At 36.5% G+C, this 72,089-nt stretch overlaps 2 protein-coding genes and 1 non-coding gene across 8 annotated transcripts in view; all 3 read left to right on the top strand.

Moving 5' to 3' along the window:
* Window positions 1-6,179: 6,179 nt before the first annotated feature.
* LOC107868201 (protein MID1-COMPLEMENTING ACTIVITY 1) lies at window positions 6,180-18,875 on the top strand. Of its 5 annotated transcripts, none has more exons than XM_016714823.2 (9): window positions 6,180-6,299; window positions 7,662-7,742; window positions 8,306-9,068; window positions 10,104-10,519; window positions 10,658-10,767; window positions 16,340-16,411; window positions 17,564-17,670; window positions 17,955-18,048; window positions 18,559-18,875. In XM_016714823.2, exons 3-9 carry the CDS (start codon window positions 8,673-8,675, stop codon window positions 18,609-18,611), a joined length of 1,248 nt encoding a protein of 415 aa, XP_016570309.1. In that variant the 5' UTR covers window positions 6,180-6,299; window positions 7,662-7,742; window positions 8,306-8,672; the 3' UTR covers window positions 18,612-18,875. The 5 variants fall into 5 exon arrangements, with proteins under 5 accessions (XP_016570309.1, XP_047266726.1, XP_016570308.1 ...); XM_016714822.2 differs by having other exon boundaries at window positions 6,239-6,708; XM_047410768.1 differs by lacking the exon at window positions 6,180-6,299 and adding an exon at window positions 7,284-7,377.
* A 13,063-nt stretch (window positions 18,876-31,938) lies between these two features.
* Window positions 31,939-66,300, top strand: LOC107868202 (ran-binding protein M homolog). Of its 2 annotated transcripts, XM_016714824.2 has the most exons (10): window positions 31,939-32,642; window positions 48,721-48,867; window positions 49,013-49,099; window positions 49,552-49,597; window positions 50,052-50,128; window positions 52,161-52,323; window positions 53,853-53,921; window positions 54,165-54,224; window positions 64,101-64,187; window positions 65,713-66,300. In XM_016714824.2, the coding sequence occupies exons 1-10, from the start codon at window positions 32,200-32,202 to the stop codon at window positions 65,986-65,988; spliced, it is 1,455 nt and encodes a 484-aa protein (XP_016570310.2). In that variant the 5' UTR covers window positions 31,939-32,199; the 3' UTR covers window positions 65,989-66,300. The 2 variants fall into 2 exon arrangements, with proteins under 2 accessions (XP_016570310.2, XP_016570311.2); XM_016714825.2 differs by lacking the exon at window positions 64,101-64,187 and having other exon boundaries at window positions 32,042-32,642.
* A 4,511-nt stretch (window positions 66,301-70,811) lies between these two features.
* LOC107868204 overlaps window positions 70,812-72,089 on the top strand; it is a 16,165-nt gene continuing 14,887 nt past the window's right edge. The window contains exon 1 of the transcript XR_001673695.2: window positions 70,812-70,961. This is a non-coding gene — a transcript (putative disease resistance RPP13-like protein 1). The remainder of the gene's footprint in view (window positions 70,962-72,089) is intronic.

Here is a 72,089-nt window from a genome sequence, read left to right as displayed (position 1 = left end):
AGCACAAATTAAAAATAATTATCTAACACGCTATAGTCTGAAAGCCTCTAACTGTACTGAATAAGGAGTTGAAGGAACATGTCTCCAACTAACTCCATCAATTGAAAAATAAACTAAAATGATAAATAAAGTAATAATCATATCATCCTCGAATGAAGATGACTCACTGCTGACTCTGACTGCTAAAATCTACAATACTACTGCTGCTTTGAAACTCGTGCCTCTGAACTTATGGTGTAACATTAAAAGAAAATACCATAACGCAAATGTGTCAGTACAACAAAATGTACTGAGTATACGAATGAGGTAGGCTATATGCAAAGGGTTTATATGCATGAATAATGCTGACTAATATGAACGTGAGAATACATACATGCATAAGTAACTGTAACTATAACTGAACTCGTGGTGATACTGACTACTGAATTTGAATACTGATAATATGGGTTTACTGATACTGAGATACTCAATAACTGAGTTTATTGATATTGATGTCTGGGTCATTGATAAGTGAGGTACTGATACTGTATTATTGAATACTGAGAAACTGATACTATATTACTGATAAAGGATTGATTAATTCTAACTGTTCTAATTATAGAGAACTGATCTGTTTGACTATATCTGATAGTCCTGAATCTAATGAAACTATCTGAGTTTTGTACTGAGACTGGATGATTGTATCTGACAGTCCTAATTTCTGTAACTGAAACTGTGGAAGGTAATCATCTAACCGACATGCCCCAAAACTGAACTGGTGGGGTCCAACCTGTAACCCCATCTAGAAAGGTGTCAATACCGTGCCACGAATAAAGATAACATATAAGTAATCCCTGTTCTGTTTGGGAGCTCGTTTCATCTACCCTGCTATCAGGAGAACTCGAAGGAGATGTATTAGCCCTATGGGTAGGGACATCTCAACCTACGCTGGCTACGTTGTTCTGGAACAGAAGGATTGCTTCTAAGGATCATACCCTCTGACTCAGGTATGTCCCCATCCTTGAATTCACTTGGTGCTGAATCCTACTCCCAACTGAAAGGACACTGAATATGATTAACTGAACTGAACTAGATTGATATCATGGAATTTCGTTGACTTTTGAAATACTACTGAATTCTGTTAGACTAACTGAGATTTTGTAGATTTCTGATACGACGTAGATTACTGGTTGCTGAGTAGGACTGGACTGATACTAAATTTTCATGAGTTTTCCTGAGTCATGAGACTGACTGAAGTCTACTAAACATGGCTTGATTGAGAGTATCATGAAAACATGACATGACTTTAGAAACACAACTATATGTTTTTCGGGTACAAGTACCTCCAAGACTCGATGGAAGAAAACTGACACAACATGACAATTCTTGATCATTGGACTAAAGTCCACATTTCATAACATCATAACTTAAAGATTTCATACTATACATGGTTCTTGTAAATCCTATACATGAGAGGGATTTCATATAATCAACATGCCATGAGTTCATCAATCTAGTTTCATGATCATCCCATCAACAATCATATTACACAACAATATCATGAGCATTCCATAAAAACATCTTCAATACAAGACAATAACATGGAAATCATGTTGAACATAAGTATAGAACATGGACTTGTCATTTAGGTCCTATTGAGTCATAAAGACATGATTTCTAGTCTCTTAGACATTTTAACAAACATCTTGCATGCACATCTTAGGCATAGGTGAAATCATCAATTGGACAATTTTTAACCCACCAATTTCATATGTTTCTAACTCATAAACTCCCATAATTTCATTCAAACATGCAATGATCCCATCTTGGGAATCATCCAACATCAACAACATGATTATCAACCTCCAATAACATGAACATCATAATTATCACATGCTAGGATTAAAACTTAGATCTTTTCAATCAAATCATGAATCAAAACTCAACAATACATAAATCTTGAACTTCAATACACAAATCATGAAATCTCATAAGAGCATAAGCTTTAAAATCTTGAAAAATATTCTTGAGCTCCATGAGTAAAATAAATCCCTGGATGAACACTACACATACCTTAGTTCTTGATTTTATGAAGGTTGACGGAGAGAATTCTTGAATTTGGATCCTCAATTGAAAATCTCTCTTCTTGTTCTTGATAATCTTGGAGAGAAATTGAGAAAAAAGAGTATATTTTGCTTCCAAATGGTCTGAATCCCGTGTTTGTGGGTATATATAGGGGTGGAAGATGACCAAAATGCCCTTAAGAAAAGAGAGAAAGACAAAGTTGTCCCTCTGTTGACTGTCTGACAGGCTGAAGTAAATTGATCATAACTTCTTACTACAATGTCCAAATTGGATGAAACCAATTGCATTGGAAAGAAGACTCAAAGAGCTTTCTATTGATATATAGAATCTCTCACAGTTCATTATATACAGGAAGTTATGATCACTTGAAGTTTACCCTAAAATGCTGAAAATTTCTAGAGCATGCTATAGAGCATGCGACGTATGCAAATCGCATGGTGCTTTTGTTTCGAAATCCAAACATGCCCTAAACGGATTCTCAAAATTACAAAACTCACCTGAGATGTACTCTTGACTTCTCCGATCACAACACAACTTGAAAATCCAAAAATGGAGGTCGGAAAGGTCGTCAAATAAATTCCCGAAGTTCGTAGGTAAAAGATGAGACTAAGTGTTCTTAACACTTAGCAAAAATTCTTCTAAGTGTTGAATTTCCTTATCAAGCCTTAAGGAGCTGAATTTAAACGCAAGATTTACGGGATCTTACATATTCATCTGTCACATCATATGTTTTATTTGTTACATCAGATATTTCATCTATTGTAGCACCATTTTTTCCAAAACAAACAACACATCAACCCAGCAACACCAATACATCACACACACACACCAAGAACATCAACTGTGACTAAAAATCACCAACAAGTTCAAATCAACAGTACGACAATAAGAAGAAGAAATGCCAGAAATTAGGGTTATATTCAATCCACATTTCAATACTAGAAGAGTAGTTTGCTCAAGTTCCTCTATTTCTTTCATAATTTTTTACCTGTGAAAAAGGAAATAGGACGACGAAGAACTCGAAGTTGTTGTGCCGGAGAAGTATTCACGTCGATTGACAGTTGAAAGTCGACAAGGAACTCGCCTGACAATTCGTCGCTGAAGGTTGAAGGGAGAAATTTTGCAAAACTGTTGGTTGGGAGAGATTTGAGAGAAGTTGTCGAGAGAGAAGAGGGAGAGTGGTTGATTTGGATTGAAAAGGGGTGTGGGTTGATTTGTATTTTTTAAAAATTAGAAAGTTTTGAAAATATTAATCAAATCGACAATTAACTTAATCAAATTTTCTAATGATGTTTGACCCTTTAAGTTGGTCGATGTCACCAACCCTTCATTCAAAACTTAAAAGACACCTTTCCTTCAATTCTCTCAAGTTACTATGAGTTAGCTGTCTTTTTTTTTCACTCGGTATTCGTTGTTTGATATGTATATTGAAGTTCAATTAAGTTAAATTTGTATTGAAAAGTTTGACTCAGTATTCATTGTTTGATATCTATATTAGAGTTCAATTAAGTCAGATTTGCATTGAAAAGTCTCATTATAAGGGATAAACACTCCCTAATCGGCTGATCCATAATTTCATATCCATAACTTAGGCTCCGTTTGGCCATGGAATAAATAATTTTTTGGAGTTGGAGTTGAAGTCGAAGTTGGTGTTGTGTTTGGCCGTAAACATAAATTGGAGTTGTTTTTGAAATTTTGTGTCACTTTTTTAAAAATAATTTTCACTAAAGTAAAATAATTCTTATAACAAAGCACTATTATTTTCAATTTTTTTCACTAAAATGAAATGATTTTTTGAGAAAAAATGCAAAAATTTTCATGATCAAAATACCTAATTAAATTTAAGATCTTTAATTAAGGACATTGAGGTTTTTATTATTCAATCACAATCTTTGATGGTGACTTAGCTTTTAATTAGTCAAAAGTCAAATCCCTTTTAATTTACCCATTCCCATACCTAATTTGCCTAAACACTTTACAGCTAATACATGAGTTTCTTTTTTAATGAAGTTAAAATGGGGAAAAACCAGTTTAACCAGGGTTAGGGGGCAAACTAGATTAAATGAACTTTGAGGTTATTTGGTCAGATAAATTTTTCTATAATGATAGTGTATGTCCTTAAATATTTGTTTCAAGGAGTGTGTCATACCCAACAAATCACTTAATTTTCTGTTTTAAAATAGTTGGTCTTCGTTGACGTGACATACCTCTTAAAAAAATTATTATGAATTTATTTCACTAAATTAGTCTCATTAATTATATTTTAAAAATATAAATTTGAGTATATACACCTTGTTTAATCATTTATTGACTTGATACACTTCTTAAGAAAAAATTTATTATGAATTTATTTTACTAAATTAGTCTTATTAGTTGTACTTTAAAAATATAAATCTGAATATATACACTTTATTTAATTATTTAATATTAAGAATAACATTAAAAAAACATAATATTTTATAAAAATACAACTAAATTAAAATAAATATTTTTACAAATAAAGCCAACTAGTTTAAATGGATGGAGTATATGAACCAGAGTAGGGATGGGCGTTCGGTCGGTTCATCCTGATTGTTTAATATCGGTTCGGTTTATCGATTTTCGGATTGACGAAAATGACATCCATAACCAAACCAAAATAAACTCGGTTTGGTTCGGTTTTTACAAATTCGATTCGGTTATTTCGAATTTTTATTTCAGTTTGAAATATTAAAGTAGTTAGCCTCTTTTTTTCATAACTGAGCATTTAAAATTGATAGATTTTTTTAGAAAAATTATTTTTTTCAAACATGTTTTTCATTCCCAAATATAAATAATTATAAATAACTCAACATGGATGAAACGAAATGAAATAATCATAAGTTTAACATAATACATAACGTCATTAATCATTACATATAATATAACATTGCATAAATAGTCTACAAAACAACACAAAACTCGTAAAAATAGTCCATGAAACAACATACTTTCTGCATAAATAGTCCATAAAACAATCCAAAGTCATCAAAATAGTCCATAAAATATTTGAGTCACTAAAACAATCCATAAACAGCCCGCGGCGTATGCAAATTTGCTGCTAAATGTTAATTGTGAATGTGAATTACTAAATATTATATATATATATATATATATATATATATATATATATATATATATATGAGATTTGTATCTAGATGCCATATAAGACGCATGTATCTATACCTTAAATTATCCTTTAATTTCGATAATTTCACTGCCAGAATTCTTGGGTCTACATGAAGAAGTGAAAAATTGAATTTTCTTTTTCTACAGTTACTGATACTAGTGCCTACCTCCTCTACTCTTGAAAAAGAGTGTACAAAGCTAAAAAAGATATTTTTATAAAAAGTATATTTTTATATTATTTTTAACACATCAAATTAAATATCACATTAAAAATATTTACTGTATAATTAATTCAAGCATTATTAAAAAAATTATATTCAATATGTTTATTATACACTCTATCAATTGATCTCTAAGGGTCATTTGATTGAAAAACAAATTATCCCAAAATTATAAATTGTGGAATTAGATATTTTGAGATTAATTATTCCACCCTCAAGGAGGAATAAGAAAAACATTATAATCACGAGATAACTAATCCCAGGATGAGTTATTCCATCCTCAGGAGAGGGGGATAAGAAAAATATTATAATCTCGAGATAATTAATTTCGAAATAAGTTATTTCAATACATTTTATCCCAATCAAACATGAAATAAATTTCACTTCTAAATTAATCCCAATCTTAATTATTTTTATCCCTACTGCCCAATGATCTCCAACTATTTTTAAATCAAATACTCCTTCCATTTTATTTTAGTTGGCCTTTTTAAAAAAAAAAATTATTTTAATTTAATTGTCCATCTGATGAAATCAAGAGGATTTTATTATGTTCTTTTAATATTGTCCTGAACATTAAATAAAATATATTTAATCAAATTTTTATTTTTAAAACATAATTAATAAAATTAATTTGATAAAATAAGTTCTTAATTAATATTTTTGTAATGAATTTGTTAAATTAATAGGGAAAACACAAAATAATTAATAAAATTATACTTAATATTTTCCCAAAATTGCGTTACTGTCATTCTGACATTATTTCCACTCTCCAAAAGCAAACCACAAGCGCACCAGCAAATCGGAGCTCTCATACAAACAACACTGAAGCCCGTGAACCCTCTCTCTCTCTCACATACACACACAGTGGTAAACATACATTTTCTCTCTCACACACACACACAGTGGCAGACATACATACATTTCTCTCCTTCTCTCTTTCAGACACATACAGTGGCAAACATACATTTTCTCTCTTTCAGACACATACAGTGGCAAACATACATTTTCTCTCTTTCTCTCTCTCACACACACAGAGTCACACACACATTCTCTTTCTCTCTTTCAACACACACAGTGGCACACATACATTTTCTCTCTCTCACACACACACATAGTGGTACACATACATTTTCTCTGGTACTCACACACACATTCTCTCTTTCTCTCACACACATTGTCTCTGGTTTAGGGCCAGAGATTTGTGGTCACTGTAACTACGAATCTTTCCCAAATAAAAAGTACAAATACAAGTGTTGTTTCACTCAAATCAATGCTTGTAAGTTTGTAATTCACAGAAATCCATGTCCTTTTTCTCTCAATTTTACGTTTCCTTCACTTTTGTTTCATTTTATTTTGTGTGGCTTATTTTTTTTTAATTCATTTTAAAAAAGGACAAACAAAGTAAATTTTAACAGTTTGAAGTTTAATTACTGAAAATTTTGATATTTTATATAATTACTGAAAATATCAATTTTGAATTTGTCGAGATATATAATTAGCTCTCGATATATTTTTTCGATTCTAGACTGTCGAGATGCAAAATACATCCACCAAAGATATAATTTTCTTTTTGTAAAGATACATAATTAGCTTACAATACATTTTTTCAATTTTGAGTCTGTCGAGATAATAATTAGCTCCTTAACACATCCAACGAAGTTACATAATTAGTTAGAATTTTTTAATTACTTTGTAAGGGCGGAGATTTATGTAAGTATGATAAGTTAAAAGGTGTATATTTATGTTCTTTTTACTTAAAAAATATCTCATTCCCTTTTTAGCAATTGCTAAATTTCAATTTTCCAGGTTACATGTTTAAAAACACAAGATATAAAAGTTTTTCTTTGATTGGAATTTTTATATCCTTTTTAAATATTTTAATTCCTTAATTATTGTAAGTAATTTATAAACACTAAAACATTCTATGTCCAAATTCACTGTCAAAGTATGTAAATTTTGAATCTCGAAATTTCAATTTTCAATTTTCAATTGTGCAGATTGTATTTTCTTGCCAAAAGAAAAACTACATTTGCTTGAATATCTGTGTATGTATACCATGTATAAACAGTGTTCCCAGTGCTTATTCTATGTAGTTGATTTCTGGAAAAGATAGTTTACTTATAACATACAATTGGCATGCAATATTTGCAATATATAATACTAGATATAGGCCAATTTTTTCCATTCATTATCACAAAGAATTAATATTTGTACAATATATTCATGTAGATACGTGCAATACAGTGATGAATTGAATTGAACTTCCGGTGGAGTACAGTGAGTTGACAGCAGTGTACACCGTTAATTCAGGTAAATGTTGTTGGAATTTTAATGATTTTATGTATACTGTTTCTTGCTTTTCCATTTTGTTGTTGGGATTTTAATATCTTTTGCTTTGTTTTGTTTGAAAGAATTAATCTAAATAGCTGCCCACTAGACTATCGATAGCAAGTGGATGTATAATATAAGTATATAAAAAATTTATGTATCTTATGTGTATAATGTATGTATATAACTAAGTAAAGAGGAAATCCGTCCAGCTATTTGTGTAAAGATCCCTTATCGTTTTGCCTTTATCTCTTTGTCGAAATGGAAAATGAGAGGTTTAATGGATTGTGGACCGTCTTTGAGACCTTGTTGACTCATTTTAGACTTAGGGTGTGGTCGGTAGGAAGGAAAATGCTTTTCATGGAAAATATTTTCCAAGAAAACATTTTCTAGAAAAACAAGTGGTTTCATACTTATTTTCTTTTGCGTTGTTGTGTGCTCCCCTTTAACCTTTATTGCTTTGTTGAAATGGAAAAAATGAGAGGTTTGATGGAGTGTGGACTGTCTGTGAAAGATGGTTGACTCATTTTTGAACTTACATGCAGCTGATCAGGATCTTAATCGAAAATCAGTAGTTGGTAGATCTGTTGCAAGTTGTGCTCTCTGGTGGTCTAATAGAAAGCTGACTATATGTGGTGCTGTTGAGAGCTCATTGCAGGCAGATCATCCGTTTCTAGTGCATTTTTTTAATGACGGTAGAGTCTGGGTCAGTTGAGTAATCCACTGGATTGCCTGCTGCAGCGGACAAGCATAGGATAGTTTTAGAGATCAACTGTCCAAGAAAAGTAAAAGATCAAGCTAGCGAAATTTGACTAGCTTAATTTAGAGTTTTTTATGGTCATTCTCTTGATATGAGCATGTGCTTGTAGTTGAGTTTGTATAGGGTGTTGAAGGAATAATCTGTGATTTAGAATGGAATTTGGGGAAATTGCAAATGCTGCCCAGCTTGCTGGCCTTGATGCAGTGAAGCTAATTGGGATGATTGTACAAGCTGCAAGCACAGCTCGGATGCACAAGAAGAATTGCAGGCAGTTCGCCCAGCATCTTAAGTTAATTGGTAATTTATTGGAGCAGCTTAGAATTACAGAACTCAAGAATTATCCAGAAACCCGTGAGCCACTGGAATATCTTGAAGATGCATTAAGGAGGTCTTACATTTTGGTCAACAGCTGCCAGGATCGGAGCTATCTTTACCTGTTGGCTATGGGATGGAACATTGTCTACCAATTCCGGAAGGCTCAGAACGAGATCGACCAATATTTGAAGATCATTCCTCTTATCACTCTTGTGGATAATGCTCGAGTCAGGGTACTGAAACTTTGCTCTCTTTCTCTATGGCACCAAGGATATGTATTTGTTATTATATATAAGTTTGACAGGCAGTCATGAATTCATGATATGAAATTGGAACTGTTTGTCAGGCCATTGAGTTGTTTGATGTTGGTCTTATACCCAAAGCTATAAATATGAGGCTTTTCTTTCCTGCTAATCTTGCATGTATTTCCTATCATAAGATCTCACTAGGTTTGTTGGTTAATTGCTATTCAAATCCTTGTTTTCAGATGCTAAGCAGATCTCTTTTCTTGTAAATCATGTGTGGGTGAACAATTTCCCTTGCTTTATGCTATAACATGTATAAAGGACGTTAATGTATTCAGCATCATGAAGACAAAACCAATAACTGAAAACAGTGTCAGAAAAATCAAAGAATATGTCCTTACACTGGCTTAGCTATCAAAGTCTAAAGTGCAATCAATTAGGACAAAAAATAGTGCATGATAGTTTCTTAAACATTTTGGTTCCTGCAAAATTGACGGTTTTGATAACTTGTTCGTTCTGCATAATATTATGATATGGTCGTGTCTATGGTAACGTGGACTAGTTCAAAGTACCAGATGATGGACATAAACCATGAAGACATTAGTATCAAACTTTTTGTCCTAAGGAATAAGGTGACTCCAGTGAAGCACAATGGTCTAGAGTTGGAATTCGTAGCAATCTGTTGTCACAAGATTTTTGTGTATCTTCAACCACTCTCTTCAGCTTGTTTATGCACTCTTATTCTCTTGTCTCCACTTCACAGGGTATGAACTAAAGTCTAGGACCAGGAGTTGTAAACTAACTTCTATGAACTAACTAAATGTCTTCTCTATTATTTAATATGCTCGTCTTCGACTAATATATCTAGTCAAGCATGGATCTAGCTTGGCTTGCCCATTACTGCTCAAAATTGTAAGGGCAGTAACCTTCGCACTGACTTAATTATTTACACATGTACAATTGGTGTGTCATCAGTATCTATTTCTAGCTTCAAGGTTAATAAATCTTGTGTTTCATTGGCAGGAGAGATTTGAAATAATTGAGAAGGATCAGCGTGAATATACTTTGGAGGCTGAAGACATGAAAATGCAAGAAGTCATTTTGAAACGAGATCCCTCTAAACATGATACAGTAGTATTAAAGAAGAACCTCTCCCGTTCCTACCCAAGCATGCCTATCTCTGAGGCAATTCAGAAAGAGAACGAAAAGCTTCAGCTAGAACTGCAACGTTCACAAGCTAATTTAGATGTCAGTCAGTGTGAAATCATTCAGCATCTTCTCGATGTCACAGAGGTAGTTGCAGCTGAGTCCATTTCCGAGAAGAGTTCACCCACCAAGGCTACCAAAAAGTTGGAGCATAGTCACTCAGATGCCAATAGTGACAAGGAACACTATGATAGAAGTTATGCTAAGTGTGACGAGATACATTCAACTTCAAGGTAGACATTCTTTATTAATAGTAGTGATCTTCATAAAATAGAAATGTGGAAGGAGTCATAACACATATGATAGTTTCGTGACTAGAGTGATTTCATTCAACTCAACTTATTTTCATTTTTATGTATATATATCTGCAGAAACACTTCTTCAGTTTCATCACAACGTGAACTGCTGTCTTCAAAGGGTTCACGTCGATATGAAGAGTGGCATACAGATCTGTTGGGCTGCTGTTCAGAACCTCTCCTATGTACATTTAACTACACCCTTGCTTTACAATTCTTTATGTTTCATTACTTGGTTTGGTCAACTATTTCTGTTTTCTTTCCCATTCTGCTTAAAGGAAAGATACACAATTTTTTTAATGAAATATACTTGAAGATTTGAAATGTCTAGAATAACAAATTTTGTGTGGACAACTTCATTTCCTGTGTTCATGTACTTCTGTTAACTTGTCCAATTTTGCATATGTTTTGGAGGAACTATTTTGTTATTATTGATCACAACGATATATTCACTGTTTCAATTTCAGAAACTAAAAGTTTAATCATGGGTTGATGTTTAACCTAACTAACTAGCTCCTATGCTTTTTTTGGGATAATTTGCGTTGAAAGGAAAATGCGGATACTTGATGCGAAGAATTAGGAGCTATTTATTTTTTCATCTGTATTATTGGTGCAAAGAAAGCATTATTACTAAATAGCTTTGTGTGTAGTTGGATAGATAACTATTATAATATTTATCATCATCATGATGCAAATAATAAATGTCTTTTGATTCATATCTAAGGAGAAGTCAAAGGAAGTATTGGTTGGGGATGGGGTTCTGTTCCATTTAGGACCTGTGCACGGCAACTAGATCAAGGGAGAGGAGTTCCTTAATCCAGCAGGAGTATTTAAAAAAAGAGAACTTTTGGAAAGCTGGATGTACTTGCAACCAGGTTATGTAATGTTTCTCAATGGCAGAAAAAGATTAGGGGATCTGCAGATGGAGGGAGTGTAGATTTTAAGACAGATTAGCTGATAAATTGGATATAAATGGACAAAGAATATTAATTTCGTCCGGAAAAGAAAATCTTCATGCAGTAGATTCGTGTAGATAGACTCTCAAAACTTGCATGTCAGTCCACAAGCTGCTAGGTGCAGTTTCCAATAATGGATGGGGTAATCAGATTAATGTGGTAGCATGCAAACTACAAAGGTTTGATGCTTTCAGCTTGAAAAGACAATTGGTGAGAGATATTAGGTTTCGTGCTGCCTTTCTCAAATTTTGAGTTAGCATTTGAGATGTATAACATTAAAAGTGGGTTATAATCACCAGGCAAATGAAACTTCGGCAATAACAACAACAAACCCAGTATATTCCCACATAGTGGGGCCTGGGGAGGGTAAAATATACGCAGTCCATACCACTACCCCCGAAGAAATAGAGAGGCCGTTTCCGATAGATCCCGGCTCAAGACAAAATGACAGTAATCATAAATCATGAAACAAGGAGAAATAACAGAGGTATAATACTTACAAAACAATACTATACACTAACAAACCAAAGGCACTAGCAGCTCTAACCTATGCACAAGGCCCTAAGACTACTAGCCAAGCTACACCACAACACTCCCAACTACTGCCTAAGACTCATCCACACGCACTAGCCCTCTCTCCTAATATGGTCCTCCAAACCTCCTATCTAGGGTCATGTCCGCAGTAAGTTGTAATTGCTCCATATCACGTCTAATCACCTCTCTCCAATATTTCTTCGGTCTCCCCCTACCCTGCCTGAAACCCCTCCAAGGCCAACCTCTCACACCTACGAACTCGGGCATCAGTGCCCCTCCTCATCACATGCCCAAACCATCTCAACTTCACTTCCCGCATCTTGTCCTCCACCGACGCTACTTCCATCTTCTCCCAAATAGTGTCATTCCTAATTCTGTCACTCCTAGTTAGTCCGCACATCCACCGCAACATCCTCATTTCTGCCACCTTCAACTTTTGAATGTGCGAGTTCTTGACTGGCCAACACTCCGCTCCATACAGCATAGCTGGACGGACTGCAACTCTATAGAATTTACCTTTAAGCTTGGGAGGCACATTCTTATCGCACAAAACTCCCGAGGCAAGCCTCCATTTAATCCATTCTGCCCCAATACGCTGAGAGATATCCTCGTCAATCTCTCTATTACCCTGAATCATAGACCCAAGATACTTAAAACTATACCTTTTACAAACCACATGGGAATCCAACTTTACTACCACCTCATCCTCCTTCCTTAAGTCATTAAATTTGCACTTCAAGTACTCCGTCTTGCTCCTACTCAACCTGAACCCTTTAGACTCCAGGGTTTGTCTCCAAACCTTTAATTTATCATTAACACCTCCCCGCGTCTCATCAATTAAAACTACATCATCCGCAAAAAGCATACACCAAGGCATCTCTCCTTGAATACGTCGCGTCAACACATCCATCATCAAGGCGAATAAAAATGGACTGAGAGTTGATCCCTGATGCAACCCTGTCAAGACAGGGAAATGCTCCGAATCCCCTCCCACTGTCCTCACTCGAGTCTTCGCTCCTTTATCCTTGTCCTTAATCGATCTGATGTACGCTACCGGGACCTTCCTCGCCTCCAAGCATCTGCAAAGAACCTTCCTAGGGACTTTGTCGTACGCCTTTTCCAAGTCGATAAATACTATGTGCAAATTCTTCTTTCTCTTCCTATACTGCTTCACTAGTCTCCGCACTAGGTGAATTGCCTCGGTCATCAAGCGACCAAGCATAAATCCAAATTGATTCTCCGAAATAGATACAATCTTTCTCAACTTTCGCTCAACGACCCTCTCCTAAATCTTCATCGTGTGACTCAACAACTTAATACGTCGGTAGTTGTTGCAGCTTTGAATGTCGCCGTTGTTCTTATATAAAGGAATAATCGTACTCCATCTTCACGCCTCGGGCATCTTTGCCATCTTGAAAATGTCGTTAAACAATTCGGTCAACCGCCTTAAGCCTGCCCCGCCAGTATACTTCCAAAAGTCCACCGAAATCTCGTTAGGCCCCATCGCCCTACCCCTTTGTATCTTGCAAATAGCCTCTCTGACCTCTTCCACCTTCGTTTCTTGCAAATAGCCCCACCTTTTCTGAATGCTCCAACTTCCCTAACACAATGTCTCTATCCCCTTCGTTTTTCAACAGTCTATGAAAATATGACTGCCATCTTCTCTTAATATGAACGTCCTCCACCAATACTCTGTCATCCTCCCTCCTAATGCACTTCACTTGGTCAAGATGACGGCCCTTACTCTCCCTAGCTTAGCAAGCCTATACAACCTCTTTTCCCTGCCTCTCTCCTCCAGTCCCGCATACAGGCTCTCAAAAGTTGTTGTCTTAGCAGCCGTAACTGCTAACTTAGCCTCCTTCCTAGCTAACTTGTACTCTTCCCTGTTCACCCGCCGCTCCTCTTCATCCTTACTCTCAACTAACTTAGCGTAGGCCACCTTCTTATCCTCCACCTTTTTAACTTCTCCATTCTACCACCAGTCCCCCCGATGCTGTCCAGACCGGCCGCTCGAGACACCCAATACCTCTCTAGCTGTCTCCTTGATGCAACAGGCAACCCTATTCCACATTTTATCCACGTCCCCCCCTACACTCCCATACCCCCATCCCCGCCACCTTTGCCCCTATCTCCAATGCATTAATCGGGATCAAGCCACCCCACTTAATTTTGGGTCGACCCTCCCCGACCCTTCTCTTCTTGCTCTTCTTGATAACAAAATTCATCACCAGAAGCCTATGATGGGTTGCAAGATTCTCGCCCTGATTGACCTTACAATCCTTACACAACGCTCTATCCCCCTTCCTAAGCAGCAAAAAGTCAATCTGAGTCTTGACTATCCTACTTCGGAAGGTAATCAGGTGATCCTTCTTCTACGGAAAGCTCGAATTCACCACCACCAACCCAAAAGCCCTTGCGAAATTCAAAAGAGCAGCTCCCTCATTATTCCTATCCCCGAAACCAAAGCCTCCATTCACATCATCATAGCCTCTTGGCAATGACCCGATATGCCCATTAAAATCCCCTCCTTTGAAAACCTTCTCTGAGCTAGGGATGCCCCTTACCACCTCGTCCAAAACCTCCCAAAATCTCTTCTTCTCCTCCTCGCCCAAGCCCACTTGTGGCGCATAAGCACTCCAGATGTTCAAAGTAAACCCCCAAATGACCAACTTGATAGTCATCGACCTATCACTAACCCTCTTAACCTCCACTACCTTCCCCCTAAGCTCTTCGTCTACTAAGATACCCACTCCATTCCTATGCCTCTCACTACCTGAGTACCAGAACTTGTACCCATCCACATCCCTAGCCGTAGAACCTACCCATTTGGTCTCTTGGACAAACGCAATATTGATCCTCCTCTTTCTAAGAATCTTTAGAAGCTCTATGGACTTACCCTGAAGGGTTCCTATATTCCAAGACCCTACCCTCAACGTATTATCTCTCGCATCACACTTACCCCCACCCCGCACCCATACCCCAAACCTAACCCAATACCTGACCCTACCCAAACTTTGTCAATGATGTCCAAATTTATAATCAATGTGAGGCATCTATTAAGCAAAACGAGAAATGTGAAAGTTACTTGCTCTAAGCTGGCACAGGGGCGACGAACACTTCATATAAGCATAGTTGAGCTAATCAAATGTTTAGGGTTTCCATAGTCTTTTTTCTTTTTGATTGATTAAGGTTTCCATAGTATGTTTTCCTATTTTGTATGTATAGTATGTTGAATTTGGTGTGCATTTAAAAAAAGAGAGAATGAGACGAGGAAATTGGATAAAAGTTCATCAAAGCATAATCCTTAAGATGCCTCTACCTATGGATGGATGGAATATTTGTTCTATCATATACTATGTTGATTTTGTTTATTCCTTTTTCAAGTTCAAAGAATGGATCAATTCTTCTTTCCTGATACATTTGCTTTGTGATGTTCTTTAAATTTCTCCAAACCCTAATGTTTGATTTTGACCGATTAATACTATATTTTATCTGATACACTCTTCAGTGTGGAGTATCTTGAAATTCTTGACACATGTTAACAAATAGTGATAATATACTTATTTTATGAATTCCTTAGCCATATTACGAACAGAATTTTTGTTTGTGTCACTACTTTAGATTTAAATCATGCTCAATTTGTCAATAGCACATACATTTACTCCCGAGAAAGAACTAATTTTGGTTCGATCTTGTTTGTGTCGTTCTTGTTGGAGACATTATTTCTATTCTAGCTGACTAACACTAGAGAGATTCCAATGGCTGAAATAGGATACTGAAGTACAATTGGCTTTTCTTTTTGTTATCACTTCTTCCGATTATTACTGCTTTCCTTACTGTTGTTACTAAAGCAGGAACATATTGCGAATCCATGACAGCAATCTTCTGCTGGTCATGTGATCTTGTCATATAGATTTTCACATACTGAATAGACTTTATGTTTAAGGAGAATCGTGAAATTAGTTGATTGCTTGACTTGTTTCTTTCCATATTCATAGAGTTATTTTCCCTATTTTCTGAATTTTGCTGTTGAAGTTTGTTTTTGGCTGGAGGATAATTGTGCTTGTGAACTAGTATTTTCTTGAAAGGAAGATTAATGTGGCATCATTTTAATGTATCATCCTTCTTGTTCAACTCTATTCATTTTGGTTTAATTTTATTTTTTCTCTTTGCATCTAAGTAATGGAAGTTGTTATAACATCCTTGGAGTCAATATCATTGTGAAATGCCAATATACTGTTGTTAATAGTGTCCTTTTACTTTGCAGGCATTAAAACCTTTTTCTTTCCTTGTGGTACATTTTCTAAAGTTGCCAGTTTTGCAGCCAACAGACACATATGTAAGTGGCGTTATAGTCTGCCTGAAACTTTCTTGTCCTGTCATGGATGATAAAAATTAAAAAAAATAGTTATTTTTTAGTTTTGCAAGTTACTAAAAAACTTCTTTTCTTTATTTGACCAGAAATGATCAATGAGACAGTCAAAGTAGCAACAACATTTAGTTTTGCAAGTTACTATATTAGATTCGGAACTAGTAGTTAAGAGCTGTGTACACTGCAAGAACCAATGTAATTTGTCTTCTTGTTACTTTACCTAATTACCATCTAGGAAACGTGGGAGAGCTGGTTAATCCATCTATACATTAGTATTGCTACCCTTTAGATTGAGTTTCTTCCAAGAGCAACTTTGAAAAGAACACACTACTCTAAACCCATAAACCTATACAAAAACCTTTATATAATCGATGTGGGACCTTGTGTATTGCGAATATACTACAGAACTAGAGCAAATATATAGAAGTGTTGTATCTCTGGCCTCAAACTTGGCTTCAGTTGGCAAGAACCACTCCAACTTTGAGAGTGCACATTAGACACCTCAAAATTGGTCTCAATTGACAACTATAACACTCAAATTCGTCTCCACTATGTCTTGTGGACACCCGACGCTGACGTGATACATAAAGTTTGGAGGTGTCTAGGTGATATTTTGTAAGTTGTAGTGTTCAACTGACAGTGAAAATGAGTTGAGGTGTCTAGATGTGCGTACTCAAAGTTGGAGTGTTTACTTGCCAGCTAAGGTCGAGTTTGTGGTGTGATATGTATTATATCTTTTCTTAAGTTTGTGTTGAAGTAGTTCAAGACCATTATAAATATCCCTCTAGGAAAAACTGTTGATGTGGGAAGTATATTTTGTTGAAAATATAATTAAATAGTGTGCTTTCTCTACTGCTTAATCTTTTAATGAGATGGTCACACACTACATGCTAACAGAGCAGGTAGAAGTCCTGAGATCTAGTCTTGCTGCCACTCATTATCATAAAGAATTTCTACGTGCTTGACCTATGAAAAAAGAATCAGGATCTTGTAGATGAGATGGTCACACATTTCAACATCTTTAACAGTATCTACGTGTTATTTTTCCTCGGATGTTTATTCACGATTTTGATACTATTTGGATCTCGCAAAAATAACTTTCTATTGTGTTGGATGCAGCTTCCATGGATGCTTGTAATGAATTAATGGCATACTCCTTGATACTATCCTGCTGTTGTTACACTTGCTGCATCAGAAAGAAACTTCGGAAGAAGCTAAACATCACGGTAAATACCCTATCTCTCACAGCTAATTATTAGTCCCAGAACTAGAACTAGATTCGAAAATGTAGTATCCCAGAAATGGTAAATATTTGCAAATACTTTTTGCAAGCCCTTCATGCTGAAAGAAAGATCTTCTCCTTGCAGAAGGAGATGAATAAATGCTTTTGAATGTTCCTTTCTTCGTAATGTGGACAAATGGTTAATGATGGACGAGTACCTTCATACATAAACAGGTGTTAGGTTAAATAGAGATACTGATACCCTGCTGATTATTGTTTCGTTTTTAGGGAGGTGTGATAGATGATTTTCTTTCACATTTGATGTGCTGTTGCTGTGCTCTTGTCCAAGAATTTCGTGAAGTAGAAATCCGTGGTGGTAATGGTATGTTTTACTGAAACCTCATACTCCCTATTCCATAATTTAATGCCTTCAACTATGGTGGTGCTTGAGTCGAGGGTCTATCAGAAACGACCTCTCTACCTCACAAGGTAGGGGTATGGTCTGCATCCAGACTACCCTCCCCACCAAGGCCCCACTTATGAGATCACACCGAGTATGCTGTTGTGACTAGGGTGGTTCTGTTTTTCTGTATTAATGAGGTCTAAACTGGAGACCCTATCGTATATTTGAAAATTATGGGGTCGTTTGATTAGAAAACAAGTTTTCCCGGGTTAGTTATCCCACCCTCAAGGAGGGATAAGAAAAACACTACAATCCCAGGATAACTCATCTCGGATGAGTTATCCCATGCGTTTTGTTCCAACCAAACATGGGATAAGCTCCTCCTCTAAATTAATCTCGGATTAATTTATCCTTATCCCTCCTACCAAACAACCCCTATGTGATTTAACCTTCACAAATGATGCAGATTTGCAATGCTACATCATGCAGGTACAGAGAAGACGAAAACGAGCCCCCCACCCTCTCAATTTATGGAAACGTAGGAAATTTGTGGTCCGGCCCTTCCCAAACCTCGTGCATAACAGAAGCTATAGTACATCGGGCTGCCTGATATAGGAAATTGAAATTGGCTAAACATATTAGAGCATAACTTGCAGTGCTTTATAGATGGAATGTAGATTCTCTCTGGATTTAGAACCATTTTGTAAAGTAATTCTTAGTATTCCAGATTTATTGTGTACAAAGCTAATCTATAATTGTCAATGTTTCCGTTGTTAATTCATTTGCTTTTAGGCAAATTTTATTTATTTGGATGAAATGTGAAGATATTATTTTCACAACTAACCACCTGTGATATCTAGCATGGATGCAATAGCTTTACATGTATAGCAAGTGCTCATCCTAGTTATTTTGCTTCGTTTTTATTTAGGTTTGGGACCAAAAATACAAACGGGAAAGTTACGAATATGTGTAAGTCGACCAACCAATTTATTAACATGGTTAAAATATACATAATCTATCTATATCTATAATCTATATCTATAATTATAGGGAAAAGGGTTGAATATACCTCTTAACTTTGCGAAAAGGTTCAAATATATCCTTGGTTACAAGTTTGGTCCAAATATGTCCTCGTTAAAGTTTAGGAGCAAATATACCCTTAAACTTTGCGAAAAGGTTCAAATATATCCTCCGTTACAAGTTTGGTTCAAATATGCCCTCGCTGTTAAAGTTTAGGAGCAAATATACCCCTTAACTTTGTGAAAAGGTCCAAATATACCCTCCGTTACAACCCATAACCCGACCCACCAATTTGGATCAACCCATAAATCGATCCAAATTCTGTTTATCAAAATTTCAATCTTATAATGTTATCGAAATATTTCATCAGTTCAATGACTCTTCAAATATTATGTAAATGTTGCATTTTTCTTATTACCAGTGTATTGTACTTCAAATATTGTGTTGATATTGCATTTTTCAAACTTTGGTTTGTTTCCATATTGTTTGATTTTATCGCGAAAGACTCTAATCTATTGAAATATTTTAAAATAGTTGTAAAATGTGGAAGAATCAGGGTTATGGCTTCTCCAGCTGTTTCAGCTCCTAAGAGAGAGACAAACAACAACAAAAAAAGGGATTGTCATATCCGAAATAGGCCTTGTTTCAATCTTAGGAAGTAATATCATTTTTACAACAAGCTTCTCGAGGGGCAGAGTAATATCACTTTAATATACAGATTTGATGCCTTAGGTTACACAGTTAGGTTCGCGAAACAAATTCATAATTTCTCCTCTGAAGGCTAGATAGACGGAAAGAATGATCCTTGTTTAGATGACTACTAGAGATATTGTCTTGTTGCTTGAAAAAAGGGCCCTAAATGATGGAAAACAAATTTTGGGTCGGATTATAGGTTGGTCCAAATTGGTGGGTCGGGTTATGGGTTGGTCCAAATTGGTGGGTTGGGTTATAGGTTGTAACGGAGGGTATATTTGGACCTTTTCCCAAGGTTAAGGGGTATATTTGCTCCTAAACTTTAACAGTGAGGGCATATTTGAGCCAAACTTATAACGAAGGGTATATTTGGATCTTTTCGCAAAGTTTAGGGGTATATTTGCTCCTAAACTTTAACAGCGAGGGCATATTTGGACCAAACTTGTAACGGAGGGTATATTTGGACCTTTTCGCAAAGTTAAGGGGTATATTTGACCCTTTTCCCTAAATATATTAAAAATGTGAATACCTTAGAAATGTTATTTGAATTTTTTATACTTCACTAAAAGTCTTCGTTTAAGATAATCATTTTTTTTACTTTTTTTCTTAATAAATTTAATATTTTTTGTTGATATATTATATATTAATTACGAGTTGTAATTCCAACTTATGAAAGGAATATAGTATGCCATAGTTAGGTGTATTATTTGTCTATATTTGTCATAGGAAAAAACATTCGATTTAGGTTAAGTGGGTCTAGGTTTAGTAGTCATTACAATTTTCCTTATTAACCTATTTTATTTTTAGGGGGGTATATTAGAACTCATTCATACTATAAGTAAATAAATACATGAATTTTGATTTATTTGAAATTGGAGTTATTTGAATATTAGTAACAATTTATGGAAAATGAAGTTTTATTTGGAAGAGATTATTCTTCAATTATTTTTTTTTTATTTATTATATCAGTTATATATTGGTCAATTGACTAAATCGATTTAATCTATTGTGAATCTTTTATAATTTCTCTCCAATAATTTTTTTTTTTTTTAATCTTAGTCATATAATGGTCAACTGGCTACACCAATTTAATGTATTGTAAATCTTTTATAATTTCTCTTTGTTATTAGGTATGATTTAAGATTTCTTTGTTAGTTTTAGTACTATGTATAAGATTGTGGAGTAAGATGCTTTGTTGCTTGGCAGATTTCTTGAACTTTTTATTTATATGCATGGAGAGAACATTCAAGAAATGGTACTTCTATCAATTTTTTTACGTTTTTTTAATGTTTTTTTTTTCATACTTTATTGAACTCATTTACCCCAGAATTACCTTTTCAAATGGACACAATGAAATAACAAATAACCACTATCAATGAAGTAATAGATTTTAACATTCGCAAGCAAATATAGAAAGTATAGCTGTATTTGTTAACGTAATTTGTGGTTTGAATGTGTTTGCTAAGTATACGTTTTGTTTAATTTAGTTGATTTGCTTGAATGTTTAAAGTTTTGAATTCAACTAATTAAATTATACCATAATTTTAATGGAATGTGATGTAAGAATCTATATTCGGACTATTTAAGGTGATTTATATATACACCATTAATAAATTAATTTATTTCTTAACAAAAGACTTTTGCTAAAATATTATATGAATATTTAAATTTTTCTCTTAATTTGAAGTTAGTATAATTTATTTCAATCGAGCACCTAAACACATAATAAAGTGTTCATATTGACAAATCTAACAAATTTTATGTGGTTTAACTTAGATATTTAAGAGTATGCGTGAGAATAAGTAGAAAAATATTTCAAAATTGAAAGTGTCTTATAGGAATACTTTAGATAAATTCTTTCCATAGCATATTATTTTACCTTATAATAGTAAAAATATTAATTTGTTGTCCTCCTGCACTTTCTAACAATATTGCTTCATATGTCATATTGGAAAATTTTTGTAAGCTTCTTTTTGTTACGATTTTTTGGTCCTGATTATTTTACCAAATTTGAGTTTTACTTTTCTTAAAAGAAAAGTCAAAGTAATATCATAATTATTTTTGTATTTAATAAAATCATCCATTTATTTATTAATCGAGATTTTTTTTATATAATATCAATTTAGATTTATAAATAAAACTCATTAAAATAAGATCCATGTGCGGGGTGCGTAACCTAAACTAGTATATATATACACATACTTCTATAATATACATTTTGTACATATTTTGCCCAAAATAATAATTGGCATGGAGTTTTTGAAAAATCTTATGGCGGAAGAGGTCCACCACGTCATATTTTCTATAAGATATAAGAGGGAACCCATTATTTGACACATGACATGGTGAACTCCATCTATTTATTTTTATTCCCTTCCACTCATGTTACCATCATTCTCTCCGTTCCATAGTGATCTCACCTTATTTTCTTAAATTTTCTTCACTTCGTTGTCGTATTAATTTCTCAAGTTTCCTTTAATTTACTCCATCAATTTTTAAATAATCATCATTATTTTTGTGTACAATTTTTTTTAAAAATATCAATTACATGCTAAATTTCTCAAGTATTTCTCAGTTTTTTGACCTATATTGATATTTTTTTGTATTTATGACTGAGAATAAAGGTGAAAAATAAGTAAACATGGGTTTTTCGATATGACGGAAAATATTTTCTAAATTTTTCTTTACTATTTTCTCATGTTCGTTTGATTAAAAAATTTAAAAAATATTTTCCTGGAAAAAAAATTTCTTCAAACTAAAAAAAATGACTTCTTTAATCAAACTATGAAAAATAAGTTGTAATGCTCCTACAACTATCACAATTAACCTGCCTCACCCCACCCCAAAATTAAAAATACTCACCCACTCCCTACCACCCCAGCTCCATTTTTTTTTTCTTTTAAAAAACAATTCTTACCCCACCTCTTATCATCTGACTCTCGACCTCCTATCAGCCCTCCCCTCCCCTCCCCCCTCCCCTTCACCAATTTTTATTTTTTTTCAAACAAATTTTTTTAGAGTTTTTTCTTAAAAAAATACATTTCAATTTTTTTAAAAAAAAATGTTTTCTTAGAAACCCTGGGTCTTGATTATATTAAATAACAAGTATTAAGAAATACTTATTTTTAATAAAGACAATAACTAATTAAAAATGAATAATTATGTCTTGATTTTATTAATTTAACAAGTATTAAGGTATCTTTATTTTTTAGTAAGAATGACAACTAATTAGAATCGTACAGTGAGTAACAAAACTAAAAACGTAGGGACAACAACTAATTGATTTCTAGAATTACCTAAACCCTCACCACTTAATATACATTAGTCATGACACTAATAAACTTAAAAGTTAGTCTAGATCAGAAGTAAACGTAGTAAACAACAAAGACAAGTAATATTTTTTCTTAACAACTGTGAGATATATGAGAGAAAATATTATTTGAATTGTTGTATCTACATTATTACGTTGAGACACCATTTATAGACACAACATTAATCCTCTTCCAACTAGAAGACTATTACACTTGATATTACATAGCAATTCTTTTCCAAGTAGGATTTGATTTACTATTTCTATTTCAATTCTAATGCTCCCCCTCAAGATAGTGCATACGTGTCATATGTATCAAGCTTGTTATGGATGTAATTAATATGAGGATCAGTGAAAAACTTGGTGAAGATATCTGCAAAAAAATTGGTAAGGACTTCTCTGGAAGTCTGGGAGACCTTCGTTAAAAAAGGAACAAACTAAAAAAATAGTTGAAAAAGTAATAAACGTCATCGAAAAGTCGATAAGACTCCGAAAAATTGCTGAAAATTGGTATAAAATATACGAGTCATCTCGAAATCAAAAAAATGAGTAGATCTTGAATAAAAAAGTCACCAAAAAATTGGCTGAAACATGCGCACGCACAGGATAATTAGATTTGACAGTTGAAAAATGGTCAAAATATGTGAAAAATTATATAGGTAGGGTCAGAATGATGGCATGAACCTAGAAAAGAGAAATTATATGGATAAGATCGAAATTATGACACATCACTACTGGAAAGAAATTATATGAGCAGGGTCAAAATGATGGTACGACCCTACTGAAAAAGAAAAATTATATGGGTAGGATCGGAATGATGACATGACCCTACTGAAAAGGAAAAATTATATAAGTAGGGTCGAAATGACGGCATGATCCTACTGAAAAAGAAAAATTATATGGGTGAGGTCGGAATGATGGCACAATTCTACACAAATCAGATTTGAGGCATCACTATAAAGACGCATGCAATTACGCAAATCAGATCTGAGGAGTCACTGAAAAGACACACGGTGATATACAACTCAGATATGAGAAAGTAGTCAAAAAAATGCACGGTACTACATAAATTAAATACGAGTAGTCTGAAAGATGCACGGTGCTACGCAAGTCTGATATGAGAAAATAGTCACCGAAAAGATGCATGGTGCTACACACATTAGATATGAGAGCATAGGGAAAAAATGTGCGGTGGCCTAACTTTTGCTAACATGATCATTGACCGGACGGATGGCATATATGAGTTCTAGCTACCCGCCGACAGCGAAAACTCTTTGATTCTCTATCAAAATTGTAAAGGCTCTGATACCATATGAAAAATATAAGAGAATATTATTTGAATTCTTGTTTCTACATTATTACATTGAGACATCATTTATAGACACAACTTAATTCTTTTCCAACTAGGAGATTACTACACTGTAATCCTTTTTCAACTAGGACATTACATAATAATCATTTTCTAAGTAAAATTTTATTTACTATTCCTATTTCAATTCTAACAAACAAACAACAAAAACTTAGTCTAGATCAAAATTTTCTTGATACTTGTTATTTAATAAATTAAGATATAATTATTTGTTTTCCCTTTATCTTTAGTCATAAATACGAAAAGATATCAATATAGTACAAAAAAGAGAGAAATACTTGAGAAATTTAGAATGTAATTAATATTTTAAAAAAAATGCATACAAAAATGACGACGATTATTGAAAAACTGTGGGAGTAAATTAAAGAAAATTTGAGAAACTAATATGACAATGAAGTGGAGAATGACTCCATATCAATCAACTTTGGTCCTCTTTTATTATGCTTCAAATTTTGCATTATGGCCCATATCGTTGCCACCACTTTGATTACGCGAAAAGGATCCCTAAGCAACATCACTTGTCATGATGTCTTTGTGTTGTACTGTCTGGTCAAAAAGATCAAAATAAATTAGGCTACTTAGATACGCGAATACATGATTGAGAGCGCAAGGAAAGTCAATGCATCTGTCAGTTTGCTGTACAGACTGTTTATCACTTGGATCCTCTTGTTCTACTCCATTGACCTGTCTGTTTATCCCCTTGTAGAATTTGCTGCAACTTATGATTCAAGAACTTTCAGCAGTATGGGGTATGTTCCGGTGGAAGATAAATGGTGTAGGGAGGAGTCTGCCCGTACTAAGTTTGAGCCTCCAAAGGTAAGTAAATTTGTCTCTAACCCCTTTATCACTTTGATGAAGGAACTTAAAGAGTTTAAGCAACGGTTCAAAGCCATCGAGAAAGGTATCATGCAATTCCAAAAGTCTACTTTCAAGCTCTTGGACCTTAGGAAAAATACAAGCTCCAATATAAGTATGGTCTGACTGGGACTTGATGGGCTCAAGCAAGAAGGAGTCAAGTTGTTCTCTCGAGTGCTCTCTCGCATGGACTCTTTGAAATCCTAAGTCTCATCCTCGAATGATGATCTGGTTGTCTGTGTTCAAAACTCCTACTCTTTCTTTGTCAAGAATGTTGGAAAATCCTATGGCAAGTTCTGTCAAAATATGCATAACACTCTCACCTACTTTCTGGTGAAACGCTGAATTGTGAACTTTTTATTCAAAAGAGGGTCCTGTTTTTTAAGATTATGGGTTGTAAGATAAGTTTTGTCATACTATCTGATAGTTTCTTTTGCTATGCCTAGTTATGACTATCCATGGTTATCTACTGCCTCTGTTTATGTGTATTTTGTGTTGCTCTGTCTGTATGTACTGTTTTCCATTTGTTGCTATTCTTTTTAAAGATAGGAAGGAAACACCCATCAGTCAGGAGAAATAAGTCGACTGCCAACACACAAAGGTCGACAGAAAATCCAAGAAACTTGGGATAATCCAAGAGACTTAAACAACAAAGATGATCCCAAGTCAGGGGAAGCAAAGTCGACTTTCGGTACACAAAAGTCGACTGGTGCTTCCAAGTCAGGGGGCGCAAGCTGAATAGCAGAGAAGCCAACTGATGTTTACCCATGTTTTTATTATCAAAAAGGGGGAGATTGTTATCCTTCAGAGTCTATATTTTAATAATGATAAACTAACAAGTGGATCCTTGCAGGATATTAAAAACTGCTGATAAAGGAAGCCAACTCTAGGAATGGTAGGACATACAATCATAAGAAGATCACGGCACTCAAACAAGCATGGCAAACAAATTAATCAAATATCTTGGAAATAGAAGGAGAATTACAATCTCAGAATCACGACAGATAAAAGGAAGGAAGGCCACAATTGTCACATTGATATCAATCTATACAAGACTAAAAGGAAAGATAGATCACAGACATATCTGATATGGACGTAATCCAAAGCCGTATATAGACATATCTGATATGGACATACCAAACGGCTACATTCCTCAATCGAGGAATCAATTTAAATCCTTGATTGAGAAGAAATCTCTTGGTTTTCCTTGTGAAGAGTAGCAACAGAAGACTATAAATGATGAAAACTGAAGACAGACATAAGTTACGCAACTTCAAGCAGAAAATTCAAAGTGTCTCAATCTTAGTCTCACAAGGCTTTGTAACTGTAGTTTACAATTGTTGTATAAAGAGTAGGATCGAGTCAACTTTGTAATATCAACTGAAGCTGTGTCACAGGATTTGAAGAGCAAAATAAGTCTTTAGAACTTGTTTTCTATCATTATACTCGAAATTCAACATTTAACGATCTAAGGAAACTTTGAAACCCAAGGGGACTGGAAGTAGGCACCACATTGGTGTTCCGCACTAGGATAAATCTTTGCGTTATTTCTTTACGTTCTATTATTTAATTTCTTAATTGTTTCATACTTAATTCGTTTGTGAAGTGTTTTATATCTGCAGGCGATTCGACTGTGAGGAGTCAGTAGTCGACTCACAGAAGAAAATTTCAATTCACCCCCCTCTTGAATTTCATTTCCTACTATCATTCTACCCTGATTCACATCTTCCACACCTTTTTATCTAGGGTCATGTCCTTGGTAAACTGAAGTTGCTTCATGTCATGTCTAATCATCTCTCTTCAATATTTCTTTGGTCTACCTCTACCTCGATTGAATCCATCTTTAGTCAACCTCTCACACCTCGATCTTGGGCATCCATGCACCTCCTAATCATATGCCTAAATCATTTTATATAGATACGATAATTGGGCCTAACTTAACTCCAAAAGCTAGCTCATGAGGGAGAATTCCCTATGTCTATAGAAGGAAAACACCTATCCATTTTCTAATCAATATGGAATTTTTTTCCACTCTTAACATCCTTCTTCATGTTCAGGACCCAACTAGAGCATGGATTGGTTGCACGAACGGGAATAGACCAGGGTTTAATAATGTAAAGATAGGTCTTGGACTAGTTAAGTTTCTCCAGGGGTAAAGGGGTGTGTGGATGGAAGTCCCCCATTAGTGGGGGGAATGGACTGGTGTTTTGCTTATATGGACTTTGACAATTTTTCCCTTATGAGTTAGCTTTTGGAGTTGAGTTAGGCCCAAGTGTCATATCTTTACATGATATCAGAACAAGATCCATCTCACCCAATGTTGGGTCCCTAAATTAAAATTACCCATACACTGGATATCCAATTCTATGCATGGGGTAGGGTGCTAAAGAAACAGTAAAAGTCCCACATTAATGGTTAATGAGACGGGTGGTCTCTTTATAAAGCATGGACAATCCTCCTCCCTTTAAGCTAACTTTTGGGGTTGAATTAGACTCAGGTGTCATATCTTTACACATCTTAACCTTGCTTCCCACATCTTGACTTTTACCGAAGCTACTCCCACCTTATCTTGAATAACCTCATTTCTATTCCTATCTTTCCTAGTAAGTTTTCACATCCATCGTAGCATTCTCATCTTGTCATTTTCATCTTTTGAATATGAGAGTCTTTAAGTGACCAACACTCTGCCTATACAACATAGTTGGTCTAACCACCATTCTGTAGAACCTGCCTTTGAGTTTAGAAAGCAACTTCTTATCATACAATTCAGGTAGTGAGCCTCTATTTCATCCGCCCCGCCCCAATACGATGAGTGACTTCCTCGTCAATATCTTCATTCACAGGATCATAGACTTAAGATACTTGAAACTATCTCTCTTTTGGATTACTTGAGTATCAAACTTTACAGCCACATCATCCTCATCTGTCACATTGCCGAACTTGTACTCCAAATATTCTATATTGGACTTACTCAACCTAAATCCTTTAGATTCTAAGGATTGCCTCCAAACCTCTAACTTAGCATTGACTCCACCATAATTTACATCAATTAAGACTACATCATCCGTAAAAAACATTCACCATGACACTTTATATATTGAATTTGCCACATAAATACATCCATCACTAAGACAAATAAAAATGGGCCAATAGTCGATCCCCTAATGTAACTCCATCAAGATGAAAAAGTGCGCGAAATTTCCTCGCACAGTCCTAACACGAGTCTTGGCTCTGTCGCACATATCCTTAATTACCTTAGTATACGACCTAGGTACACCTTTAGTCTCCAAACATCTCCAGAGAATCTTCTTGAGGACTTTATTATAGGGTTTTTCTAAGTTGATAAACACCATGCGCAAGTCATTCTCCCTCTCTTTATAGTGCTCCACTAGTTTCCTTCTGATATAGATGGCTTCAATAGTCAAACGTCTTGGCATGAAATCAAACCAATTCTCAGAAATAATCATAGTCCTTCTTAACCTCAATTATACTACCCTCTCCTAAACCTTCATAACATGGATTAACAACTTGATATCCCTAAAATTGTTGTAATCTTGAATGTCACCCTTGTTCTTAAACAATGCATTTATCGTACTCTATCTCCAAGCTTCAGGTATCTTTGCCATCTTAAAAATAATGTTAAATAATCCAGTCAGTCACTCCATGCTTGCCCCTCCGTGCACTTTAAAAAATACACCAAAATCTCGTTTGAATTAGTCACTCTACCCATATCCATATTACAAATAGTACCCTTAGTCTCTTTAACCTTAATGCACCTATAATAACCATTGTTCGAAGCCTCTCAAAGTGCTCCAAATCCCCAAACACAATGCTAGTGTCCCTATCTTCTTTCGAAAGTTTATGGAAGTAAGACTGCAATCTCCGACTAGTAAGAACCTCATCCATCAAAACTTTGACGTTTGCATTTTTACGCACTTCACTTGGTTAATGTACCGAGCTCTCCTCTCTTTAACTTGGCTAGCCTGTACAACTTCTTTCACCACATTTACCCTTTAACGTTGTATATAAGCTTCAAAAGCTACATTCTTAGTCATCGAACCGCCAACTTAGCCTCTTTCCAAGCAATCTTATATTTTTCCTTATTATTCTACTTCTTTTTCTCATTTTTACTATCGACCGACTTCTCGCCAACCCCCTTCTAAGCCTCTATCTTTCTTCTTACTTCTTCATTTCACTACCAGTCCCCTATGTGCTCACCGGAGCAGCCTCTCGAGACACCCAACACCTCTCTAGCTATCTCCCTGATACAACTAGCAGTCACATCCCACATACTATCTGCATCCTCTCTACTCTCCTAAGCTTTTTTAGCCATCAACTTCTACTTAATCTTAAGTGCACTAGCCATAGTCAGGCTACCCTATTTAATTCTCCGCTGGTCATCCACCCCCCTTTTCTCCCCTACTTCTTAATCTCCAAGTCCATCATTAGAAAGATGTTGGGTCAAAAGATTCTCACTTGATATAACCTTATAATCTTTGTAAAGATCCTTATCACTTTTCAAAAGGAGCAAAAGGTCAATTTATGTCTTGGTCACTAAATTACTAAAGGCAATCAAGTGAACATCCTTCTTCAGGAGGCTTGAATCAGCTACCATCAACCCAAAAACTTGAGTAAAATTTAAAAGCATGACTCGTCCTTTATTTTTCTCACCGCAACCAAAACATCCATGCACATTGTCATAACTCCTCAAAAAACACCTTATGTGCCCAATGATCCCCTCTTATGAAAAGCTTCTCGTTGTTGGAGATACCCTCATCATCTCATCCAAAGCCTCCCCAAAAGCTCTTTTTCTCCTTATCGTCTAAGCCTACATGCGAGTCATAAACATTAACAATGTTCAAAGTAGATCATCTAATGACTAATTTAATCGACATCATCCCATCGTTGACCCTCCTAACCTCTACCACTTGCTTCCTAAGCTCATCATCTACTAAGATGCCTACTTTATTCCTATTCCTCACACTTCTTGAATAACACACCTTATACCCGCCTACTGCCGTACCTTAGTACCTACTCATTTTGTTTCTTGAAGACAAGCTATATTAATTTGTATCTTCCTAAAGAAATTCACTAGCTCTACTGACTTTTTTGATAACGACCCTAATGTTCCAAGACCTTGCTCCCAACCTAGGGACTCGCTTAACCCACTCACTCCTCCTCCTTCCTAAACCCCACTCCGACCCTCGAACGTGACCTTAATCAAAGACATGACCCTAATCCATCAATATTACCACGATCACTAAAGAAACACATGCTATTAAGGGGGATACTAATCAGGCGAACTCAACTCTAAGAAAACACACTCCAAGCCACAATGCAATCCAAAAAATAAGTGCTATCAAGACCACATCAAGAATACAACTAAAAGCAACAAGAGGAATTAACCAAAAAATCAAGCAATTATACCTGTAACTAGAAACAAATACGAGTAAAATAACAATAGGGATTAGCAACACGCCAGGCAGTAATCTGTAATGGAGCTTGAACCAGACAATACAAAGAGATATGATTGTCTCAACTAAATACTATGAAGTAACGAAGAAAAGAAACCAGTAATATATCGCTCAAGAATAGTAGGATAACTAGACAAGAAAACATGAGAAAAATGGATCACAATACAAACATCGAACTAGACAGGAAGTAGCTACCACCAATAGTCAAGAACCTAAACAAAATAACATAAAAAATATATATCTAAAATCTATTCTATCAGACTTTCAACAAATGCTAATAGATGTGCATCGTATCCTTAATAGTAGTATATTTTCAAAAGACTAGATCACATTAAAGGCCTATTTTTTTCTCTATTTTCCGTTTAGTAGCCATTGCTATATTAAAACCAGACTATAACTCACACCAAATAATACCCGTCTATATCTAAAACTTAAAATTGAGACCTATTACATTAAGGCATAAGTAATTAATCCTCTTTTTTTTTCTAAATATACACTTTACTTTTCTCTCACCAAACACCACTTCTAAAATCTATGTTGCCATACTTTTAACAAATGCTAATAGACTTGCATCATATTCTCAATAGGATATTTTTAAAAGATCCGACACGAACACAACAACAATTTTTGAAGAATTCGAGCAACATAGTTTAAAACCGAATCACATTATAGGTATATTTTTTTCTCTATTTTCCGTCCAATAGCCGATATCTATATTAAAATTCGATTAAATTCACACTAAATAACACTCATCCATATCCAAAACTCAAAATCGAAACCTAATAGACGTGCATCATATCCTCAATAGTATATTTTTAAAAGATCCAACATGAACACAATAATCGGAGAATTCAAGCAACATAATTTAAAACCACACCACATCACAGGGCGTATTCTTTTTCCTCTATTTTCCATCTAGTAGTCGATATCCATATTAAAATCCGATTAAACTCACACCAAATAAGACTCATCTATATCCGAAACTCCAAATCGAAACTTAATAGGCATGCATCGTATCCTCAACAGTATATTTTTAAAAGACGTCTTTTTCAAAACCGAATCACATTATAAGTATCTTTTTTTTTCTATTTTTCGTCTGATAACTGATATTTATATTAAAACCCGACTAAACTCACACCAAATAAGACTCACATTATAGGCATATTATTCTCTCTATTTTTCATCCAGCAATTGATATCTATATTAAAACCCGATTAAATTCATATCAAATAAAATTCATAAATATCCAAAACTCAAAATCCAAACCTATTACTTCAGTTCTCTCTCACTAAACAACCCTTTCCCCCTTTTTCACTCTAAGCACAATAAAAACCCCATTTTCTCAAATTCCTCCATCTTTCTTCAACAAATTCAATCAACCCATTTTCAGATTTTGCCAAACTCATCAAATGGAAGAAGCATCTTTATCCCTTTCACTTTCCACCACTACAAATACCAACACTAATGACCTAATTGCTAACTACTATTTACAGCAATGGCGTCTCAAATCCAAATCCGCAGCCGCAAAATTCGAATCAATGGGTTTCCCAGAACCTCAATTCTTGACCCAAATCGACGAAGATGAAGAAGATGATAAGGAAGAATTGCCTTCTGAATTGGATACGTTAAATAGTTCTGGTGGGTTTTCGATTGTCGGGCCGGATAAGCTATCTGTGAGGTACCCTAGTGTGAATCATCATGGACATGATGTTGGTGTTGTACAAGCGAATCGACCTGCACCATCGAAAAGGCTGGTGTATTATTTTGAGATGTACGTGGAGAATGCGGGTGCGAAAGGACAAGTTGCTATTGGGTTTACTACTCCTGGTTTCAGATTGCGGCGACAGCCTGGGTATTTTTGCATTCTTGGAATTTAATTTTTGCATTCTTGGACTTTAATTTTGATCGTAATCGTAGGTCCTTTGTTGAAAATGAGTAGCGTGTAGTACTAGTAGTTGTAGTATTGATTGTAGTTATAGGTCCTTTTATGGTAAATGAGTAGCGGGTTGTCTTGTTATTCGTCTATACTAATACTAGTAGTTGTAGTATCGATCGTAGTTATGGCTCCTTTTATGGAAAATGAGTAGCGGGTTGTCTTGTTATTCGTCTATACTAGTACTAGTAGTTGTAGCTTCCATCGTAGTTATGGCTCCTTTTATTGAAAATGAGTAGTGGGTTTGTCTTGTCATCTGTCCATACTAGTAGTTGTAGTAATGATCGTAGTTATAGCTCCTTTTATTGAAAATGAGTAAAGCGTTGTCTTGTTATTCATCTATACTAGTACTAGTAGTTGTAGTATCGATCCAAGTTATGGCTCCTTTTATTGAAAATGAGTAGTGGGTTTGTCTTGTCATCCTTCCATACTAGTAGCTGTAGTAATGATCATAATTATAGCTCCTTTTATTGAAAATGAGTAGTGGGTTAGGGCTGAATTGGATACGATGAATAGTTTGGGTGGGTTTTCGATTGTCGGGTCGGATAAACTATCGATTAGGTACCCAAATGTGAATCATCATGGACATGATATTGGAGTTGTACAAGCGAATCGACCTGAACCGTCAAAAAGGTTGGTGTATTATTTCGAGATGTACGTGCAGAATGCTGGTGCGGAAGCACAAGTTGCTATTGGGTTTACTGCTCCTGGTTTCATATTGCGGAGGCAACCTGGGTATTTTTGCTTTCTTGGACTTTAATTTTGATCATAATTGTAGGTCATTTATTGAAAATGAATAGCGCGTAGTACAAGTAGTTGTAGTATTGATCGTAATAGTGTGTTTCGATTATGTTGGATACATTGAATAGTTTGGGTGGGTTTCTGATTGTCGGGTTGGAGAAGCTATCAGTGAGGTAGCCAAATGTGAAACATCATGGACATGATGCTGGTGTTGTTCAAGCGAATCGACCTGCAATGTCGAAAAGGCTTGTTTATTATTTTGAGATGTACGTGTTCTCCGGGTGTAGTTTCTATCATAGTTATGGCTCATTTTATTGAAAATGAGTAGTGGGTTTTTCTTGTCATCCGTCCATAGTAGTAGCTGTAGTAATGATCGTAGCTATAGCTCCTGTTATTGAAAATGAGTAGTGGGTTTCGACCTAATTGGATACGTTGAATAGTTTGGGTGGGTTTTCGATTGTCGGGTCGGATAAGCTCTCTGTGAGGTACCCTAATGCGAATCATCATGGACATGATGTTGGTGTTGTTCAAGGGAATCGACTTGCACTGTCGAAAAGACTTGTTTATTATTTTGAGATGTACATGTTGAATGCGGGTGTGAAAGGACAAGTTGCTATTGGGTTTACTACTCCTGGTTTCAGATTGCGGCAACAATCTGGGTATTTTAATTTCTTGGACCCAATTAACCTTCTTCATACAACTTTGTCACATCTAGACGACTATCAACCAGTCTACCGATTGTCGTTGCCACTTCTCCAAACTTTATTGATTTATCACCTACGACATCTTGCACCTCAAAAGAACATTTTCTTTTGTGACTTGCCTTGATTTGAGAAACTTCGGTTACTTGCACATCCTTTTCGATGGATGGTCCTTCAAGGTCATTATCGTTATCTTTCTCAGAAAAACTATCAAAATCTATATCTTCAAATGATTTAGCACAATCTCCGTTAGCCCGATCATTTCCACACACAAGAGACATTTCGTCAAACATTTCAATTTTTTTGTTGATGAACTTGTCATGATTGGGATGTGCCTACAGTACAAAGATTAGAGAAAATTTGGTGTTAATTTTATTTGGTTCTAATAGGTTAATGTAACATAAATACAAGTACAATACCTGTTGGATCTAATGCTATAGTAGGAACTAAAAATTTTAGTTCTAAGAATTCTCAGAACTAAGAATTCTCAAACCATTGGATCTAATGCTATAGTAGGAACTAAAAATTTATTTTCTTAATGATTGGCCAAAAAGTCCTATACCCATTCTTTACTAACTTTTTAGCACATATTGTTTGACACAACCCTCACCAGTTTATTCTAAAAACTACCCTCCCATTCATACCAGTGCTTAATCCATCCCGAGCCTTTTCAACAATAACAATATTTGCATAATAGTAAAGAATGGCATGATATAATGAGAACAACCTCCTCCCCAATATAATATAAACACTTCCATATGTTTCAGGATACGCATGATACACCTAATAAACACATTAGAAACCCCAACTAGCATGCACATATACATAGGATTATCAAGATATTCACAATCTAAGCTTCAACCTATCGCCAATTTCACAAACACTGTGCAGAAAGTGGAATTGGGATCAAACAATATACAAGTCATTTGGTTAATTAAAATATATCAATATCTTTGGTATTGAAAAAGCAACACTACTTCTTGGTCTCACACCTAACATATCAATTAATTAGTCAAACAAAGTAATATACAAACATATTCTTGTTAAGACATTATTGCATCCTAAGTTACTCGGATTCTTCAAATATGTCTATGGGTGCGTGTCGGATCTTCCAAAATTAGTGTATTTTTGAAGGATCCGACACGAGCGCGGAAACATTTTTGGAGAGTCCGAGCAAGTTAGATTGCATCTTAGTAGACAACTCATTCTTGTTAAGACATCCTTTCATTACTAGCCAAGTTAACAAAGAATATGAAACAATCATGGCAGATGTCTGCATTTCGTGTTCTATTTCGTGTTCTATTCTGTTTTGTACTACAGATTTTATGTCACATATCATTGTGGACGGACCGTTTTACACGCATTCAATCTTTTTGGGAATTCAAGCTCAAGCATATTATTTGTTAGTAATAGCAATCACAACTTCAATGGCGGTTCTGCTGTCGAGGTTGTGAGAACATTTTTTATCTCATCTTATACGAAATACCAGATTAGCATCTTGAATTTTCTGGTGCAACATTAGGAATGTAGTCTTAGATCTTTATCGCTAGTCTACCATGAAAGTTGCTGATTTTTTTTCAATTTTTCAGCAATGCACAATATCAGTATATATGAAATAAATTCTTTCTTGGTATTTCTCGTCTTAATTTCGCAGTTGCTAAATATATCTTATTTGAAATATGAAATTATTAAACTGGCTATCCTTTTCGATTCCCTACACCTTGGTTCAACAACCACAACTAAGCTCTAAATTCCCATTTCTTGATCTTTACAATTCATGAGGTCGGTCATTTGGGAAACAATATTGTTACTTGAAATACTCACAAGTCTCGCTCAACTAACTCACAAGAAGCTATCAATTTTCACCCAAATTTCATTTTTTGAGCAAAATTAAACTCAAATCAAAAATTCAAATTTCAATTTTTGAATTAAGTTGGCCTTAAATCAGAAACCCAAACAAGCAAAAGAGATATTTAAAGAAATTTTTGACCAAGCACCATAAAAGAAATTAGTTATAGACATACCTTTGAAATTCTTGAAGTGGGGAGAAGAGAGAGACGGGAGAAAACCCTGAAATTGGAGACGACGGTGATCTCTTGTGGGTGCGACTTCGATCCTGTCAGGGGTGGAGAAGAGAAGTGGGGGAAGGGATGGGGTAAGCATATAAGCAACTCTTAGTTTTATCTGGAAAATGACTTGCCTTGGTTTATCATGGAAGTCATTTTCCCATAAATGAAGGAAAATAAGTCATCAGGGAAAATGTTTTCTCAAAAATTTTTATAACCAAACATGGGAAAATAAGAAAATGTTTTCTAGAAAACATTTTCCATCATACCAAACACACCCTAAAGGACAAACTATTGGGTTTATGACTCCTGGATTCAGATTGCGGAGACAACTGGGTATATTACTTTCTTGAACTTTTATTTTTTATTGTAATTGTAGCTCCTTAGATAATATGAGGTCGTAGAGGGTTAGGGTAGAAGGTTAGTAGGTAGCAGTGTCATAGTCTTGTCAATTGTCCGTACTAGTAGTTGAAACTATCTCCTTCGAATCAATGGGTGCTTTCGAACCTTAATTCTTGACTGAAATTGATGAAGAAAATGATACAGAAGAGTTGCCGACAGAGTTGGATACGTTGAATAGTTCGGATGGGTTTTCGATTGTCGGGTCGGATAAACTATCGGTGAGGTACCCAAATGTGAATCATCATGGACATGATGTTGGTGTTGTATAAGCGAATAAGCCTGCACCGTCAAAAAGGTTGGTGTATTATTTCGAGTGTACGTGGAAAATGCTGGTGCTAAAGGACAAGTTGCTATTGGGTTTATTACTCTTGGATTCTAAGTTGCGGCGACAACCTGGGTATTTTTACTTTCTTAGACTTTAGTTTTGATCGTAATTGCAGGTCTGTTATTGAAAATGAGTAGTGCATTGTCTTGTTATTCGCCTATACTAGTACTAGTAGTTGTAGTATTGATCGTAGTTATGGCTCTTTTCATATTGATGAAAATGAGTAGTGGGTTTGTCTTGTCATCCATCCATACTAGTAGCGGTAGTAATGATTGTAGTTATAGCTACTTTTAGTGAAAATGAGTAGTGGGTTTCGACTGAATTGGATACGTCGAATAGTTCGGGTGGGTTTTCGATTGTCGGGTCGGATAAGCTATCGGTGAGGTACCCAAATGTGAATTATCATGGACATGATGTTGGTGTTCAAGCAAATCAACCTGCACCATCGAAAATTCTTGTTTATTATTTTGAGATGTATGTGGAAAATGTTGGTGCAAAAGGACAAGTTGCTATTGGGTTTACTCCTGGTTTCAAGTTGCGGCGACAGAATGGGTATTTACTTTCTTGGACTTTGATTTTTGATCCCAATTAGAGCTCCTTTTATTGTAAATGAGTAGTGCATAGCTCCTTTTATTGTAAATGAGTAGTGCATAGCTCCTTTTATTGAGTTGAGTAGTCTGTTGTCTTGTTATTGGTACATACTAGTAGTTGCAATATTGCTCTTGTAGTTATATGTTATTATAGCACGGATTAGGATAGAAGGTTAGTAGTTAACAATGCGTTATTTTGTCATCCAACCATACTAGTAGTTGTAGAATTGATTTTGTAGTTTCTGGACTTTTGAGACAACTTGTATATTACTTTGAGATGTTTGTGGAAAATGATGGAATTAAAGGATGACTCCTGGATTCAGATTGTAGAGACAACCTGGGTATATTACTTTCTTGAACTTTTATTTTTTATCGTAATTATAGCTCCTTAGATAATACGAGGCCGTGGAGGGCATGAATTAGGGTAGAAGGTTAGTAGGTAGCGGTGTGATAGTCTTGTCATCCGTCATACCAGTAGTTGTAGTATTGATTGTTAGTTTCGGGTCCTTCGAATCAATGGGTGCTTTCGAGCCTCAATTCTTGACTGAAATTGATGAAGAAGATGCTAAAGAAGAGTTGCCGACAGAATTGGATGGTGTGGGTTTTCGATTGTCGGGTCGAATAAACTATTGGTGAGGTACCCAAATGTGAATCATCATGGACATGATGGTGGTGTTGTGCGAGCGAATAGATCTACACCGTCCAAAAGGCTTGTTTATTATTTCGGGATGTATGTGGAAAATGCTAGTGCGAAAGGAAGTTGCTATTGAGTTTACTACTCCTGGTTTCAAATTGCGGCGCCAACCTGAGTATTTTACTTTCTTGGACTTTAGTTTTAATTTTACTGAGTAGTGTGTTATCGTGTTATCCTTCCATATTAGTAGTTGTAGTATTGGTTTTGTAGTTTTTAGTCCTTCATTTTGTGTTATCATATGTTATTTTACTTTCTTGTTTGATTTTGATCGTAATTATAGCTCTTTTGTTGCGGTTGAACGTTATTTTTGATCATAATTATAACTCCTTAGATAGGAGGTTGAGGAGAACACAAATTAGAGTAGCATTGGCTTGTCATCCATCCATACTAGTAGTTATAGAATTGCTCTTGTAGTTTTTGGTACTTAATTCATTATGGAAATTGATGATGAAGAAAAGAGTTGGCTACAGAATTGGATATGTTAGAATAGTTCGGGTGGATTTTCGAAAATCGGGTGGGATAAAATGAGGCGGGAGAATGAGGTAGTAGTGAAGCTGGAAGCACAGGAGGTATGTAAGAGGGATAAGTTCAAGTATCTTGGGTCCGTGATCTAGAGTAACGGTGAGATTGACGAGGATGTCTCGCATCGTATTGGGGCGGGATGGATGAAGTGGAAACTCGCGTCGGGGGTGCTGTGTGATAAGAAGGTGCCGCCCAAGCTTAAAGGCAAATTCTACAGGGTGGTAGTCCGTCCGGCCTTGTTGTATGGAGCGGAGTATTGGCCAGTTAAGAACTCCCATATCCAGAAAATGAAGGTGGCAGAAATGCGGATGTTGCGCTGGATGTGTGGACTGACTAGAGGGGATAGAGTTCGGAATGAGACTATCCGGGAGAAGGTTGGTGTGACTTCAGTGGAGTGCAAGATGCGGGAAGCACGATTGAGATGGTTCGGACACGTGAAAAGGAGGGGCATGGATGCCCCGGTCCGTAGGTGCGAGAGGCTAGCGTTGGATGGTTTTAGGCGGGGTAGGGGTAGGCCGAAGAAGTACTGGGGCGAGGTGATTAGGCGGGACATGGAAGAGTTACAGCTCATTGAGGACATGACCCTAGATAGGAAAGTCTGGAGGGCGCGAATTTCGGCAGAGGATTAGGGCCAGTTTGGGTCGCTAGTGTAGGGAATTACTTGGTGGGGGTTTTATTCCTGTTATGATTCCGTCTTCCGTGTTCCATGTTTTATTACGAATCTGTGTGCTTTCCGTTGCTTTCCTCTGTTTTATATTACTTATGGGTGCCGTATTTATGTTATGTAATCTGCTTCTGTGTTTTACTATGTGTTTGTGTGGTATCTCGTGTCTTGAGCCGGGGGTCTATCGGAAACAGCCTTTCTACTTCATCAGAGGTAGAGGTATGGACTGCGTACATCTTACCCCCCCCAGACCCCACTAGGTGGGAATACACTGGGTTTGTTGTTGTTGTTGTTGTTGTTGGGTGGGATAAAATATTGGTGAGGTACCGGAATGTGAATCATCATGGACATGACGTTGGTGTTGTACAAACGAATCGACTTGCACCATCCAAAAAGCTGATGTATTATTTTGAGATGTATGTGGAAAAATGTAGGTGTGAAAGGATAAGTCACTACAAATGTTCAGAGGAAACGCTCCAATGACCAACTTAATAGTCATCAACCTATCACTGACCCTCTTAAACTCCACTACCTGCCTCCTAAGTTCTTCGTCTACTAGGATACCTACCCCATTCCTACACCTCTCGCTTCATGAGTACAACTTATACCCATCCACATCCCTAACCTTAGAACCTACTCACTTGGTCTCATGGACACACACAATATTGATCCTCCTCTTTCTAAGAATCTCCACGAGCTCCATGGACTTACGATGAAGGGTCCCTATATTCCAAGACCTTACCCTCAACCTATCAGCTCTCGCATCACGCTTACCCCTTCTACCCAGCCTAGCCTGTAATTTGATACAGGGCTGGGCTATAATTTTTACGGCCTGTTTAAGAATAGGGCTTTTTAGCCCGGCCCGTATAAGCCCGTTGGCTTGTGGGGCTTGAGCAATATGGGTTGGGCTGGCCCGTGGGCCAAACAAAAAATGATTAAAAAATAGAATAAAGTACTAAGAACTAAAAAATGGGTTCAAACTTAAAGTCTATATTTGAATATAAAATATTTTTATAAAATATATAAATAATTAAAGTTCTAAATTTTTTAAGGAATCAAGTATGTTTGATGAAGATAATCTGGCAATGTTGAACATGCTATAACTCAAGTGCCATGAGAACCTTTTTTTTGAGGAGTTCATTTTCACTTTTAATGGACTAAATATTGACATTTCTCAGAGTTTTATTGTGAGCAATTAAAGCAAAAATGGGTTAATATTATTATTTAGCTAGTTATATTATTAATCATTAATAATTTCGTTTGTTTTTTAATATCTCTATTTGATTTGAATTTGGTATCAAAAGTTATTTAATTTCACATATTATTTGGATTTTTTTGTAAATTTGAGACTTGATTAACAAGTAGTAACTTCATGTAATATTATATTGTACATATTTATGTAATTAACAATTTAAAATTTAAATTAAGATTATAAAAATAATATAGTTTAAAAAGTGGGCTGGCCCGTGGGGGCCCGCAACCTACAGTGTGATGGGTTGGGCTTCCTATTTTGTGGCTTGTCATGTTGATGGGCTAACCCGGCCTGACCAGTCAAACTCTATAGCCCGTGTGGGCTAGCCCGGATGGGCTGGGCCGGCCCGTATTAACAGCTCTACCCATACCCCAAACCTGACCCTACACCAGACCCCAACCCCCAACCCCCTAGGACATGACCGTAGCCTTCCATCCATCACCTAAACCACTACTCAGAAGGAAATAGAGAAAAGAAATAGCCGGCACACGCAAAGCACACTATAAGGCCAAATACCCTAAGCAACAATCAACAAATGCCTGTACAAGAAGGTAGCAAGACAAAAGACAGTCCCAAGCAAGTTAAAGAAATCGGAGCCAAGAAATAGTGCGATAAAAAAAAAATTAAAGGTTAGAAGTCACCGGGATACGCTTAGTGATTCAATGATCTTCTCTTGTTTGCTTCGTTGGATTCCGACAAAGGTTAGTGCAGGAATTGGTCGCCAAAATATCTTGCCGGAGCTTCGCCAGATAAAATCTTGTCTGAACGTCGCCGATCTTGTTGGAACAAGAACCTGTTTTTCTGGACCCGCCGACGTGACCACCGGAGGTCATCAGAACCACCCGACCTGAACGTTCACTGATAGATCTACCCCTCTCCTCCCCTTTTTTTTTTTTTAAAACCCATCGGTGGCCGATACTGCTTGTTGACTTACTGTCACCGGAGAATCGGCGGTTGCGCGAGCTCGCCAGCGTGAAATGTAAAGATAAAAAGGAACAAGGGAGAGGCAAAGGGAAAAAGAGAGACAGAAGGGAGAGAGAAAGAGGGTGGGAACTTACTTGTCACCGGCGTTCCTAAGCCGCTGACGTCGACGCCGTGGGCGAAGTCATGTCAATAGGGACTCTAAATAGAGGGAACGTTAGTAGTAAGCGAAACGTTGTCTTGTCATCTGTCCATACTAGTAGTTATGGTATTGATCCTATAGTTTCTGGTCCTTCGAAACTATTTGTTTATTATGTTGAGATGTTTGTGGAAAATGCTGGTACTAAAGGACAAGTTGCTATTGGATTCACTACTCCTGGATTCAAAATACGTTGTCAAGCTGGGTATTTTTGCTTCCTTGGACTTTAATTTTGATCATAGTTATAGTTTATTTTTATGAAAATGAAAGAATTTTATCATTTTCCTCATTCTTAACTTTATAGTCTTTGTTACCTTTTAATTTCCAATGTAATATCTCAGTTTGATTGTTGTGCTCAAATGTGATGGGATATATAGAGAGGGAGTGGGGTGGGTGTAGGAGTAGGGGATGGGGAATTTACAAGATCTCAATCGTGTGGCGATCTCTCTATTTTAAACCAAAGTTAACTAACTGGATATTTTACTTTCATGGACTTCAATTTTGATTCTAATAATAGGTCCTTTTGTTGAAAATGAAGGAATAACAACATCGACAACATATCCAGTGGTTCTTGTTTTGAACTGTGATGAGATACATAAAGATGGTGTGGGGTGGGGGCTGGGAGGTGGTGTGTGCGAGAAAATCTACAGGATTGATTGAGTGACAATTTCTTTACTTTAAACCAAACTTACGCTCATTGGGTATTCTACTTTCTTGGAATTTGATTTCATCACAATTATAGCTCCTTTTTTACTGTCATGTTACTATCTACTGTTTTTGCTACCATTTGCTGTTTTTGTTACTATATGCTATCCTTTATTAGAATGCTCTGGACTATCTTTCCCTTGAGCTTTTAGGGTCTATTAGGGTCTATTGGACACAGCCTCTCTACAGTTGAGGTAGGGGTAAGATCAAATTGCTATTGGATTCACTAGTCCTGAGTTTAAATTGTGTCGCCAACCTGTGTATTTTACATTCTTGGACTTTAATTTTGATCATAATTATAGCTCTATATTATATGAAAATGAAAGAACAACAACACCAACAACATATCCAATGTAATGCCCAGTGGTTCTTGTCTTGAAGTGTGATGAGATGGATAGAGAGGCGGTGGGTGAAGAACCTTTCTGTGCGTTAATGTGAATCATCATGGATATGATGTTGGTGTTGTTCAAGCTAATCGTCCTGCACCATCAAAACACCTTGTTTATTATTTCGAGATATTTGTGGAAAATGTTGGTACCGAAGGACAAGTTGCTATTGGGTTTACTACTCCTGGGTTCAAATTACGTCATCAACCTGGGTATTTTACTTTCTTGGAGTTCGATTTTGATCATAATTATAGCTCATTTTTTATGAAAATGAGTGGTGCATTGTTTTGTTATCTGCTCTAATTGTAGTATTGATCGCGTAGTTTCCGGTCCTTCAATTTCTGGTATTGTCTATTATCTTGTCCTTTGACTATCATATTATGTTGCTGTAATTATTGTCTACATACACTCTACTCTCTCTGGAACAACTTCAACAACTTACCCAGTGTAATATCCAAAAATAGCGTATATACCTAAAAACCCTAATATTTTAAAGAACAATTAAAAGGCGTTGCCTTTCCCGCCGCCTCGCCTCGCCTCGCCACGTTGCCATTCTCGCCAAGGCGTCGCCTTTTCAATTTCGCCTCGCCATGGACTGCTGAGGCGACATAGGCTCGCCTCGCCTCGCCTCGCCTTTCGCCATTGGCGACGAGGCGCTCGCCATTAACAACACTGCGCGTGTTTATTAAAATGAATGAATTTTATCAATTCCTTTTTTATAACTTTATATAGTTTTTGTTGCCTTTTTATTTCAATGCTAATATCAAAGCTTCATTCTTGTCCTCAAAGTGTGATGGGATAAATAAAGGGGGTATTGTTTTTTCTGATAACCGTGGTGTCTATACCAGCTTGCGTGCACCTCGACTAATTCCACGGGATACCTGCCACCTCCCACCAACAACGGTATCAGGTTACTTTGTCCTCCAAGGCTAGGACAAATGGGAAGAAATCACCTAGTGTTTTTGTCTCACTGCGATAGTGTTTTTGTCTCGCTCCGATTCGAACTTGAGACCTTATGGTTCTTAACCACTTCATTGACCACTAGGCCACACACTTGGGTGCGAGGGGTGTTGATTTTCGTTCTTATACTCTAATTTGATCGTAATATGCACTGATTATAGCTCCTTTATGAAAGAAAATTATACTTGCACACTTTGAATTTCACGTAAATAAGAAATTTTATTCCGTAGTCCCCCATTTGGTATATTGCTAGACATGAAATATAAGATGTTAATTAGACAGTGATGCTTGTGCTAGACGATGTCTGCTAGATGTCGAACCAATTCAGCATCGTACCACAATTGAGTTGCCACCTTAAAATGTAACAACTAACAAGATGTTCTGACATCTTCAACCAAAGCTGACTTGCATAACCCTCCTCTTTCCCAAGTTCTTACTTTCCAGAATCCTTCCTCTTGTTGTCACCCAAGCTTAGAAACACACATTTTAAACTCTCTAGGTATGTGGATAACAAGTGCAGGAAATCCACCTTCTCCTTCACCAACAAGTAATAATAATATGACTTAATGGAAAACAATCCACCTCTCCTCGACCCCAGTTACGGAACACACTCCAGGATTTGGTTACTTCCTAGTTACACAAACTCCATCTGAACTTCAGGCCCGAGAGAGCAACTACTTGTTATCCCTGGATCTGCTATTGTTATCTTTTGCTTGCCTAATATTCTGTAGGTGTTAGAAAAGGTTGTCTCGATGCGTTGCTCCACAACACCTGTCATTCAGAAGCTAATTTTGTTGTTCCAAACCTTGCATGCAATAAAAAAGTCTTCTTACTCGTTCATGATATTTTTCTATCAACCACAGTTGCATAATGGTGTTGTTTAGAAATTACTTCCTTGGCCACAATTTCATACTTTTTTGGGTCATCTCAATAAAGCGTGCTCCTCAGTCCATAATATCTACAACTATTTCCCCAGTAATGCCTTGTTGAACACTCAAGTCCTTCACACAAAGTCCTCCTTACTTTTAGGGGAAATAACATCTTGGTTACTAGGTGGTGTTTCTTGATCTTGTATCCTGCATTCCATGGATTGTCCCTCTTTAATCTCTCCAATTTGTCGATCACTCTAGTCGATGCTTGCAAAAGTGACATATCGAATGTGTAGATGCTCGACAATGATTAAACCTTCTTATTGCTCATGACCCAACATTAGAAAGGTTGGTTGTTCGTTTCCCTTTAGAGCCAAAGATGCTATGTAGCCTATGCGACATACTCTGTTCTATTCAAAAGATGAACAGCTTCCCGAACTAGTTATATGCTTAAATATTGTAGGGTGCAATGTTCCACTCCTTGATGTAGGCAGTGATGCCATGATGGGTTTTATTGACAAGAATATTGATGTGGTACTACTAATTAGGTGGTGCACTAGGCGCAAACACTGACATTCTTTATGATGTAACCTAGTGTTATCAAAGGCACGCTCAAATTGCGCTCAAGCCCGGAAGCAAGGATTAAAACGTCGTCATCAAGGTTCTAAGGCATGCTTTCCCTTGCCAATGAGCCTTTTTTGAAAAGGCGACACCAAACAATTGATATTTCACTACAGGGCGGTAGTCCGTCCAGCCATGTTGTATGGAGCGGAGTGTTGGCCAGTGAAGAACTCCCACATCCAAAAGATGAGGGTGGCAGAAATGTGGATGTTGCGCTGGATGTGTGGGCTGACTAGAGGGGATAGAGTTCGGAATGAGAACATCCGGGAGAAGGTTGGTGTGACACCAGTGGAGTGCAAGATGCGGGAAGCCCGATTGAGATGGTTCGGACACGTGAAGAGGAGGGGCATGGATGCCCCGGTCCGTAGGTGTGAGAGGTTAGCGTTGGATGGGTTTAAGCGGGGTAGGGGTAGGCCGAAGAAGTACTGGGGTGAGGTGATTAGGCGAGACATGGAGCAGTTACAGCTCACCGAGGACATGACCCTAGATAGGAAGGTCTGGAGGACGCGAATCAGGGCAGAGGACTAGGGCCAGCCTGAGTCGCTAGTGTAGGGAACTACTTGGTGGGGGTTTATGCATGTTAGGAGCCCGTGTCCCATGTTTTATTATGGATCTGTGTGTTTTCCTTTGTTTTAGATTACTTATGGGTGCCGTATTTATGTTATGTAATCTTGTAACCTTGTGCTGTGCTTTACTATGTGTTTGTGTGGTACCGCGTGTCTTGAGCCGGGGGTCTATCGGAAATAGCCTTTCTACTTCTTCAGAGGTAGAGGTATGGACTGCGTACATCCTACCCCCCCAGACCCCACCAGGTGGGAATACACTGGGTTTGTTGTTGTTGTTGTTGTTGTTCTTTATTCATGTATTTATCATTCGGACTTATAATTAATACTCTTGGACTATACACATATATTTGTATTTTTTCTCCCTTTGCGCCTTTTTTCACTGAAGCCACACTTTAATTGCGTTTCGCACTTAAAGCCCCAACGGACCTTAGAATTTTTTTGCACCTTTTGCTTTAGATAACACTGATGTAACCCGGGCCAACTTCTACGTGATGGATTTAATGTAATAAAATGGAAAAAAAACTTCAGCGGTGTGTGAGAGGTAGATCATTTGTGTAACTGGTTCTGGCTTTGGTTTCGACTGCTATGTTCTCTTGTTGGGGCAATTTTTATCGTCGTAAGTTGATTGATTTGACTGCCATGATTATGATGCAACGAGCACAAATATTGTTATAGATGACAAGGGAACCTATTTCTAGGATGATGTAAACACTAAGATTTTATCTCTTTCACTTTCACACTATATGAACAAGATAAAGAAGAGATAAGACCTTTACTGCATTGATGATAAAGTACATAGAGAACTCTTTCTGTAAATGTTTAAAGCTCAAACTATTAGGGTGTTTGAATGTACTTTTTTTAAGTGACTTAATAGCCAAACGCCAAAAGCCAAAAGTAGGTAGCAACCTACTTTTGACTTTTGACTTATTTTTGTACTTTTTAAGCACAAAGTAAAGTGATGATGTAGACACTAAGATTTTATCTCTTTCACTTTCACAGTATATGAACAAGTAAAGAAGAGATAAGACCTTTACTGCATTGATGATAAAGTACATAGAGAACTCTTTCTGTAAATGTTTAAAGCTCAAACTATTAGGGTGTTTGAATGTACTTTTTTTAAGTGACTTAAAAGCCAAAAGCCAAAAGTAGGTAGCAACCTACTTTTGACTTTTGACTTATTTTTGTACTTTTTAAGCACAAAGTAAAGTGCTTAAAATTACTTTTTGTCTTTGTCAGACATCTCCAGAAATAAAAAAGTGCTTAAAAGCCAAAAGCACTTAAAAATAAGTCAATCGCAACACCCTCTATAAGAAATAAGGAAAGCTTCTTAGTTATTGTACAACAATAAAAAATACTCCACTATATTATGTGAGTTCTTTGCCAAATTAGATGGAGTGGGAAAGAGTATAACTATTTTCACTCAGTTAACTAGACATGTATCCTTGGTGTATGTTATTCTAGACATGTATCCTTGGTGTATGTTATTTGCAGATGATGTGGTACTGATTGACGAGACTCGGGGTGGAGTTAATGATGAGTTGGAGATTTGGAGACCGACGCTTGAGTCTAAAGGATTTCGGTTAAGTAGAACCAAGACGGAGTACTTGGAGTGTAAGTTCAGTGATGTGTCGCAGGAGGCTGGAGTGGTTGTGAAGCTGGACTCTCAGGCCATTCAGAAGAGGGAGATTTCAAGTATCTGGACTCTATGATTCATGATTTAGGGCAATGGTGAGATTGACGAGGATGTCACGCATCGTATTAGGGCAGGATGGTTGAAATGGAGGCTCGCTTCGGGAGTTCTATGTGATAAGAAGGTGCCCCCGAAGCTTAAAGGTAAGTTCTACAGAGTGGTGTTTCGGCCGGCTATGTTGTATGGAGTGGAGTGTTGGCCAGTTAAGAACTCCCACATCCAAAAGTTGAAGGTGGCGGAGATGAGAATGTTGCGATAGATGTGTGGACATATCATGAAAGATAAGGTGAGGAATGAGATTATTCGGGAGAAGGTGGGAGTTGCCTCGGTGGAGGACAAGGTGCGAGAAGTGAGGTTACGTTGGTTCGGGCACGTGATGAGAAGGGGCTCTAATGCTCCAGTGTGGAGGTGTGAGACACTGGCTATGGATGGTTTTAGGCGGGGTAGAGGTAGACCGAAGAAACAGTGGAGGGGGGTGATTAGGCATGATATGGAGCAGTTATAGCTTACGGAGGACATGACCCTTGATAGAAAGGTGTGGAGGACGCGGATTAGGGTAGAGGGTTAGGGGGTGGGAGTGCGTCGGTAATAGTAGGGGAGTGCTCCTTTGTGTCTGGAGTTTCTTGTTCGTGGTGTTGTGGCTGTAGTATTATCTTGTGGCCAGTGGTGTTAGTTTATTTTGCATATCGTACTAGTTTATAGGCACTTATCTTTTGTGTTTGTTATACTGTTAGTTTGTTTTGCGTACCAAACTAGTTTATATGCACTTATGCACTTATCTTTTGTGTTTGTTATACTGTTATCGGTCCTAAGCCGGGTGTCTATTGGAAACAAGCGCTCTACTTCTCCTGGGGTAGTGGTATGGTCTGCGTACGCTCTACCCTCCCTAGACCCCACTAGGTGGGAATGCACCGGGTATGTTGTTGTTGTTGTAACTTGACATGTATAATGAATCTGAACACATACTAATAGTCTAACATGGTACTGCTTGTCATTTGTACGGTTCATTGGTTGTTTGCTCATGTGACATAGACTGAGAGGATTAAATTGGAGGAGTGACATTTTGTTGTTTGATCATTATGTTTCATTTAGAATTTATTTTTCATCTTTCTTTCTTTTCCAGCTGGGAATTAAACAGTTATGGATATCATGGTGATGATGGACTGCTTTACCGTGGACAAGCAAAGGGAGAGACATTTGGGCCAGTTTACTCAACAGGTGATACTGTTGGTGGTGGCATCAATTATGCTTCTCAAGAACTCTTTTTCACGTAAGGATTTATCTAGTTTTACCTCTTCTATAAAGGTGCTCGTGGTAGAATTCTAGATGATTTTTCTTGAGTTTATAGAAAAAAGTGTCTGTTTGCAGTATAATATCTGGACTCAAGATTTGTGCTTTATTTCCTTCAATGCCAGAAAAAATGGAGCAGTTGTAGGAGCAGTTTTCAAGGATGTAAAGGGGCCATTATTTCCTACGGTTGCAGTTCATAGCCAGCATGAAGTGTATGTAGTTTTATCCTTATTGTCTATTCCTTGAACCTTTTATTTCCCTTACTATTGATCGAATATAAATTACGGGTGGCAAAATTCATCTATTCAGGCATCGTGTTCTCAAAGCACCTACTATATTGACATTTTTTTGGGTTGGGGGGTGAGGTGGGTTGTTATGTCTCCAGTTTGCTTATATCTGAAAGATTGATACTTGGAACGCCCAGCATTTTATGTATCTGAATATAATTCCTTATTAAAAATTGTGCTGACCCATGCTGCAAGTTTGTTCTCCACAACCTTCATTATTTTCTTATTATTAGTGTAGTCCTTTGATCCCATTCTTATCCTCAGCAATAGCTGTGTCGATCCTTGGCTAGTGCATCCAAACTCTGTTTTAGTAGTATGCGTCATCATGTTTAGTATTTCTGACTTCTTACAGTTATTTGCTAATGTTACTTTCACAGGGTTAACGTCAACTTTGGGAAGAAACCATTTGTGTTTGATCTTAAGGTAAAGATCCTTCTTTTTATTTAGTTGAATAGTTCTCTTTTGCTTTGCCATGTACTATGAGCTGGATGTGATACATGTAACTGAGCCTTTTACTTTCTCTGTGTGTGGGACTGTCACTGGTCGTGACTCGTATTAATAATGCTTGTGATGCTGTGTGCTTCCATTTTCAAGCAATCAAACAGACAGTAGATGCAGATTGGTATTTCTATGTGTCGGACATTAATATGACATGCTTGTTTGTACACTTGTCTTTCCTCTGTGGGTACGTTATGGTTTGCAACATCTTTTCTTTATTGTCCTTGCTGCTGATTCTGTATAATTGTTAGTTGAAACACAGTTGCTGGTACGTGTTATAGGAAACAATTTGAAAGCACTATTACAAAAACAAGGGAAAAAAAGGATGATTGCTTATGTTCAAGTATTAATCCGCTATGGTTTTGCTTTCTTTGTTTAGGCATATGAAGCACAGGAAAGGGCAAAGCAGAATTCAACTATTGAAAAATTGTCTATACCTCAGAATGCCAGTTATGGGTAAATACTCCCTCCACCGCATTGCTATTACCTTTTTTCTGGTTGCGAGTTATAATTATAGTTCTTTAATAAAGATCGTTTTTTTCTGTTTTAAATAGAATAAAGCTAGTGTTAGAATACTTCCTGTCTAGTATAGTATTCTGCAAGTAATAAACAGTGAAGAGAAAGAATTTTGATTCTAAGGTAAGTGGACAACATTTCAGAATGGACTGATAAAGTGGCGCTGGGTGAGGCCTAGTGATCATTGAAGTAGGGAGAATTATGAGGTCTTAGGTTCAAATCTCAGTGGTGTCAAAAACACTATGTGAGATTTCTTCGCAGCTGCCTAAGCCTGGATGGTCAGGGATAATCAATACCTGCGATGATGGGATGTAGCTGCCTGCCTGTGGAATAGTATGTAAGTGGGCCTGGATACCACTGTAAAAAAAGTAGGCCGATGAATGAGGCTCATTAAAGTTGCTATGTCTATTTTCTTCCAGACAAAAGGTGCATGATTTTCATATTATCTCAATTTAGCTCTGAAGAGAAGGGTAGATGACAAAGTATTAAACACACACTGAAGAACAAGGAGAATGCTGATCACATGCTCTATAAACATATTATGCCGAGTCTATAAATGCATATAGAACCAATAATGGAATAGCTGTACTTTGACAACTGTGTCTTTACCCTGTCACATATCCAATTATGGTCCTCATATGGTTTTGGTAAAGTTGCTTCCATGTGAACATGAGGTCATGGGTTCAAATCTTGGAAATATACCCTTGTGGTCGGCCCATTCCCCGGACCCTATGCATAGTGGGAGCTTCAGTGCACCGGGCTGCCCTTTATAAGGTTTTGATATGAACATGGGGTGAATGAGTTTAAATCATGAGCCACCTGTAGGTTCAGACTTCAAATAAATATATCCAATAATCTAAGGGTGATAACCTTTTAAAATTGTTTTTTTTGGTAATATTCTCTAGACTATATAAAAGGTAAAAGTAATGATTCAAAGAAACCATTATTATTTATTTTACCAATTTCAAAAAAAAAAAAAAAAGAAGAAACCATTATTACTTACCTTTAAAAAGAGAGAAAAATGCTCAAAAGACTTTGTCCATTATTGTTTGGAGCATTTATCTTGAATAGTGTCACAAATGTCTTTGTGACTATTTTTTTTTATGAAGTTTCAAAAATGTTAATTTAGTCCCTCTTGTTTTAAATAATTAGCTTGTTTAGTATTTGCAGATTAGTCCCTTCTGTTATTAGAATTAGTTCTCTTTTAGTCCTAAATTCAGACAGGTGTCATGATTTCATTTGTATTGTCAGTGTTATATTCTCTCTACTGAGCAACTGTTGAGGCAATGAAAAATTGAAAATCATATTCTGCATTTTCCTTTCTTCTTCTTTCCCTTTCTTTCCTGCTTTTCTTTCTTCTTATGAAATCAGTAACAATGGCACACCTCTTGTTACACAAATAGTTATCAGCTATGCTGTGAGGCAATTATTTCATGCACCTGAAGAGATTTAGAGAATCAGTGTATCGGGTCAGATTCAAAATTGTATTGGGACGGGGTTGGCATTTTTGAGATGAAAGTTAAACCTCCATGGTCTAACGGATCTGTTGGACAAGCCACATGGTTTTGGGAATTTTTAAATGATCTAGATATTTGAATGTGCTTAGTCGGCGCAATGTAGAATTTTTTGATAACTGAAAGATCAAAGTCATAATTTATTTTTGAGAGTCACAATTGAAGATATCTTCGGTGAGCTGCATTGAAGTCCTCCAGATATCAGGATGAGTGTGCCTTTGATATTTGAGATGTGTTCCGGGAGTGTGCAGCTAAGTATATTTGAGTGATTTTTACCTCATATTCTGCTGAATCTTAATTTTGACCTGAAAGAAAAGGAGTGGGGAAGTGTTTAGACTATGTTGAATTAACTGAGTAATTAAAACACATCTGTTACTAGTGTTAGTATCTTTGTACACATTGCATGTCACTACTGTTGGAAATGCATTTCTATTAATTAACGGTTTTTTAACTACCAGAATTGTTCGCTCATATTTACAACATTATGGATATGAAGATACACTGAAAACGTTTGATGTTGAAAGTAGAAGCACTCTTCCACCCATCTCCTTTGTTCAAGAAAACGGCTTTACAGAGGACATGAATACGTATTCATTAAATCAGAGAAAGGTTCTTCGTCAGGTATGAAATGTGGAAGCATCTTTTTCCTACCATGATGATGTTAATATACACATTAGTCACTTGGTTTTATTGCTGTCGGTGCCTGTGGGACCACTTTCTTTTCCTTTTTTTTCCCAGTGGCTGGATTGAGAGAAGCCGATTGATCTTTCACTTCTTTTATTTCCTCTGTAAAATAAACAATAGAAGATATATAATGAGAAGAGGGAGTAAGAAATAGAAATTTGGTGGGATTAGTAATTATTTGGGACGGTAGAAAAGAAAACAGGTAAATGAGAGTTGCTCTTTGTATAGTGTGAGAGAAGCGCTGTTGGCTGGTGAAAAGATGTTCTATGCTGTGTGTTTCTTCTCCCATCTCTTATTCCTTTACCGAACATGAAAGACTGGATATTGTTCAACTCTCCTCTGGCTTTCCTTGTCACATGGTTCCCAAGAAAAAAAAACCCTTTCTTCAAATGATGCATTTTTTCCCACATTTATGTTGTCTTTGCTGATTTCAATATTTGATGGAAGTTGAAATAACTAACTGAACAGTTTGCCAAGACAAAGAAAATCATCTGGTGAAAGAATATACAGGTGCTGGTTCTGAATGGGTGGATAAGAGAAGCATTATATAAGCTTTTCAGCAATGTGGTGAACTAGAATTAGGAAAGTTAGAGACAATATTAGGTGATATCAGTATCCAATCTTTCAGTCCTGAGTCCCATCTGGAATTCTGATGTTCAATGAATTTTTGATTACTTGCCACTTAGTAGTGCTATTGAGGATTCCCTTCACGCAGACAACTTCCTTTCTCTCTTTTAAGTTATTTGAGTGTAAAATCTTTTGATATGTCCTTTTTTTCCACTTCAAACACTAATTTAACTTTTGGAGGATACTTCAGATGACATCTTTCTTCAACCCCTTCCTTGTAAGAACAGAAAATTTTTAAGGCTGAAGAAAATAGGAAAAAAAGACGTGTAAGATTATCTGTAAATGGAAGCTTTCGTACGCATTAGAGTTTTAAGACGATTGACAAATCAAGGAATAGCTTTAGTCAGCCTTTTGGCAGAGGTCAAGTGTAGTCTTTGTTCTTATCAGTTTTAAGACTATTGCCAAGTGAAGGAATAGCTTACGGGAAGAAACCCTACACCTCTGACCATAAGATGACCGTTTGAATCTCCTGGAGAGTAAAGCAGGATAAGACCACTATTGGTTTCTTGGGATGTTGTTTATTTGGGGAGGGGGGGTTCTTGGGTAAGCATATGAAAAGAAAGAGAAAGATCGGAGTATCTCTCTTGTACAAAGCTAAGTTAGTTGATGAACGACCAGTAACTTTTACCATCCATTATTGTTCATTTTTGCTAAATACTAGTTTTGGGTTAGTTTCGGATCTGCACAAAACGATGTAACTATCTCTCCTTCCACACACTCCAAAAAAATCAATATGGCACTTCCATCCGCAGACTTTTAAACCCCTTCTACCTGCTCCATGTAGTTTCATTTTTCTGACATAGAAATGACTCACCGGAATGTCTTTGTTGTTTAAACAGTTAATTCGGAGTGGTCAAATTGGTGATGCTATTGGTAAACTTAAAGATTGGTTTCCTCAGATTGTCCAGGTAATTTTCTGTTAGCTGAGAGAGTGGTTTCCTCTTCTTTCCTCCACAGCCTATACATGGCATTCTAGTTCTATACTTCTATTACATTTGTTTCCATTTAGCTTTCAATAAGTCGCAGTTTGCTTGCTAATTACCTTGAGTTGTGATGAACTAGTATACCATTCTTTTGTCCACAACGTGACAAAGAACTTGTTCTATTTGACTCACTTTTCTTTTCCTGATAAGTTGCTCTATGCTCTTTAGGATGGTGCATCAGCTATATGCTTTCTGCTTCACTGTCAAAATTTTATTGAGCTAGTACGGGTAAGTTGCTTTTGCACATGGTTCTGCTGCTTCATGTTTTTCTCTCTGTATAAAACTTGTAGCTACAAGAAAAACGACTGCCGCAATCCCTAAGCAAATGGTTTAATTTTTCCAACTTCTTGGTGAAAATTCAAATGTTTCTTTAGTTTGAAATCATATTGAGAAGAATTTAGGTTCATGTTAGAGGTTAGGCAGGACTAAAAAGCTTTAACTAGACAGAGAAATGCGATGCATGAAAAAGAAAGATAGCTCATAGGTATGTGGCAAAAGAAGTAAATGGGGCCAAGAACTGAGAATATTTATTTGTAAGTATGAACTGATTATAAGTGATCCAGCGAAAGGAAAAAGGGAAATGACATACGCAATGTGTTGGGGTTTTTTAGGCCTTTAGTAGGTCTTGTTGGTTCCTTTTCTGGTTCATTCTTAAAGGTGGTAAATGTATTTGTATGGGTTCTATATTTTTTTTTGGTAACTAGTTGACTTGTATTAATTTTTTTTTTTTGGTAATAAGGATAGATATTATAATTATTTTTTTTTGAGAAGAGGATAGAAATTATAATTATAATCTATAGATAATTAAGGAGTAACAGCAGGAGTAGCAGGAATGCTACTTTGAGCATTCGGGGGAACATTACATCTACTAATATTAAGAACATTGTCACTACTAATACTAGACAATAGAGACTGGTTACCTACACTAGCGACTTGTATTAATTACCAAAGTGAAACTTTACAAAGCCATAGTCTAGCTCACACAGCTGATTATCTACAAATAAAGTAACAAAACAGCAAATCTATGCTAATTAATTTTAAACTTAACCTGTTTCACGTAGGACTGTAGGCCTGTTGGGGCCCTAACGCAGCAGATGTAGACTATATCTCTGGCAGGGCATTGCCATGCATTGTGTTTCTTCTCGAACAATCTCTGATTTCTTTCAGTCCAAATGGAATAGACCATCTCTGAATAGGCTAGTTTGAACAATTGCGTGGCTGGGCTTCTTCCTTTTGCATTGTTAATGACCGTTGCAGATGCAACTCCCAGTTCGCATCCTCAAAATGATGTTGCAGCCAGCCCAACACTTCCGACCAAATTTGTTTTGTGTAGGCGCAGTGGATGAATAGGTGATCCCTAGACTCATTGTGAGTTTGACATAGGACTCACTTCTGATCAACTTGTATCCCCATCTGGTCAGTCTATCGGTGGTAAGATCCTGCAATTGTGTAGCCACAGCGTGACCTGAGCTTTAGGTCTAGCAGTATTATTAAGTACCAAATTCTTCCATGGAATCTAGTATGGCTTCCCAACAACAACAACATACCCAATGTATTCCCACAAAGTGGGGTATTGAGATGGTAAAGTGTATGCAGTCCATACCACTACCTTAGATGAAGTAGAATGGTTGTTTCCAATAGACCCCTGACTCAGCTTAGATAACGGTATAACAACAAAAAACATAAAATAAACAACAAAATGGGATAACACACCGCTAGATAATAAAAACATAAGACTTCGACAAAGTAATACTATAAACTATATATTCGAGATCACAAACATCCTCAGGACACTACGAACAAGTAACTACGGACACAGATACAAACAAAGCCTTCTCCCTATTATTACGGACGCATTCCTACCCACTAACCCTCTACCCTAATTCGCGTCCCCCCCAACCTTCCTGCCAAGGGTTATGTTCTCAGTAAGCTGTAACCGCTCCATGTCATGCCTAATCACCTCCCTTCGATATTTCTTCGGCCTACCTCTATCCTGTCTAAAACCATCCCTAGCCAGCCTCTCGCACCTTCGAACTGGAGCATTCGTGCCCTTCCTCATCACATGTCCAAACCATCGCGACCTTACTTCCCACATCTTGTTTTACACCAAAGCCACTCCCACTTTCTCTCGACTAACCTCATTTCTAGTCCCATCTCTCTTGGTAAGTCCCCACATCCATCTCAACATCCTCATCTTCGCCACCTTCAACTTTTGGATATGGGAGTTCTTAACAGGCCAATATTTTGCTCCATACAACATAACTGGTTGGACTGCCACTATGTAGAACTTACCTTAAAACTTAGGAGGCACCTTCTTATCATACAAAACTCCCGAAGCGAGCCTCCACTTCAGCCACCTTGCAGCAATACCGTGTGTGACATCCTCGTCAATTTCTCCTATCCCCTGAATCATAGATCTAAGATACTTGAAATTACCCCTCTTTCGAATGGCCTAAGAATCCAACTCTGCTACCACGTCAACCTCATGCATTGGATCGCTAGACTTACATTCCAAGTACTTAGTCTTAGTCTTGCTCAACCTAAACTCTATAGGCTCTGGTGTCTGTCACCAAAACCTCCAACTTAGCATTAACTCTTCCCTGAGTCTCGTCAATTAGTACAACATCGTCAACAAATAACATAAACTAAGGCACCTCCCCTTGAATACGCTGTCAAAACATCCATCACCAAGACAAATAAATACGGGCTAAAAGTCGATCCCTAGTGTAACCCTGTCGAAATAGGAAAGTGCTTCGACTCTCCTCCTATCGTCCTTACACGAGTCTTCGCTCCGTCGTACATGTCCTGAATCGGCCTAATGTATGCCACGGGCACACCTCTAACCTCCAAGTACCTCCACAGAATCTCTCAAAGGGCTTTTATCATACGCCTTCTCGAGATCGATAAACACCATGTGCAAGTCCTTCCTTCTCTCCCTAAACTTCTCCACTAATCTCCGTACGAGGTGGATAACCTCAATAGTCGAGCGACCTGGCATAAAACGGAACTGATTTTCGAAAATAGTCACGATCCTTCTCAGCCTTAACTCTACCGGTCTTTCCCAAACCTTCATAGTATGACTTAACAACTTAATACCCCTATAGTTGTTGCAAATCTGAATATTTCCCTGTTCTTATATAATGAGATCATCATACTCCATCTCCAAGCTTCGGGTTTCTTTGCCACCCTAAAAATGATGTTAAATAACCTTGTCAGCTACTCCATACCTTCCCCGCTAGTGCTCTTTCGAAAATCCACCGGAATCTGATCTGTCCTAGTCGCACGACCCCTCCACTTCCTATGAATAACACCCTTGACCTCCTCGACCTTGATACGCCTACAATAACCGTAATCGTCACAACTCTCTGAGTGCTCCAAGTCCCCCAACACAAAACCTTTGCCACCCTCATCGTTCAAAAGTCTATGGAAAGAGGACTGTTAACGTCTCCTAATGTGGGCATCCTCTACCAACACTTTTCCATCTTCCCTTTTGATGTACTTCATTTGGTCAAAGACACGGGTCTGCCGCTCCCTAGCCTTAGCAAGCCTATAAAACTTCGTATCTCCGCCTTTCTCCTCTAAAGCCGCATACAAAATCTCGAAAGCTATTGTCTTAGTCGCCATAACCGCTAACTTAGCCTTTCTTCTAGTTAACTTATACTCCGTATTTGTCCACTTCTCTTTGTCATCTTTGCTCTCAACCAACTTTGCATAAGCCACCTTCTTTTTCCTTCTTTTTAACTTCTTCGTTGCACCACCAATCCCCTCGATGCTTGCCAGATCGGCCTCTCGAGACACCCAACAACTCTCTAGCATGGCTTCCCAACAGCTACAAATTAATTCACTTGATAATAATATGGTTGGTTTTTGGCACGACTTGGACTTGATCCAAAACTCTTCTAGACTTTAATAGTTCCTGACCATCCAAGAGGCTTGTAGAGGTACATGAGCTTCACTAAAAGGAACAGTCTTTATATAAAAATGAATGGATCCACCTTAACCTCAGCTTATCCTATTTTGGGCTCTATATTTTTAAGTCATTAATCTTCTTTTCTGAGGTTATCTTCTAATATACTGTGATATAAAATTACATGAAAATGGAGAAAAAATAGTAGTCTATCAACTTATCCCTTTCTTTTAATAATTAATGATTATTTATTGCCAAGTACAAAGAGAGAAATGATCCACAACAATATAGAATATGACCTATTAAATTTACATATGTGTTTGTATGTCACATGTCCTTTAATATGGACATATGACATCCATCCATAGAATGCCTGAAGCATATAGTTCAAAGTTTTGGAGATTATATTCGATCAAATTACAAAGATTGTTATACAGTCTAAAACAATCAGGGCGTATGCGGTATAATCGCCTAAGTGAGTACTTGAAAAGCGAAGGTTACATAAATGATGTCATATGTCCTTGTATTTTCATTATGAAACGGCATTTTTTTTTTCTTTTTTTTAATGACCCAGTGTGGGCCAGGGGTTAAGCAACACCCCCAAGCTTTTTATTTCAACAAAAGTAAAAGTACAAGGAGGGGGACTAGGCCAAAACCTCTGATATGGTACAATACATGACAAAGTGGTGGAATTACGCTACCTAACATGTGGCCTAGTAGCATAATTCTATGATAAACTATGAACAAACTATGGAAGTATGATGTAGTACAATGAATCATCTACCTCGGCTGCTCTGTGACCTTGTGAGAGGTCTGTTTGTACTGATTGCCGCTTTGTAGTTGAAGCCTTTTATTAGTCGAGAACCTCGCGGTGATAAACCCTGTTGAACTGCAATCTCTTGCCGTTCCTGATGAAAGTCCGTGTCCTCCGTAGGATGAATAGGTTGGAGATGTTCTTCACATTCCTCTTCTATGGAAAAAGTGTCAAGATCTTCTTCATCTTCAGACTGAATAACCTGGTATTCGTCCTCTTCATCTTCCGGATGGTCAGGGTTTGTCATACTCGTTGTTTATGTGGATGATATAAATCTCATTGAGACTCCAGAAGAGGTCCAAAAGGCAATTGAATATCTAAAGAAAGAATTCGAAATGAAAGATCTTGGAAAGACAACTTAGCTCAATTAAAATGAGGCTTTATAAAGGGAGATAAAACGAAGCACATCTCGCCAAAGTTCTTCTTCACACATGATCTCAAGAAGAATGGTGATATTGATGTACAACAAATACGTTCTAGTGACAATTCAGCAGATTTGTTCACCAAATCTTTACCTACTTCAACCTTTGAGAAGATGGTACACAGGATTGGGATACGAAGACTGAATCGGTTGAATCGGGGTCTTCATCAGGGGGAGTAAGAATACACGCTGTACTCTTTTTTCCTTAATCAAGGTTTTTATCCCACTGGGTTTTTTCTGATAAGGTTTTTAATGAGGCAACACTCAAATGCATATTCAGATAGTTTTCCTTTACATAGGCATCCAAGGGGGAGTGTTATGAGTTGGTGGATGCCATATGTCCATATTAAAGGACATGTGGCATACAAACACATATGTAAATTTAATGAGTCATATCCCACCTTTTTATTGTTGTTGATCATTTCCCGTACTTGGCTATAAATAGCTATTAATTATTTAAAGAAAGGGATAAGTTGATAGACTGCTATTTTTACTTTCTCCATTTGGCATATTTGTTTCATGTAATTTTATATCATGTTATGAGTTGATGGATGCCATATGTCTATATTAAAGGACATGTGACATACAAACACACATGCAAATTTAATGAGTCATATCCTACCTCTTTATTGTTGTTGATCATTTCCCTCTTTGTACTTGGCTATAAATAGCCATTAATTATTTAAAGAAAGGGATAAGTTGATAGACTACTATTTTTAATTTCTCCATTTGACATATTAGTTTCATGTAATTTTATATCATGTTATCAACAGGAGTCTCTGCAAAAACTTTTCAACTTAGGTTTGTATTTATTTTTCTTAAATAATGTCAAATATATCCAAGCGTTAATTTGTTGCCGTAGATATATCGGGCAAAACTTACATGTCTTGGGCACTGGATGCTGAAATACATTTAGATGCGATGGGTCTGGCAGACACTATCAAAACGGAAATCATGCATCAAATCAAGACAAGGCCAAGGCCATGAAATTTCTCTGTCATCATCTTGACGAAGGTTTGAAAATGAAATACCTCACAATTAGGGATCCACTTATATTGTGGAATAATTTAAAAGAAAGATACGACCACCCGAAGATGGTCGTCCTTCCACAAGCTTGTTATGAATGGATCCATCTGAGGTTGCAAGATTTTAAAAATATAACTGATTATAATTGTGCGATGTTTAGAATTAAATCATAGATTAATTTATGCGGGGAAGACATCACAGATCACGACATGTTAGAGAAAACATTCTCTACCTTTCCCGCCTTGAGTATGCTCCTGCAGCAGCAGTATTGAGAAATGGGATTTAAAAAATATTCTGAATTGATTTCTTATCTTCTTATTGCTGAACAACATAATGATCTTTTAATGAGAAATAATGAAAGTCGACCTGCTGGTATTGCTCCATTCCCTGAAGTGAATGCTACAAATTTTCACCCAACCAGACGTGAAAGAAGTCGTGGTCGAGGTCGTCGAAGGTATTTTAATCAGGGTGATCGTCTTGTAATAAACAATGACCCTCAGCACCAGCAGTGCAAAAAGAAGGGTGAAGCTCTTGAAGCAGTGCTAAGGACGAACACTGAAAATAAATGTTATCGATGTAGGGGAAAGGGGCACTGGTGGCATATTAGTTTCATGTAATTTTATATCATGCTGATAACGTGATATAAAATTACATGAAACTAATGTGATATAAAATTACATGAAACTAATATGCCAAATGGAGAAAGTAAAAATAGTAGTCTATCAACTTATCCGTTTCTTTAAATAATTAATGGCTATTTATAGCCAAGTACAAAGATGGAAATGATCAACAACAATAAAGAGGTGGGATATGACTCATTAAATTTACATGTGTTTGTATGCCACATGCCCTTTAATATGGACATATGACATCCACCAACACATAGCACTCTCCCTTGGATGCCTATGTAAAGGAAAACTATCTGAATACGCATTTGAGTGTTGCCTCATTGAAAACCTTACCCAGTAAAACCCAGTTGGACAAAAACCTTGGTTAAGGCAAAAAGAGTACAACACGTATTCTTTCTCCCCCTGATGAAGATCCCGATTCAACCGGTTCAGTCTTCGCATCCCAATCCTGTGTACCATCTTCTCAAAGGTTGAAGTTGGTAAAGATTTGGTGAACAGATTTGCTGGATTGTCATTGGAACGTATTTGTCGTACATCAATATCACCATTATAGGATTTCTTAAAATTTTTCTTGTTAAGTATCCAACATCAGAAAAGAGATGGGTAATTGGTCTCCTTATATGGATTTGTGCAGTCCCCCCCTCATGAGCTTGTTTTTGAGCGTGAGTTAGGCCTAAGATCTATTCTTTACATGGTATCAGAGCCAGGTCCATCCCAGTTTGGGCTCTTGGTCCACGCGCTAGGGTCAGATGCCCCTGGGCGTGAAGGGAGTGTGACAGTGGGTAAAAGTCCCACATTGGTTGAAGAATGGACCGGTGGTTTGCTTATATGGATTTGGGCAATCCTTCCCTCATGAGCTAACTTTTGAGGTTGAGTTAGGCCCAAGAGCCATTCTTTATCATGGTATCAGAGCCATACCCATTCCAAATCTTTGTTCACCGATGTGTTATATTGTCTACGCTCCAAGCCTTGGCGTGTGGGGGAGTGTTAAGTACCCCACATCAGGATAAAAATGGGTAATTGGTCTCCTTATATGGATTTGGGGAATCCATTCTTTACGTTTCTTAAAAAAAAGAAAGTTTTCACATTCCTCAGGTAAGTATTGCCAAGTTTAAGTTGTGCTAAGAATGAAATTAGAGTTTATGATCTCTTAAATTAAGGAAGGGCCCGTTCTGCATACAGTGATGAACAGTGCTACTACAATTAATGATTTGATATTTAGTTGGGCTTTCAGATGAGTGGAAAGAAGGTGCAGAGCTTGGAATATAGTTGCCTTTTCAGTTATGTGGGGTTCTTGAGAGTAACAAACAAGGAATGTCTGTCTGTCTCTTTTTGTTCATAAGTAAATTTTTGGATCACCCATGAAGTTCTAGCTAGTTAAGACGAGGGTATGGTTTTTACTCGCTCGACTGTAAAATAGCAACTCATATACAAAGTTAGTTATCAAAGATACAGTGAAACTTAAGTGTGTAGTGTACGATTACAATGAGGAGAAATGGAAATCAGATCATTTCCTGTTAAAGAAAAAAAAGAAATGTAAATCTGATCCAACTTATTTGTTGATGAAGACGGCAAGAGAGATCTTTTGACCAAAAGCAAAGCCACTGGAACGCTTCTGGATGGTTTGAAATTGTAGAAAAGGAAGAATTTATCTGGGAGAAATCTTTTGAGAAAAAGCAAAGCCACCGGAACTCTTCCGAATGGTTTGAATTCGTAGAAAAGGAAGAACTTTAAAGAAGAATCAGATCTGACGTTATTTTAGATGGGATGTACTAGAACATAAGGATAATATTAGAGATGTATGCTGGTTCAAAATAGTTGGAGGAAGAATTGAATCTCCTTAAACATAAAATATGTTTCAAAATATATATGTGCATGAGGAGGTTTACAAGGATAGAGGTGATGGCAGACATCAGGTGAAGTATAGTGATTATCTCGGAATTCACCCACAAATAAAGGAAGGGAAGACTTGCAATATGCAAATTTCCAAGAAAGGGTAAGCTTCCCTCAAATGATATCTAGTGTGCTCCATATTACCCTTCTCTAAGGTTGGATCCATCTTAAAGAGTGCCTCCTGTTGCAACGTGATCCTCAAAGTTATAAGGCAACTTGTGAAGGTGGTTTCATAGTGTTAGTGTAATTCAGATACTCAAAAAGAGGATTTGGATTCCCTTGAGGAAAGAGCCGTCCTGACAGCGATCTTACACATGCTGGTGACCTTTAAAAGAAGTGTTCACCCTTGGAGGTCAAGATTTAGGAGAACTTTTGGCTAATTTTTTCTGATTGAAATTTGGTATTTCTGGATTTGGATATTGCCAATTTTTGTGTCAGATTCTCTGGGTTCTGGCAAATTTAGATGGTATACTAGTTAACTATGTCTCATGTATTATTCAGTTTTTCATGATACACTCTTGTCGAACTGATGTGAGTCTTTTTTGTGGATTCTTTAAAATACACTGAAAGTTTGCAAAAGACTTGATGTTTCCGTAACTCGATATTTGCATTCCCCCGTATTGAATGGGCACCCATAAGCGACTCATGTGATATAGCTAGTTTACTTCCTGTTTGGTGAGTAGACAAAAGTGAAAATCACAATAAACGCTAGAGCATGTTTGAAATGTAAGCTTAATTAAAGGGTGAGCTGTAGAGGAGAACTCCACAGGAAGGGAAAAAATAGAAATGTTGCAAGTAAAAGTAATTATAAACATGATAATTATTTGGGCAGAAGAGTGGAAAAACTACAAATAGGCTATTTTTGTTGAGTGGAGAACCCATCGGTGAAGGTGCACACATATCTATACTAGAACACAGCCAAGTAAGCGAGTGGAAGTGCACAAGCTAGGTTTCACTGAGCTTCAGCACTTTAAGCGAACCTTTAACAGCACTTGTCAGATGTTTTACTTTATCAAAATGTATTCATTTGACTCATTATTTTGGTAAATGAATTATCTAAATAAGAAAAAATTGGGCCTTCAAATTTAGACCCTATGGATGAAGGAGAAAAGATGTCCTGTTAGTGATTCTTTTGGTATAGAAGACTACCTGAGTAGTGTGATTCATTTCTTCTGACTAAGCTTGAAACAGAATGTGTTTGCTTAGAACATACGTGTATCTCCAAAGAATTGAACATTTTGGTGCTTCCTTTGATATTGTTTAGATGTATCCTCGAATTATCGTATTCCTACCCTCTTTCTGAGATTGTCTAAGAATGTCAGTTGTTGACCAATCTTCAGCTAATAAGTGTTTTAAAGGTGCCGTGTAGTCATATAAATAGGGTAGAGTTTGAAGTTTTACGTGCTGTCTGTAGGTTGGAAAGCTTGAAGAAGCTGTTTTATATGGCAGGACTGAATTTGAAAAATTCTACAAGTTGGGAGACTATGCTGACTTGGTTAAGGTACTACTGGAAATTCTGTTGAACGTTTTCTGGCTGCATTTACTGATTAGCACTATATTAATAGGCGAATCCTCACTAACATGTGTTGGAGATTTTGCTAAAATGGGCTCCCAAGGGTGTGGCCTAGTGGTTCAATGAAGTTGGGATGAGCACCATGAGGTCTCAGGTTCAATTCCCCAGCAGAGACAAACCTAGCACTAGGTGTTTTCTTCCCAATCTGTTCTAGCCTTGGTGAACAGAGTTACCTGGTACCTGTTGCTGGTGGGAGGTGGCAGGTATCCGTGGATTTAGTCGAGGTGCGCGCAAGCTAGCCCGGACACCACGGTTATCAAAAAAAAAAAAAGATTTTGCAAAAATGGGTATAATGTTTTTTCATTTGCAAAAGTCTGTTCAGTATAGTAACGAGCTAATGAATTCAATTATTTTATCCTCATACAATTTGTATATTACATCATCGAGATTTCAGAAGTGTACATCTAAATTTCAAAATATGTAGAGCAACAACACTTTCGTCAAGATTATCTTTTGATTTTTTCCTTCCATATGACTTGGCATACACAAGTGGCGACTGTTATCATCAGTTTCCTTGGTTCCTTTCTATATCTGTATTCTAACCTTCAGCAGAAGAGTTCACAGTCATCACCATTATCCATCTTGCCTCAAATATGTTCAGAAAAAGATCTCGAAATTTCTTTTGAATAGGATCTGTATGATTAGTTATAGAAAATGTCGGAGACATAATATATAGCTTTCTTTTTATTTTAAATAACTGAGGTGTCTGGGCAGCTTTCGCTCACCTCGACTAAATCCACGGGATACCTGTCACCTCCCACCAGCTACAGAGTTCAAGTAACTCTAGATAACTCTGTCCACCAAGGCTAGGAAGAATCACCTGGCAATTTGAACCTGAAACATCAGGTTCTCAGTCCACTTCATTGACCACTAGGCCACACCCTTGGGTGCTATATAGCTTAATTTCAGATAGTATATTTTGTTGGTTGAAAACCAATCTCTCAACCAAGTTTACCTGCCAACAACAGTTTAAATTAAGATTTAGGTGCCTTAATTGCTCCAACTTTGTATCAGAGGACACCAAAGAATCATCTGCATAAAATAAACTTCATATCTCCGTACTACCACTATTATTTGAACTCTTTGAAACCCCCTTATCCATCCTTGTTGATTGGCAAGCTTTATCATCCTGTTGAGCCCTTCCATTCCATAACAAAAAGGAATTAAAAAGTTGACAAAGGATCTCATTCTCCGAGTTTTTCCTATGTTTGTTGCAGATTATATAACTAATCCTATGTGTTCTCCTAATATTACAAGAAAGTTTTCTTTGCGTTGCTTTGTACTGTCCGGCAGCGTGTTCATTTCATGATCCAGAAGCTCAATACTCTTACCAAAATATGCTGTAATTTTGCAATGCAGGGAATGTTCAAGCTATAATATTATTTCGTTGCATCTAATGTTATTTTGAGGAAATATTTGTTCATACTGTTTCTCTCTGTCTGTATCATCGTAGGATTGTGCTGCTCTGCTGGCATATGAGCTACCCCAAAAATCGTCAGTTGGGTATCTTCTAGGAGATTCGCAGCGAGAAATCATAGCTGATGCTGTCAATGCTATGGTATTGTCAACGAATCCCAGCGTGAAAGATTCGAGAGAGTGCTTACATTCACGTCTTGACAGGCTACTGAGGCAGCTTAGCGCTTGCTTCTTGGAGAAGAGGTCGTTGAATGGGGATCAGGGTGAAGGTTTCCATCTGCATAGAATACTTAACAGTGGTAGGAAAGGCTGAGGTATGGTCTCGGTTTGCATTCCCATCACTCCCATCCCAACCCATGTATATGCTCAACCCACCGGGGGGGAAATGCCCCTCGATGACCAGCACACTTGCTGTGTAGAGTCGTTATGTACTTTCTTGATTTGTAAACATTCATTTTCTTGGAAACATTGGGTTGTTGTCTTCGTTTCATACCCCAACAGTAAACCTTCTATAGTTAGTGCTCATTGAATGGTGAAATTCTATACTTTGGGGTATAGCTTTTGTACAGTCATTTTTCAAGTTCTGTTGATTGTTGTGTTGTGTAAGCTGATCCTTTATTTTTCATCTGTTTGTTTCACTACTAAGCTACTACCACGCATTACTAACACCTACTAACACCTGTATAAATGAACCCTATGGGGCCATTTGGCATGAGGTATAAGGTATAATAGTCTCGGGGTCCGATGCAAGATTATTTTATCTTGTGTTTGGTTGGAGGTATTAGTTAATCCTAAGATATGTATTCGACCATTTATACTATAGTTATGGGAGATGTTATCCCATGTACACGTGAGATAACTAATCTCGAAATTAATTATTCTGGAATCACTCTTTTTCAACCAAAAAAACCCTTGAACTGGAATATATACGCACTTGAACTGGAAAAAAGTAAGGCACAATGCTTGAACAAATACCGGAAAGAAAAAGTAAGGCCTATTGCATGAAAGAGGCTCAAATTTGACTTAATCAAAACTCTCAGTGTCTTCCTACAAAGTGGAGTTTGGGGAGGGTTATGTGTACGTACGTCATGCCACTAACTCAAATAAAGTAGAGAGATTGTCTATGATGGAATCCCTGCTTAGGGTGTATAACGGTATAATAAAAAAAATATAAAAATAAACAACAAAATGGGATAATACACTGTCAGATAATAAAAGAAATAAGATACGGACAGTGTAATACTATAAATTCTCTATTTGAAATCACAAACATCATCAGAACACTACGAACAAGAAGCAACAGGCATAGATATAAACAAAGCATTCCTCCATACTATTATGGACGCACTCACCCACTAATCCTCCATCCTTATTCGCGTTCTTCACACCTTCCAATCAAGGGTTATGTTCGCCGTAAACTGCAACCGCTCCATGTCATGCCTAATCACCTTCCTTCAATATTTCTTGGCCTATCTCTACCCCTTCTAAAATCATCCATAACCAGCTTCTCACACCGTCGTACTGGAGCATTCATGCACTTCCTCATCACGTGACCGAACCATCACCACTTCACTTTCCGCATTTTGTTTTCCACTAAAGCCACTCTCACCTTCTCTTGAATCACCTCATTTCTAACTCTATCTCTCCTGGTAGGTCCTCACATCCATCTCAACATCCTCATCTCTGTCACCTTCAATTTTTGGATGTGAGAATTCTTAACTGACCAACACTCTGCTTCATACAATATAGTTGATCGGACTGACCACTCCGCAGAACTTCCTTTTAAGCTTAGGTGGAACCTTCTTATCTACATGAGATTTCCAAAACCAGGTTGAACACTCTATCTTACGAAAAGATCATTTAGATACTTCTGAAATTTATGAGTCACATCAGTGTCATACAAGACATAGTGAGGATATTTTTGACTGTTAATTGCCATTTGAGATGAAGTTGAGGTGTTTAGATGTGCACTATCAAAATTAGAGTTTTTACTTGCTATTTGAGTTTAAATTTGAGTATCTATTTATGTTATGTCCAAAGAGAAAAAAAAAAAGAGTTGTGCTAAACACCCTTGTAATTTCACACTGTTTTATGTACACTTTATATATTTTTGAATCAAACACGTAACAACAGAGAAAAATGAGTTGAAAATCCCTCTCAAGTCTTTAATTAAATAATGATGACAATTGGGTACCACAATATTATTAAGTTAAAAAAGATTAAGTCGCTTAAACAACTGGGACAGTTGTTCGACAACTGCATAAGTTGTCCCAACAACTGTGCACAGTTGTCGAACAACTTTGCACAATTGTCGTAAAATGTTTGAATTTTTTGTCCTTTATTAAAATTTTTTGCTTTAGACAACATTGTTTTTTCACTTGTTTTTCCTAATATTTAAGAGTTAAAAATTAATTAAATATATTTATGGTAAAATATTTCCTTATTAGAAATTATCAGAATTAATGACAATAAATACTTTTTCGTTATTGGGTGTGCAATTCTATAAGATTAATATTATTTAGGCAAAATGGTTTAGTGGACCTCTGTATTAGGTCGGTTTTGTAAGTTGGATACTTCTACTTATATGTTTGTTATCTGAACCCCGGAACCCATTAAAAAGCAACATTTTAAACATTTTTTTGATGAGTGTAACACACTCTCGCCAAGTCAGCTGCCACATCAGCTTCCACGTCATTTTTATTTTTAAATATAAAAAAATATTAAATATTAAAATAAATAAATAAACCCCTCCCGCTCCCCCTTCCTCTCTCTTCCCCATTTTTCTTTTAACCGATTTGCGTTTCTTCTTCTTTTTCTTCTTTTTCTTATGGTTCTTCTTTCCTTCATCATCATCTTATTCTTCTTACTCTTTGAAAAAATCGAAAAGAAACGCTCAAAGCAATAAGAGGCAAAAAAAAGCACTATTTTTTTTTTGTTGCACAATTTCTGACGGTTCTTGAAGCTTTTCGTTCACCTGTTTGTCTGCGTTTGAGGTTTGACTGTTGTTGAAGATAATGATCTCAGGATTACTCAATTTGTAACAACTGGTGATTAGATTCTTGTTGTTTGTTTGAAAAAATTGAGAAGTGAGAGTCGAAGAAGAAAGATTCTTGTTGTTTGTTATGTAAAATAACCTAATTAAATAGCGGTAATAAGATACAATGGCGAGAAAGTTACAAAGGCAAGCAAAAAAGTGTAAGGTAAAGAAAACAGATGAAGATGTTTGCAGGTCAAAATTGGGGAAATAGGAGAGAAATAGATAAATTACCTATTATGGAGATGTATAATAGGAGGAGAAGCAGGAGTAAGAGTTGGATTAGTAGAGATTGGAACTCCGGCGATCTTTGTCGCCGCAATGACAGCCAAAGGCGGAGAATCTACAGGGAATGATAGCTTAAGCACCATCACTCGTCGCCGCCGCTACAATAGCCTACACGGCTGAGAGTAGAATGGGGGATTTATTGTACGTATAGAGAGAGGGGGAGGAATATGAGATAAATAAACTAGCGGCGAAAACAAGTTTCTCTGACGCAGGGTTTTGAACTTTTGATACAATCACAATTTTGAAGTAGTATTGTTATTTGATTGTGTTGATTTGTTTGGAAAAAATTGCTCAAAGTTCTATTCGATTGTGTTGATTTGTTTGTTTTTATGATGTCAATTGTTGTACTTTAGGCTTGAGAAGTTGTACTTTGCAATTGCAATTGAAATTTTACAATGGCCATGACAGTCGGTGGGGTTGGGCGACTGGTGGACGGCAGTGGGGTGGGGTGGGGGTGCTGGACGGGGAGGGGTTGGGGAGGGGTCTTTTTTATTTTAATTTTTGAAAATTTATTATTTTTTAAATTTTAAAAATATATTTACATTTGAAAGTTATAGTTGGAGGATTTTTTTAAAGTTTTTTTAATTATTTTAAGATAAAATTGGCTTAAAATTGACCCTCACTCACACCCCAGGCGAGTGACTACACTCTCCTTATTCTAGTCAACCATTTAATGCCATCTAGGCAAAGTCAACGGTCAAAAGGTTTAAAATATAATTTTTTAGTGGGTTCAGGAATTCAGATGACAAACATATAAGTAGAAGTGTCCAACTTACAAAACCGACCTAGTACATGGGGCCACTGAACCATTTTGCCTATTATTTATAACCATACATTGGTTGTCATGTAATTGTATTTTATATCTTTCAAACTTCAAAGTACATAAATTTATAAATTATTCATTGTCAATATTATTAATAAAAGTAGAATATTTTTAGAGTACACTATTATGCTCCTCTTAGCGTAAGATAATTTTTTTTATCTTAAAGAAGAATCATACATAAAATTAAAGAGGAACATATCTTCAACTTTTATCTTAAAATTTTAATTAAGAGAAAAGTTCCAAACATGAGACCCAAATTTTAGAGACTTTATGAAAGAAATTTGCGATAATTTTTATCTACTTTTGTTTTACAATTTGTTCTACTTCAATACTTAATAAACTACTATGTGCGATTTGAATACCTAATAACATTATTAGCCTATTGAGCACTAGTCTGACCCGGACAATACAAATTAGTTTAAACATAATGAAATAAATAAGTCAAACAATATAAGTATAAATTTTGATAGTTTGATGCTTAATTATAGAAAATTTTAATATTTTGTATAATTATTAAAAATTTTAATTTTGGGTCCATCGAGATACATAATTAACACCTGATACATCCAACGAAGATACTTTTTTTTCTGCGCAATGATATATAAATAGCTCCAATACATTTTTTTCAATTTTAGGTCTGTCAAGATACTTTATACATATAATAATGAAGATACAATTTTTTCTTGTAAAGATGCATAATTAATTCTTGATACATTTTTTCTTATTTGTAGATACATAATTAGATCTCCGATGCATCCAACAAAGATACATAGTTAGTTGAAATTTTTATAATTATTTCGTAAGAGTGGAGCTTTATATTATTCGATAAGTTAAAATATAATATATTATTATAATATTAAGACTAACTAATATCTCTAACCACTCAAAAGTAAAAATAATCCTACATTTTATTTGAATTATTTCGATTATTATCCTATCCCTAAATGTCTCCCAAAATGAGCTGACTTGTTTTTTGACCCGACCCGTTTACCCAACATATAAATAGCTGCCCTTTAGGTGTTGCATATCAAATTGGCCAAAATTGCAAAAAATGGTGAGATTTGGAAGTACGTATGAAAGATGGAATTAACAAATCGCTCTTGGAATTTCTGGTTTGTCCACTCTCTAAACAACCTTTGAGGTCAGTTGCCACGAACTTTTTACTTAGATTTTTTTAAAAATAAAAATTTAGATATTTAAAAATTACGTGGAAAGTATTATAAATTGCAATTTTTTTTTTTTTTAATTTGATTAAGAAATACATCTCAAAATGTCGGTTAAAGTTTGTATCATTTGACTATAAAAATAAAAATGGAGCAATTAAAAAGGAACGGAGGGAGTATTAGGTTCTAGAAAATGATTTGGAGAATAAGTAATTTTTCTTGATACCTTAAAAGTGACAAGTAAAAGCAAAAATTTATTTTTGGAATAGTGGATAAGTAAAAGTGAACAGAGAGTATTATGTAACTCCGGTAATCACATAGTATTTTTTTTTGAGTAAAGCATCTAGTATGTCTGAACTACGACCTAATTTGCTACAAACGTTTTAACTTTACGGGGGCCGTATTACCCATTAAGTGGCACCTTTGATGTGGGCTTTATTTTATGTAATAAATGTGTCACGTCATCACAAAAGGGTGTCAAAAATACTCTAAAATTGAGTTCAGGGTTACTCCTGTGAAGTTGGAGTGTGTCGTAGAAATTTTGGTCATAGTTCGGGGTACTGAATGCTTATTTTTTTTTTTTTAATCCTCAATTGGGAGTTGAAAATTGAACTTGAGATCTTATGATGCTCAACCTACGCCATTGGTCACTAAACTACATCATTGGGTGCATTTTTTTAAATTTAATTGGAAATTATTTTCTTATTTCCTTTCTAAATCCAGAATTTTGTGTTGAGTATGTAGTTTTTTTTTTTCTTGGTTGAAGGTTATGTGAGAAGAAGAATTCTTTAATTAGTGATACAATTGGTGTATCGTATCCGGCGAGTGATTGTTTTTTCACTATTGAATTTCATTTCCATTGTGTACTTGGGAATAATGTTTGCTAGGTAGGATTATTTATAAGTAAGGGCAAGATGAAAGACCTTAAGGTAACAATGCAACTACATTAAATCAGTCGTTATATAAAATCATATTTTTCATTGTTACATAATAATAGATTTAACAATCAACAATAACATACTTAATGAAATCTATGTTGCTTGGACTCTTCAAAAATATCATCGGGTGCGTGTCGGATCCTTCAAAAGTGGTGCATTTTGGAGGAT

This window comes from Capsicum annuum, chromosome 4, assembly GCF_002878395.1.
Source record: "Capsicum annuum cultivar UCD-10X-F1 chromosome 4, UCD10Xv1.1, whole genome shotgun sequence".
NCBI classification, from domain to species: Eukaryota; Viridiplantae; Streptophyta; class Magnoliopsida; order Solanales; family Solanaceae; genus Capsicum; species Capsicum annuum.
Note: the sequence above shows the minus strand (reverse complement) of the source record. Positions and strands in the feature narration are given on the sequence as shown.

Coding starts and splice junctions, on each gene's coding strand:
- LOC107868201 (XM_016714823.2), top strand. CDS start 8,673: ATGGAATTTGGGGAAATTGCAAATGCTGCCCAGCTTGCTGGCCTTGAT. Junction 9,069..10,103: donor TGGATAATGCTCGAGTCAGG/GTACTGAAACTT, acceptor TTTCATTGGCAG/GAGAGATTTGAAATAATTGA. Junction 17,671..17,954: donor GGAAGAAGCTAAACATCACG/GTAAATACCCTA, acceptor TTTCGTTTTTAG/GGAGGTGTGATAGATGATTT.
- LOC107868202 (XM_016714824.2), top strand. CDS start 32,200: ATGGAAGAAGCATCTTTATCCCTTTCACTTTCCACCACTACAAATACC. Junction 49,598..50,051: donor CATTTGTGTTTGATCTTAAG/GTAAAGATCCTT, acceptor TTCTTTGTTTAG/GCATATGAAGCACAGGAAAG. Junction 52,324..53,852: donor AGAGAAAGGTTCTTCGTCAG/GTATGAAATGTG, acceptor TTGTTTAAACAG/TTAATTCGGAGTGGTCAAAT.